Source organism: Spea bombifrons, chromosome 8 (assembly GCF_027358695.1).
Source record: "Spea bombifrons isolate aSpeBom1 chromosome 8, aSpeBom1.2.pri, whole genome shotgun sequence".
Taxonomy (NCBI): Eukaryota; Metazoa; Chordata; class Amphibia; order Anura; family Pelobatidae; genus Spea; species Spea bombifrons.
Window position 1 is genome coordinate 5,874,277 of NC_071094.1, and position 72,089 is coordinate 5,946,365.

General features: G+C 40.4%; 2 protein-coding genes across 2 annotated transcripts in view; one reads left to right on the forward strand and one right to left on the reverse strand.

The window, feature by feature from the left end:
* Positions 1-2,042: 2,042 nt before the first annotated feature.
* On the reverse strand, positions 2,043-54,812 carry LOC128503273 (protein GPR107-like). The gene is made up of 19 exons (XM_053473319.1): positions 54,699-54,812; positions 53,446-53,571; positions 53,225-53,275; positions 52,544-52,629; positions 52,263-52,374; positions 52,122-52,148; positions 51,733-51,780; positions 51,525-51,635; positions 51,067-51,200; positions 50,566-50,641; positions 50,274-50,347; positions 49,903-50,020; positions 48,755-48,885; positions 48,572-48,615; positions 4,702-4,755; positions 4,223-4,290; positions 3,192-3,275; positions 2,786-2,913; positions 2,043-2,148 (listed from the first exon to the last, which is right to left on the reverse strand). The coding sequence occupies exons 1-19, from the start codon at positions 54,810-54,812 to the stop codon at positions 2,043-2,045; spliced, it is 1,692 nt and encodes a 563-aa protein (XP_053329294.1).
* A 15,118-nt stretch (positions 54,813-69,930) lies between these two features.
* Positions 69,931-72,089, forward strand: part of LOC128502882 (vesicle-associated membrane protein-associated protein A-like) — a 4,873-nt gene continuing 2,714 nt past the window's right edge. Inside the window, exon 1 of the mRNA XM_053472835.1 lies at positions 69,931-70,147. Within this exon, the coding sequence (XP_053328810.1) occupies positions 70,106-70,147 (42 nt within the window). The 5' untranslated portion in view covers positions 69,931-70,105. The remainder of the gene's footprint in view (positions 70,148-72,089) is intronic.

Sequence of the window (72,089 nt, forward strand, 5' to 3'; positions counted from 1 at the left end):
AGCCAGTGGTTTTGAGCCGTAGATTTAATAACGCCCCGCGATAAAGGAAACTATTCCTTATGAAGACCTTAATGTCCAGGACATGACTTGTTGAAGTCCAGGAGAACATATTGAAGCATCCTTCACAAAACCCACAGTTGTCTTCTCCTGGGGATGACATCAGAATGCAAATGCATTCCCAGAACGTGGCTACTGATCACCCAATCTGGGCTATTGAGAATGGATACATAACGGTAACTTTAGTGAGCCGGGGCTTTTCATGAACTGAGGTCACATTAGGCCACCAATCTTTGCGAATGGAAGAAAAGTCAAATTTTTGTTTCCCGGATAAGCTGGAGGTATATATTTTCCCGAGCAGCCCTCATTCATGTACTTAATAAAAAAATAAAAAAAAATAAGCATCTGAACTGACGGGGTATAGAGAGGTGAGCCAAAGCCTCTCCGTTACATTCACCAACACAGGAGGGTTATGTATCGAGGTAACGCACGCCCATGGCCGACGTCCAAACCCACCAGCCGGAACGGTTTCTTCAGCACTGGTATAAGGAGACGTTTCGACACATTGAACATGCTTCATCAGCCAGTTCGGTTATTCACGTAGGCGATACCTCGGTCTTCGGAAGGATCCCTCAGCAGGTCAGGATCCGCAGAGGTCTGCGTTACATTTAAAAGAACTCGTCAGGTTCCATGCGACCTTCGGCTGCCGAGTTCCTACGGAATCCAACTAGAAGCCTAGAAGGACTTGAGGACCCGGCTTAGTCTACAGGCTGCCAGGCTTATGAGAAACGTGCGACATGTTGTACGTTGGGGACACCTGCCCTGCCGGATAAAAGCAAAGGAGTAAAAGTGCCCCAGGGGCATTTTCTCCTCTTTAGATTAGCGGGTAGATTGGAGAACACCAGGTGGGCTAACGATCGCACGGCCCGTGTTCTCACATAACTACGTGCTTATGGAAATGCTACAACGGCACAACTACCGAAGCCAAGAGGGCCACCGTCCTGTTTAACATCTAACGTTCACAGCTATGTTGACATGAAGTGCCTGGTGCATACATTATTACATGAACATTTAAAAACAGTAAACACTGTAGGTGCCACGAGTCCCGTCAACGGGGCAAATATTTATCCATAATGTCAATAGGGGTAGCGGAAAATAAGCAGAGGGGTTTTTTTTTTTGGTTGGCCACGGTTTATATTCATCAAAACCAGGAAAAAAAAATTCCATTAACAGATCCTTTTTTCCTTTTACGCTGGAAAACACGTAACGGGATACCTGCGGCATCTAACATAATACATGCCGAGGCGCTTCACGCAGGCTCTAAGGTGAGAATCCTAACCCTGGCCAACAGTATGCGACTATAACTCCCAGCATCCGGAGCCAGGAAACGGACAGGCCAGACTAAGCAATCCCGGAGAACCTAGTACGGGGACATCTGAATCGCCCCAGGGAACCATGATGGTTTTGAGCAATTATTCACAATCTATCTATCTCAAGGGAAAGCGATTCTGTCTTTTCTGTTCAGATTACGGCGCTAATGAATCTATCAGACAGAGAGAGCTCTCCACGAACGCAAGGGAATGATATCTCCGCACGCCCCTCCTGTTTTATACCCAGAGAGACCGGCGTACAGACACACTGCTGCAATGCAGCACCTCCCGGCAGCCACAACGGGCTCCGACACATCTCACAGCGCGGGGGGGGGGGGTAATACGGCTACTAATGGAGCAAAATGGGTCCCATCCGAGACCTAGCAGGGATGGGAAAGCAATAAAACCAGAGCATGCGGAAAAATTAAGGTAGAATGGAGACATCTCAGAATCCCAAATCTGACCCAGGTGGATTGCGTTATCCGTTCTCCTAAAAAAGTAGAACGGGGTAAGCTTTAGAGTCTAAGGTAACAGTCAGGTCACGGTATTTACTATTCGTTTTATTTCTCTATTGTAACCATTGTGAATATGAATTGCAACATTGTGTCAATTATACAAAATTATATTATATATTATATATATACACACACACTATATATATTACAAATATATGACTTACAAATAATGAACATAAAATCCCAATAGGAACCAGCAGAATGTTTCCACAAACAGAACCATCCCATTGGGTGCCATGGTGATAAGACCACTTTCAGAACTGGATCTTAACAGACATAGAACATAGTTGTTAACAGACATAGAACAACTTATATATACCCCCCAAGGCACCAAAGGAGCTAATGAATATTAATATGATCACTGAGGCTTTGAAACATCACATTTTTAGCTCAAAATAAACAGCAAAGCAAAAAAGAAAACCCAACCCCCCCCATAAAACACCTATATCCATATTTTTTAAACTCTGTTAACTTCCGCTTACCTTACTCAGTGACGGCAGACAATCGCTTGCAGGTAAAACATTACCACTGCCCACCAGTCCCATCAAAAATAAAAACCAGGATACTTTACTACTTTACACCCGTTATATATATTTTTTAAACCTTTAATATGTATGCAGTCTCTCTTTTCCCCTAGAAAATGAAAGAATATTTACATATGGGTGAATTTTTTTTTCATAGCGATGAAAAGTGGAGAAAAACCAAAACAAAAAACGCCAATGACCTAGAAATAGAAGAGAATGAAACAAAAAAAAACTGCAGTCGCTGTACACTCGTATATAATAACTTAAGCCGTTCACTTGCTTCTAATTTGAGGTACAAACCCCAATTTCAAGGTATTATGCTACAACCAGGACCCCCGGCAGATATTTTGCATGCATACACGGCGTGCGGGCTACTTACATTGCCTCCATTTCCAGGTCATCGGCGTCGTCTTCCTGGGGAAGCTGAAGGTACGGGTTGTCGGACGCCGGGCGGAATTTATACCCGGTTAACACAAAGAATATGAAGGTGACCACTTCATCCACGAGCTGCGGTATTACAAAAGAAAACGCGCCCGTTAGCGCAATCGCTGGGACAGATCTAGATCAGTAACAAAAAACCCAGAAGATGGAACATTTCGGGGTAGAATGCGGTCCAACGCTCTACTAGTAAATGCATGCAAAGGGTTAAAACATCACATGCATTCACTTCTACCAAAGAAAGAAAAGCCTAAAGTAAGGTCTGTTTTCACCAAGTTTGGTACGCCTATAAATTACCGCGGCGGCGACCGCTGGGGTGGGGGGCGCGCCGGGCGCTGGAAACATACCTGGTACATCCACTTCCATTTGAAGGGGACTGCAACCATAATAAAAATGGCGATGATCCGGGTGAAGTATATGAAGCAGACGATCTGGGGGTACAAGAGAGAGAAGAGAAGAAAGTTATTGCTGGTAAAGGACATTCCCTCTCTGGTTTACCCAAATTCATATTATCTGACCGTGCTGTTTGTGGATTTTTACTACTAAAAGGGAAAAAAAATCCTAAAATGTCTTTCCCGACGCGTTTCTCATCTGCAGGGTTTCTGCTCTTGTGGCAGGAGTCCAATTTAACCTCCATTATTCCTCACTCGAGAGGCGATAAAAACCACCAGTCCCCTCGTACAGCAAGAAACGAGCAATCAACGCCCTCAAAATCCGAAAGTCTTTGGCTACCGGACCCCGCAGACATCCCACGCATCGCTAGCCGGCTGTCCGGGCTCGGAAACGCTCGCCTCCAGTCGCCTTGCCGCCACATGCAAATTATTTGCTGTTCATTTGCATATGGCAACGTAAATCAGCGTAACTTTAGGACCAAAAACAAATTGGAAAGACTTTTTTCCCTGCCAGGTGCTGGATCTGGAAGCCGCTCCATTTGGGAAACCTCACGGTAACCGGCAGGAACGGCGGACTTTTGGCTGTGTTCGGGAGCCGTTTCGTTGCCCCTGCATCCATTTTTTTCCCGATTCCACCAAAGCCGACAGCGACCGGCCACTCCAGCGAAGCACGTCAGCAAACAGATCTGGGATTAATCTCGCCGAGAGGAATTTACGGCACCACTTAATAGATTGCTGTGAGAGCCCCGGGTTATTATGTCTGCGTTTCAAGCACCCAGGGCCATTGCCGTGATAGATCGCTGTAATGCAATTACTGCACAAGCCAACTACCCATCCCTTCTCATTTATCAGGGGGTAATATTCAGCACCGCAGAGCTGGGCAACTAACCAGGCCGGCCCAAGGGGGGGGGGATGAGCTATACTTCCCACCGGCAGCCATTGGTTTTATAGGAACAGTACCGTGCCCGCTTATGCCCCTTACTCACCTTCCCAAGGCATTCAGATATTGCGCTGCTAAAGCCACCCGAGTCTCCAACTCGTATCCGGGCAGTCCCTTAAAGACGGCAGGGTTGCTACAACACACAGGGCTGAGGACCAACCCTCTACGTGCTGTAATATACCGTGTGGCTTTATATACACTGTATAGCTTTACACCCTGCCGTCACTGAAACAGTTAAACGTAAATGACAATCGCCCCAAAAGCAGAGGTGCACACAGGTCTTGCCCTTTGACAAAGCGTCCCGCACAAGACAGTCACGGAACGCTTTGATCGGTAATAGATTATATTACAAATCTAGAACCCCAGCGATATATTAACCCTTCCTTCACAGGCATTACATTTACAGCCAAGCCACGCATCGGCCTCGGGTGTACTGAATGTCAGCGGACGCTCCCTTCCCATCTTCGTCTGCTCTTCCGATAATAGAAAAGGACGCTGCGGCGCCGTTGAGGACTCACGACTGACTTTCCATGATGTAGTAATGTCTGAAGAGCTTCAGCTTCGCCAAGTTGATCGCAGCTGCGGAAAGACAAGGATTGGAGACGGGAGGGTTAAATGTTACATAAAGCAAATATCACTGCATCTGAACGTTGGTCTACGGAGCCGGAAAAAAAAAAGCAACCAGTACTAGAAATAAAAAATAATAACAAAAAAAAAAAAAGTAAAAAGAACTGATTTTGATACAGAAGACCTAAAAACGAAAGCTCTTTTGCGGCATCGAGGACTTTTTTTTATTAATTTAAGGAAACGTTGGCGTTTAGAAGCAGGCCGCGTGCTTCATACGTGTGCCGCTGTAATTAAGCCCATCATTAAGTAATCAGCACCAGAGACAAACTCCGTCCCCAGCGATCGGGCCGCGATCCCAGAGCTAATGCCGCGAATTACCCTCGGCAAGCCAAACAGATTTTCGCCTGCAAAACCGGCATTAAGAGCCCCGACAAAATCGCCGATAGCGGGAGGAAGGCAGGCAACGGGCGCTCTTACGCGCTCTAAATAGTTTTAATCACTAAATTCAGATTAAGTTCTTAACCGGCACCTGCCACGTCTTCCAAGAGCCGGACCTTCAGAACGTAGCTTTTTAAATTTGAACCTGAAACCTTAGCTTGCAGATTTTTATATAGAGCCATAATGTTATCCAAAAATTGTCCATTCAGGCCAAACATTTTTAAAGTTTCTTCCAGGAAGGGCCAACTCACCCGGTCAAAAGCCTAAGAAGACTGCCGGCGTATTGTTGATGTGTATTTCATGTATTAAGTTTAATATCCTGCGGGTATTATCTTCTCCACTCCTGCCTAGTATAAAGCCCGTTTGGTCTGAATGGATCAAGTCCTGCATAACAACAGCTAATCTATTAGCTAAGATTTTTAAGAAAATTTTAATGTCAAGATTTATAAGAGAAATGGGGCGATAATTTGAAACCTTACTCAGGTCTTTCCCAATCTTTGGGATAGGAGTTATTGTGGTTTGTAGCATTTCCAGCGGAAACTCTTTCCCCAAAGGAATTTCTCTAAATACTTTCAATAATAATGGAGATATTACAGGGTCCAATAATTGATAAAAAGGAGCTGAAAATCCATCTGGACCGAGAGCCTTAGATTTAGGTAAGTTCCTTATTATGGTGTTTATCTCGGAGAGTTGAATAGGTAGATTTAAATTTTCCAGCTTTTCTTTAGATAGTTTAGGTAAATTTAGATTTTTGAGAAATGAACTTATCTGTATTTTGTCTTTATTAGCTATAGATAAATTATATAATGTGCTATAATATTCTTTAAAAGCTTCTCCAATTAATTTTGGGGATAAGCAAATTTTACCGTTATATATGATCTTATTAATTCTGCTTTTAGCTAACTTATTTTTGAGTTTTTTAGTTAAGTTCTTACTGGCCCTGTTGCTGCTATAATACCAATCCTGTTTAAGGAATAAAAGGTTTTTATTGATGTTCTCCGTTAATTTCTCTTTAATCTTACATTGAATTTCTTTTATATCTACATATAAGAGGTTTGAAGGTCTTATTTTGTTATTAGCTTCTAATTGTGCCAACTTGATATATAAATCTGTTAGAGTCGCACCTTTCATTTTCTTTATGTGTGCTCCCTGTTTTATAAGATAGCCCCGCATGGTGCATTTAAAGGCGCACCATAGAGTAGCAAGCGAGACTGTGCCATTATCGTTGGTCTCAATAACATTTTTGGCCAGATTCCTAAGTTGTTCCTTAAAGTCACTTAGGAGCAGAAGGGATTCATTTAGCCTCCAATTAGATTTTATTTTAAATTCTTCATTATTTTTAATTTTTATGAAGATAGGTGCGTGATCGGACCAAGTCAAATTTCCTATAGTAGGCGACTCATAATTTTCTAAGGATTTGTTGTCTGAAAGAAACATATCAATTCTGGAGTACGAGTGATGCCTGACAGAATAAAACGTAAACTCCTTCACAGATGGATTATGCGTTCTCCAGATATCAAACAAATTATTACGAGCAAGACACAAAGAAAATGAATTAGCTAAAGATTTCAACTTTAAATTTGGATATGTATCGTGCGAAAAACTCTTATCCAGTTTGACGTCTAATATACAATTCATATCTCCTCCAATTACTAGAAAACCTTTTGAAATAGCATGAATTTTTTCAAAAATTTTACCCAAAAATTTAACTGTAGAGATATTTGGTGCATATATATTAACTAGAGTGTAGGTCACGTCATTCAATTTACAAAGGAGAATTGTATATCTAGCTTCATGATCAGATTCCATATATATCTGTTCGAACTTAATATTCTTGTTTATCAAGATTGCAACTCCTCTTTTTTTTTTCCCTCTTAAACTAGCATGCGTAATAACAGGGTACTTCTTATAAGTCCAATGATGGGGAACTCCTTCTTTCCAATGTGTTTCTTGCACAAAACATATGTCTATTTGTTCTCTGATTAACATATCATATAAGAAACCTCTTTTGTATGGGGAGTTTAAACCCTGGCAATTAATAGAAACAAGTTTAAGTGTCATAAATGTTAAATAATATTGGACCCTCTTCCTCCCTCCTCAACTCTGATTTACTGTCAAAACATACACAAACAACAAAAAACAAAGCATTTATACAGTTTACGCATGAAAATCTTACATGCGTCCTTTGCCCCTTCATTAAATTGGGCGAATACATGCGTAGGTGCCGACATTAAGGAGAACTATACGATAGATAAATAAATTAAAAAAAAAAAAAAGGTATATATGCATATATATTTTAATAATATCGGGGCACCATTAGATCTGCTTCATATGATTTAAATTTGTCATATTAATAAGTTAATATACTGCTGCTTTTTTAACTTTGGTAAGTCCTTTGACAATATTAATTAATAAATAAGGTAATAGAAGATAAATAAATCTTAAGTAAATTTAACCAAATAAGTTCATATGTAATATTTATTAAAAAATGATTTAATGCAATATACTAAGGTAATGTAATTATATCTTTGTATATTAATTAATTGATTAGTGCACTTCTATTTTCATCAAGATATTATAAATCCGGTTTTAGTGTAAATAGTAATAAATAAGTTAATAAGAATAAATATATAAATTAAATAAGTAAATAAATTATTATCAATAATATTAAATACGGATAACCAGAAGCAGGATACTAAGTGATGCTAAAACGTCATTATTAGGTGGCACTCTCGTTATTATTAAGATTAATCAGTCGATAATAGTATTAATGAGTAAATTTTTTCATCCATAAAATATATTATAAGTAATACTTAAATAAAAATAAATATTTATAAAGTGCTAAAGAATTTTAATATACTGCCACTTCATTGCTAATTGATAAATTTATTATATTTTGATTATTATAAATACTAATTAGTGCAAATAGACACAAGTAAGGTGCTAGAAGCATTTAGTGTACCACCTATAATAGTTAAGTGCAAATAAACAAGAATAGAAATAAACAAGTGTAAAGTGCTAAAGAAATATTTGCAACCCTTGCTTTGTTATTCAATAAAGTCGTTATTAATAATATTAATAAGAATAAATAATAAATCATTATTAATGAATAAATTACAAAATTAAGTATAAATTAAATAGATAAATAGCATTATAGTAAATAGTAGTTTAGTGGAAATATACTAACAAGTTTTAGTCTGCTGCCACTTCATTACTAAATGGTAATTTCATTAATATTTCCTCAGGGTTATTTTTTTTTTTTTTTTTTTTAATCATTGAGTAATAATAAAGTGCAAGTGAAAAAATAAAGTGCTTAAAGCATTTCATGTACCGCCACTCCACTATTATATATTACTTTCATTAATAATAAATTTGGACATTAATTATTATAAGTGAAGTTAAATGCAATAAACAAAATAAAGTGTCTAAAGCGTATAGTGTACCATAATTTGATTATTATATAATATTTTCATTATTAATAGTATTAATCAGTGATAAAATAGTCAATAAATAATTTCATCAAATAGATACATTATTATAAATATTAATTAAGTTCAAGTAAACAAGTATAAAGTGCTAATATTATTATAGGTAATAATTAAGTGCAAATAAGCAAATATAGAGTGCTACCGAGGTTTAGTGTGCTGCCACTTCATTATTTTGTAGTAAATTCATTGTTAATATAAACCTAAAGAGCTTCTAATTTTCCCTGTGTGTTTCTAAAACATACATTTATAGTATAAATTGTGTAGAGCTACCGATATCGTACAGATTCTCTTAAATGGTTTAGAGTAGCGAGCATTTGAAGATCTACGTACATTTCAATTCATGATGTGTTAAATAATCAAATTCAATATAAAGTAGAAACCCTGAGGTGTTTCTAATACATACAGTTATAAAGAGAATGTATAGAACCGCAGTTGAAGTGGCAGTTCTCTTAATTTAAAGTGGTCATTGTTAATGAATAAATTACAAAATTAAGTATAGATTAAATAGATAAATAGCATTATGGTAGATAATAGTTTAGTGCAGATATACTAACAAGTTTTAGTCTGCTGCCACTTCATTACTAAATGGTAAATTCATTAATATTTCCTCAGGGTTATTTTTTTTTTTTTTTTTAATTATTGAGTAATAGTAAAGTGCAAGTGAAAAAAATAAAGTGCTTAAGGCATATCATATACCGCCACTCCACTATTATATATTACTTTCATTATTAATAAATTTGGACATTAATTATTATAAGTGAAGTTAAGTGGAATAAACAGGATAAAGTGTCTAAAGTGTATAATGTACCATAATTTGATTATTATATAATATTTTCATTATTAATAATATTAATCAATGATAAAATAGTCAGTAAATGATTTCATCAAATAGATACATTGTTATAAATATTAATTAAATTCAAGTAAACAAATATAAAGTGCTAATATTGTTATAGATAATAATTAAGTGCAAATAAGCAAATATAAAGTGCTAACGAGGTTTAGTGTACTGCCACTTCATTATTTTGTGGTAAATTCATTGTTAATATAAACCTAAAAAACTTCTAGTTTTCCCTATGTGTTTCTAAAACATACATTTATAGTATAAATTGTGCAAAGCTACCGATATCATACAGATTCTCTTAAATAGTTTGGAGTATACAGATACACATAATTTTAAAGTGACTTTAAGTGACTTAAAGTGTCCAAAAAGAGAAGAAAAAAAAAAATATATATATATATATATATATATAATAAAAATAAATATTATAAATAGTTTAAATAAATATAAATAAATATATCTACGTGGAATTCAATTCATAATATATCAGCTAGTCAAAATCAATATCAGATTAGAAAGCTCAGGTTTTTCCAAATGTGTTCCTATTACGTGCAATTATAGGTAAAAATGTGCAAATCGGCAAATAATGTAGCAGTTCTCTTAATTTAAAGTGACTAACGTCCTAAATTCAAAAAAAAAAAAAAAAAAATTAAATAGAAAGATAAATAAATTAAATAAATAATTATCTATAAAAAGTTCAATTCATAATGGAATAGCTGCCGTCATCGTCCCTCCAAGGTATTTTTCTTTTGGGAAAATGTAGATATAAAATCTTCAAGTTCTGGAGGTTTATTAAATACTAGCGTTTCTCCCTCGTTATTTATAATCAGCTTAAGGGGTGATCCCCATTTATATTTGATGTTCAGGTCGCGGAGTTTCTTAGTGCCCTCATAAAATTGGCTTCTAAATTTTCGTGTTGCAATTGAAAAATCAGGGAGAAGTTTCAGGGCTTTATATTGCACACTTTGTGCAGAATTTTTATTAAATTGTGTGATAAAGAGATTCTTGATATATAGATTGTTGAAACGGACTATTACATCCCTTGGGGTGCTGATGACCAGGTCTTTTGGTTTAGGAAGTCTATGAAAGTTTTCCAACAAGAAATGACTTAGACTGTCTTCTTTAATAAAAGTTGATAGAAGATCCTGTAAGTATTTCTCCAAGTTAGTGATTTCTTCAGGTATCCCCCGTATCCGCAAATTTTTCCGTCTAGATCTATCTTCCAAAAGTGTTAGTTTCATTTCTATAGCTTGATAATTGGATCTAAGATCACTATTCTCCATTCTAAGGTTCTCTAATTCGTCCTGCAGTGCCTGGATTAAGTCTGATTGTGAGATAAGTTTTTCTGAAATTGATGCAATATCTTGTTTCAAAGAGATTGTATTAGTTTTCATCTCAATAGTAAGTTTAGAGTATAAATCACTTATATTGTTGATCTTGATTGGATTAATTAATTCAGTTTGTGGGAGTTCAGAATAGGTGTCAAGAGAGGAGTCAACTGATATGTCCGGGGAGTCTTTTGAGGGATGTTTGGATATAGGTGTAGTGAGAGTCGATTTGGAAGAATAATATGTAGTTAGAACTTTAGATTTTTCATGACTCAATCTTCTGTCCTTTTCTCTATCTCTTTCTCTGTCTTTGTCTTTATCTTTTTTTGGTGGCATCTTAGTGCTTTAATTATAGATATTCTGAAGCCGTTTGTAGCCGTTGGTTTCTTATATGGTGTTTCTCCTCTATTTTTTTTTTTTTTTTTTTGTTTTCTCCCTTTTTTTTTCCTTTTATTCACTTTTTATCTCCTTTCTTTCCTTAACTTCTTAGCACCCTCCTCGTATATTCCTTAGTCTCCTAAGATTTATACCTCTTGTCTTTTATTTAATTTGTTTCACTTTAATTCATATTATTTCATATTAATTCCGAGAATATTTCAAAATGATAAAAAATTTGCAACAGTTCAATGAAAACAGAGTGTTCTATGATGAGCAGTGATGAACAGTGAAATTTCCAGGGGCCTCGTAAATTTATGTGCAAATCGGCAAATAATGTAACAGTTCTCTTAATTTAAAGTGACTAACGTCCTAAATTCAAAAAAAAAAAAAAAAAAAAAAATTAAATAGAAAGATAAATAAATTAAATAAATAATTATCTATAAAAAGTTCAATTCATAATGGAATAGCTGCCGTCATCGTCCCTCCAAGGTATTTTTCTTTTGGGAAAATGTAGATATAAAATCTTCAAGTTCTGGAGGTTTATTAAATACTAGCGTTTCTCCCTCGTTATTTATAATCAGCTTAAGGGGTGATCCCCATTTATATTTGATGTTCAGGTCGCGGAGTTTCTTAGTGCCCTCATAAAATTGGCTTCTAAATTTTCGTGTTGCAATTGAAAAATCAGGGAGAAGTTTCAGGGCTTTATATTGCACACTTTGTGCAGAATTTTTATTAAATTGTGTGATAAAGAGATTCTTGATATGTAGATTGTTGAAACGGACTATTACATCCCTTGGGGTGCTGATGACCAGGTCTTTTGGTTTAGGAAGTCTATGAAAGTTTTCCAACAAGAAATGACTTAGACTGTCTTCTTTAATAAAAGTTGATAGAAGATCCTGTAAGTATTTCTCCAAGTTAGTGATTTCTTCAGGTATCCCCCGTATCCGCAAATTATTCCGTCTAGATCTATCTTCCAAAAGTGTTAGTTTCATTTCTATAGCTTGATAATTGGATCTAAGATCACTATTCTCCATTCTAAGGTTCTCTAATTCGTCCTGCAGTGCCTGGATTAAGTCTGATTGTGAGATAAGTTTTTCTGAAATTGATGCAATATCTTGTTTCAAAGAGATTGTATTAGTTTTCATCTCAATAGTAAGTTTAGAGTATAAATCACTTATATTGTTGATCTTGATTGGATTAATTAATTCAGTTTGTGGGAGTTCAGAATAGGTGTCAAGAGAGGAGTCAACTGATATGTCCGGGGAGTCTTTTGAGGGATGTTTGGATATAGGTGTAGTGAGAGTCGATTTGGAAGAATAATATGTAGTTAGAACTTTAGATTTTTCATGACTCAATCTTCTGTCCTTTTCTCTATCTCTTTCTCTGTCTTTGTCTTTATCTTTTTTTGGTGGCATCTTAGTGCTTTAATTATAGATATTCTGAAGCCGTTTGTAGCCGTTGGTTTCTTATATGGTGTTTCTCCTCTATTTTTTTTTGTTGTTGTTTTCTCCCTTTTTTTTTTCCTTTTATTCACTTTTTATCTCCTTTCTTTCCTTAACTTCTTAGCACCCTCCTCGTATATTCCTTAGTCTCCTAAGATTTATACCTCTTGTCTTTTATTTAATTTGTTTCACTTTAATTCATATTATTTCATATTAATTCCGAGAATATTTCAAAATGATAAAAAATTTGCAACAGTTCAATGAAAACAGAGTGTTCTATGATGAGCAGTGATGAACAGTGAAATTTCCAGGGGCCTCGTAAATTTAAGCCTCCGGATAATTGTAGGTATAGATATCTCCAGGTAATGGCGTAGTGCAGTGTGTTAGTAGTGCAATATATTAATACTTCCAAAAGTTTCTTTGGATCTCAGCTAATAATAATATATATAGTATATAATATATATATATATTAGAGACGTCACTTATCTTGCATTGAGAGCCGGACGGTGCAGAGCAGAGTTAAGTCGTGGTTATAATCGTGTTCGAGGAGTATATCCGTATATCTCTGCATCAAAGTCTCCTGTTCAGCATTAAAACGCCATATGAGCATATGAGCTGCTCCTTTCGTCCAGGCAGATAGCGATATGCGCCGAGTTGTAAAGGTTATAAGGGTAAATAAACGCCAAATACCGGGTTGTTCCTCCAGGCTAGGTCCACTGTTTTGAAACCGTCCGCTCTCCTGAGGCAGTTCTGAGACTCAGAAGCGCTAGATTTCCATTTCCATTTTGGCAGCTACACCATTTACCCGGGAAAACCGAGCGTCTTCATGCGTCTCCAGCGGTCGGCACCAGCCGCAGGCGTATTACACAGCACGCATAACGCAACGCGTGCAGCGTGCAGCGTTCTACGTCACAACCATCATACCCGGAAATGGTCAGCAGTCTTTCCATGTGATCACAAATTAGTTTTCAACAACTTTGGGAATGTACTTTTTTTTTTTTTTTTTTTTACAATCTTCTTCATGCAGATGTTAAACAAGTATAAATGTAATTGTCTCCAGCAGGGATTATTCAATATATTATCTGAAATACAAAAAAATAAGAGGAAATATTCCTAACGTATAAAATTCATGAAAAATAAATATTGTTTTATATAAAAGAGTAACTTCCAGCTAACACTTAGTAATCAAAGCACATTCTAAATTATAGTTTATACCTGAATATGTATCACTCCTGTTACTGTCTGCACATAATACGTATTCTTCTACCTAGTCTTTGACTTTTGCAAGTGCCAAAGCGTTAATTGTCAACCATTCATTTGCAACTGAATATGTTGTTGTGGTTCATTATCAGAATCATCTAGCCTTTACCTTTAACAATAGGACAAGCCTTGCTTGCCATATGCTGAATATTCATAGTGGATATTTTAGAAATGAATAGTGAATTCCGAAACATAATTATTTGCTATTTACGGCAGTGTTTTGGGGATTTTCTGTATTCTAATTTCCGTATGTGAAAAAAGAAAAAAACTGCTGGGTGTTATTTGGGAATTGTGTCATCTTAAAACTAGGGCTGCAACTAACGATTATTTTAATAATCGATTAGTTGGCCGATTATTTTTTCGATTAATCGATTAATCGGATAAAAAAAATGAATGTAAATTTTTCATTTATTTAAAATAATTTACTAAACAAATGATGTTAAATACAAACAGCAGAATAAAAAAACTTTGATAATACATTTCTTGTCTTTATTTCCCAACCAGCCCCCCAATATATGCACATTTGAGCCCAGGCTTGCTACGCTGCCTCCCAGACATGCCAGACATGCCCCACATATGCCACGCTGCCTACCACAGCACTCCACGCTGCCTCCCACATATACCACACCACGCTGCCTCCCACATCTGCCACTCCACGCTGCCTCCCACATATGCCACTCCACGCTGCCTCCCACATCTGCCACTCCACGCTGCCTCCCACATCTGCCACTCCACTCCACCCCCCACATGCCACTGTGCCTGATACGCCTTATACCCCCTGAAACACCACTCCATCCTCCCCAGACATGCCACCCTGCCCTCCCCACATATGCCACGCCACGCTGCCTCCCACATCTGCCACGCCACGCTGCCTCCCACATCTGCCACTCCACGCTGCCTCCCACATCTGCCACTCCACGCTGCCTCCCACATCTGCCACTGTGCCTGATACGCCTTATATCCCCTGATACCCCACTCCATCCTCCCCAGACATGCCACCCTGCCTCCCAGACATGCCACTTCTCTACCCCCAGATATGCCACTCTACCCCCAGATATGCCTTATACACCCTGATACACCACTCCGTCCTCCCCAGACATGCCACACTGCCCTCCCCACATATGCCTTATATACTGTATATGCCTTATACCCCCAGATATGTCACTTCACTGCCCCCAGGATTTAGATTCCCCTAAATTAACCCTAAACTCCCCATTAACCATAACTGCCCCTAAATTAACCCTTAACACCCCCTTAACCACAGCATCCCCTAAATTAACCCTAAAGACCCCATCAACCACAGCATCCCCTAAATTAACCCTAAACACACCATTAACCACAACTGCCTCAAATTAACCCCAAACACCCCATTAACCACAGCTGCCCCTAAATTAACCCTAAACACCCAATTAACCATAACTGCCCCTAAATTAACCCTAAACACCCCACTAACCATAACTGCCCCTAAATTAACCCCCACCTCCCCTAACTTTCAGTAGCCCAAATATATATATATTACATACATATATACACATATATATATATATATATATATATATACATATACTTACAGTTAGATGAGTGTCACAGCCGTGTGGTTCTGGCCTGGAGAAGGAAGGGGCGGGGCCAGTTGTCACAGTGATTACAGGGAGGGGGAGTAAGTAGGAGCTGCTGCTGTGAGACGGTGAGTCAGACTAAACGGATTATATAATGAGGGGGATTTTTCAGAGCGTTTGCTCTGAAAAAACCCTCATTTTATAATCGATAATAATCGATTCAACTAATCGATAATGAAATTCGTTGCCAACGAATTTCATTATCGATTATTATCGATTTTATCGATTAGTTGTTGCAGCCCTACTTAAAACCATTATGGGTGAAACCTTCACTTATCTTTAGTGTCTGCAGAAGGCAAAAATTCTGTGTGCTTTCCATGCTCCCCATTAAAGCAACCCTTCAACAAAGAAATTGTGTCATTAAAGAAAATATTCAATGATTTATATTTTATATTACCTCTTCTCACACACAACCTGGACACTATCATAATACATTATACTTAGAAAGTTCTTCAATGTTCAGTTCTTCATTGAGCTGTATGGGGCACCACACTTTAAACAAGAGGTACATACTGACAATTTGGTAAAATTGCATTACTATGGAAAGCCCATCTTCCGTTGTATATTTTGTCCCTAACGGCCCCTCGTAATATAGCTTAGTGGTCCAAGATGAGATGGAGTATTTAGTTGAAATTACCGTATTTGCTCAATTATTAGATGATCCTGATTATAAGACAATCCCTCAAAAATTTAATATTAATTTAGAAAAAAAGAAAAAGCCTGAAAGACTACCCTATAAGAAAAAAGTTTTACTAGTAAAACAATTTTTTCATATTTAATAAAAACTGATTGAGAAAAATGAATTTTTTGTTTTTATTTCCTTTTAGTTGCCAACCTGTTATGCACATCTGCCCCCCGGCTTGCTACTCTGCCCCCCAGATATGCCTTACACCCCCCTATATGCCTTATACCCCCCTATTTACCACTCTGCCCCCCTGATATGCCTTATTCCCCCTATATGCCCCCCTGACTTACCGATGCATCCCTTGACTTGTCCCCCATGCTCCAGACTCCCTGGTGTCAAGTGGGGGCAGCCTTCCCTTGCGGGACACGGCTAGGACTGCACACTGACGTCGGTGGCGGTCCCACTGACGTTGGGGGAGTTCCCGCTGATGTCAGTGGGCGGTCCCACTGACGTCGTGGGGAAACACCCCCATGTAAAGGAAAAAATGGGCGGGGCGTGTCAGGACCCCGCTCCCGGTCTTGACCCGGAGGAGCAGCGCTCACCCGGCAATCTCCCAGGTATGCTCTGTCACAGAAGCCCCAGTGTCGGGTAGCAGCTGAGGTTGTTTGCACGCATTGCGCAGACTTTACCAGCTGCTAGAAGCATTTGCTTTTAAAAAAAATCTCTTATAATGAAGCAAATACGGTAATACCTTTTTTTGAGGCAACATAGAAAATATGACTCTACTTTCTCTGTCTATGAGAATAGGTAGTAAGCCCTAACATATAAGATTCTTAAGAACTAGTTAGAGGCCCCATGAATATCTGTCTGTCTATCCATCTAATGTATATACACACATATATGCCATCAGACACACTGGCCAAACGCCTGGTGGGACGGTGGCCACCAGCACCACACACTCACTCGAGCTTCAGCCTGAGGCTAGCAGCTGTCCAGCCGTCAGTCTATCCAGCCGTCAGCCTAGGACATATTATTATATATTATATAATATATTTTATAACACCTATTCTTTGGGAAGGTGTTAATATTCTTATTGGGCTTCTTAGCCTGTTCGATTGCTGTATTTTCCTAATTGTAAGTCCTTGTATGCTGTATATATATATATATATATATATATATATATATATATATATATATATATATATAAATAATTCTTGATTTTGACATTATATTTGATATAGCTTAAATATTACGCATAAGAGCCTGGAAAACAGCATTTATTTAAATCAGTGATTTCCATCCACAGCAGCGCCTTGAAAGACATGCTGGCTCACACCTGACAGGGTTGTCGTACTGAATTCTGTTCAGGCAATGCTAAGCAGTCACTGCATAGGGCTGCACCGGGAGAGAAAGACGACAGGTCACCAAGACACCAATAATTCATCTTCCATTTTGTGAAATGCTTCCTCATGAAAGAAAGTCCCCCTAAAATGTAGCCCTCTAGAGCCCTAGTGCGGTATTTTTATGTGGGGAGAAGCGATAAGGGGTGATTCGGTATTATTTGCCGGTCCCGTACGGCTACTGTGCCAGTATATAGCCTTGCTATGGAGTATATAGAGAAGCCTGGCTGTTCTTTGCAATGGGTTCTCCATTCACTAAAATGGCTTCTCTCTCTATGCATAGGCAGCAGCGAAAGGGCTATACACACACACTGCACTGCCTCCGCCCGCAAACAGACTCGGTTATCTCCGCTCGCAAACACGGGATCACCTCACAAATGGCACGGTTGAGAAGGGCTGACTCTCCTCTATCCGAATCTGGGGGTTTTACACCCGCGGGGTACACGGGAGAGGCGAGGGAGCGGGTTTAGTCGGGTGCCCCCTTCCCACCTCGCTGAGGCTTAGCGCAATCCCATGTATAACAAAAGAGCCGTGTTCAGCCATTACAGGAATAGAGGCGGCGGAGGAGGACGGGGGGGAGGGGGTTTAAAAAGTACAAAAACGCCAATACCGGGGAGAAAACAAGCCCCAAACCGGCACGACTGGAGAGAGCTGGGGTAGGGCAAGTCGCTGGGGTAGTTTTGGGGCAGCTGGAATAATGCCACGGGGAAAGGGGACAGGTTAAAGAGCGAGGGAGCCGAGTTCTCCGCTGTCTCCAGCAGTCATGTTATTGAAGGGAGTCACAGGGCAAAGCTGCAGAGAGAGGGGGTAAAGCCTATCGTGAGGGGCATCGGTGTGCCAGCAAAGGGCAGAAACGGGGGACATACTAAAACGAATGACAAAATGGAATGCCCATAGACTTTAATGGGGAGGAATGCCCATAGACTATAATGGGGAGGAATGCCCATAGACTTTAATGGAAGGGAAAAGAATCATTGATTTTGAAATAAAAGCTTAAGAAATAGCATTTAGATCTTTGGCACACATACTCCCCTAGCACACACATGTGATCTAAAACTCAGATTACGTTGGATTATAGCTGTTTTCTATGGAATGACAGGTGAATGACAGTATTGATGGAATGCCCATAGGATATAATAGGAGAAAAATCAAACCTGTTTTTCAGACAAAACCCTCTGAACTATCATATAGATCTCTGGCACACATACTCCTCTAGTACAGGTATAGGTTCTAAAACTCATATTATGTGGAATTATAGCTGTTTTCTATGGAATGACAGGTGAATGACAGTATTGATGGAATGCCCGTAGGATATAATGGGAGAAAAATCAAACCTTTTTTTTTCAGACAAAACCCTCTGAAAAGTCATATAGATCTTTGGCACACATACTCTCCTAGTACAGATAAATGATCTAAAACTCATATTAAGTGGGATTATAGCTGTTTTCTATGGAATGACAGGTGAATGACAGTATTGATGGAATGCCCATAGGATATAATAGGAGAAAAATCAAACCTGTTTTTTAGACAAAACCCTCTAAACTATCCTATAGATCTCTGGCACATATACTCTCCTAGTACAGGTATAGGTTCTAAAACTCATATTATGTGGGATTATAGCTGTTTTCTATGGAATGACAGGTGAATGACAGTATTGATGGAATGCCCATAGGATATAATGGGAGAAAAATCAAACCTTTTTTTCAGACAAAACCCTCTGAAAAATCATATAGATCTTTGGCACACATACTCCCCTAGTACAGAGACGGGATCTAAAACTCATATTAAGTGGGTTTATAGCTGTTTTCTATGGAATGACAGGTGAATGACGGGGTTGATGGAATGCCCATAGGATATAATGGGAGAAAAATCAAACCTGTTTTTCAGACAAAACCCTCTGAAATATCATATAGATCTTTGGCACATATACTCTCCTAGTACAGAGACAGGATCTAAAACTCATATTATTTGGGATTATAGCTGTTTTCTATGGAATGACAGGAGAATGACAGTTTTGAGGGAATGCCCATAGGATATAATGGGAGAAAAATTAAACTTGTTTTTTAGCGAAAACCCTCTGACATATCATATAGATCTTTGTCATGTATACTCCCCTAGTACAGTTATAGGTTCCAAACCTCATATTAAGTGGAATTATAGCTGTGTTCTATGGAATGACAGGTGAATGACAGTATTGATAGAATGCCCATAGGATATAACGGGAGAAAATTCAAACCTTTTTTTCAGACAAAACCCTCTGAAAAATCATATAGATCTTTGGCATATATACTCTCCTAGTACAGATACATGATCTAAAACTCATATTAAGTGGGTTTATATCTGTTTTCTATGGAATGACAGGTGAATGACAGTATTGATGGAATGCCCATAGGATATAATGGGAGAAAAATCAAACCTGTTTTTCAGACAAAACCCTCTGAAATATCATATAGATCGTTGGCACATATACTCCTCTAGTACAGAGACAGGATCTAAAACTCATATTATGTGGGAATATAGCTGTTTTCTATGGAATGACAGGCGAATGACAGTTGTGAGTGAATGCCCATAGGATATAATGGGATAAAAATTAAACTTGTTTTTTAGAGAAAACCCTCTGACATATCATATAGATCTTTGTCATGTATACTCCCCTAGTACAGAGACAGGATCTAAAACTCATATTAAGTGGAATTATAGCTGTTTTCTATGGAATGACAGGTGAATGAGAGTATTGATGGAATGCCCATAGGATATAATGGGAGAAAAATCAAACCTTTTTTTCAGACAAAACCCTCTGAAAAATCATATAGATCTTTGGCACACATACTCTCCTAGTACAGGTATAGGTTCTAAAACTCATATTACGTTGGATTATAGCTGTGTTCTATGGAATGACAGGTGAATGGCAGTATTGATGGAATGCCCATAGGATATAATGGGAGAAAAATCAAACTTGTTTTTTAGAGAAAACCCTCTGACATATCATATAGATCTTTGTCATGTATACTCCCCTAGTACAGTTATAGGTTCCAAACCTCATATTAAGTGGAATTATAGCTGTGTTCTATGGAATGACAGGTGAATGACAGTATTGATAGAATGCCCATAGGATATAACGGGAGAAAAATCAAACCTTTTTTTCAGACAAAACCCTCTGAAAAATCATATAGATCTTTGGCATATATACTCTCCTAGTACAGATACATGATCTAAAACTCATATTAAGGGGGTTTATATCTGTTTTCTATGGAATGACAGGTGAATGACAGTATTGATGGACGGCCCATAGGATATAATGGGAGAAAAATCAAACCTGTTTTTCAGACAAAACCCTCTGAAATATCATATAGATCGTTGGCACATATACTCCTCTAGTACAGAGACAGGATCTAAAACTCATATTATGTGGGATTATAGCTGTTTTCTATGGAATGACAGGTGAATGACAGTATTGATGGAATGCCCATAGGATATAATGGGATAAAAATTAAATTTGTTTTTTAGAGAAAACCCTCTGACATATCATATAGATCTTTGTCATGTATACTCCCCTAGTACAGAGACAGGATCTAAAACTCATATTATGTGGGAATATAGCTGTTTTCTATGGAATGACAGTAGAATGACAGTTTTGAGGGAATGCCCATAGGATATAATGGGAGAAAAATTAAACTTGTTTTTTTTAGAGAAAACCCTCTGACATATCATATAGATCTTTGTCATGTATACTCCCCTAGTACAGTTATAGGTTCTAAACCTCATATTAAGTGGAATTATAGCTGTTTTCTATGGAATGACAGGTGAATGACAGTAGTGATGGAATGCCCATAGGATATAATGGGAGAAAAATCAAACCTGTTTTTCAGACAAAACCCTCTGAAATATCATATCGATCTTTGGCACACATACTCCTCTAGTACAGTTATAGGTTCTAAACTTCATATTAAGTGGAATTATAGCTGTTTTCTATGGAATGACAGGTGAATGACAGTTTTGAGTGAATGCCCATAGGATATAATGGGAGAAAAATGAAACTTGTTTTTTAGAGAAAACCCTCTGAAATATCATATAGATCTTTGTCATGTATACTCCCCTAGTACAGTTATAGGTTCTAAACCTCATATTAAGTGGAATTATAGCTGTGTTCTATGGAATGACAGGTGAATGACAGTATTGATGGAATGCCCATAGGATATAATGGGAGAAAAATCAAACCTGTTTTTCAGACAAAACACTCTGAAATATCATATATATATTTGACAAATATACTCCCCTAGTACAGTTATAGGTTCTAAACCTCATATTAAGTGGAATTATAGCTGTGTTCTATGGAATGACAGGTGAATGACAGTATTGATGGAATGCCCATAGGATATAATGGGAGAAAAATCAAACCTGTTTTTCAGACAAAACACTCTGAAATATCATATATATATTTGACAAATATACTCCCCTAGTACAGTTATAGGTTCTAAACCTCATATTAAGTGGAATTATAGCTGTGTTCTATGGAATGACAGGTGAATGACAGTATTGATGGAATGCCCATAGGATATAATGGGAGAAAAATCAAACCTGTTTTTCAGACAAAACACTCTGAAATATCATATATATATATATTTGACACATATACTCCACTAGTACAGAGACAGGATCTAAAACTCATATCATGTGGGATTATAGCTGTTTCCTATGGAATGACAGGTGAATGACAGTATTGAGTGAATGCCCATAGGATATAATGGGAGGAAAATCAAACTTGTTTTTCAGAGAAATCCATCTGACATATCATATAGATTTTTGTCATTTTGAACACTGGTGACACTTGTAATATGTTGGTCACCAAAATGAGGAATCTGCACACAGAGCCGGCCTTAGGTGTTCTGGCGCCCTGTGCGGACTACTCCTCTGGCGCCCCCCCCATCCCAAAAAAAGAAAGGAATAAAAACTTGTAACAAAACCCCAATCACTATATACTACGCCAAACATTGATGTGGTGTAGGCCTACCACTTCATTGTCTGGCTTAGTAGTAGGGATGCACCGAAACGAATTCTGGACTGAAACTGAAAGTGCAGCATTTACCTGGCCAAAACCGAATATGACTCCCCCACCATTAAAAAAATCTGACACTTTTATTTAAAGTAAGTAACACACCAAAATATGACAAAACAATTAAATATATGATTAACAGCAATCACATACCTATCATGCCCAGGCATACCCAGATTCCAGGATGTACTCGCAGACTTGGCATGATAGGAGTATGATTGCCCTATCTACCCCTTCTCACTCCCTTCTGCCCTATCTACCCCGTCTCACTCCCTTCTCCCTATCTACCCCCTTTCCCCTGCCTCACTCCCTTCTCCCTATCTACCCCCTCCTAACTATCTACCCTTTCCCTCTTTGAAGTTCACTTACCTTTCAGGAGTCCTGCGGTGGGGGTGCAAGGCCTCTGCCTCCCAGCTCTGCCACTGTATGGAACAGTATAGAGTGATGGGAGTTATGATGTACTTTTAGAGCATAATTAGATCATGAAAAAGACATTGGAAATGGTACAGCATAACACCAATCACTCTCACACACTTACCAATCCACACATATACCAATCCACACGCATACCAATCCACACATACACCAATCCACACGTATACCAATCCACACGTATACCAATCCACACGTATACCAATCCACACGTATACCAATCCACATGTATACCAATCCACACATATACCAATCCACACATATACCAATCCACACGTATACCAATCCACACACATGCCAATCCACACATATACAATAATCCACACATATATACCAATCCACACACATACCAATCCACGTATACCAATCCACACGTATACCAATCCACACGTATACCAATCCACACGTATACACCAATCCACACGTATACACCAATCCACACGTATATACCAATCCACACATATATACCAATCCACACACATACCAATCCACACATATATACCAATCCACACATATATACCAATCCACACATATACCAATCCACACACACATACCAATCCACACACACATACCAATCCACACATATATACCAATCCACACATATATATACCAATCCACACACATATATACCAATCCACACACATATATACCAATCCACACACACACATACCAATCCACACACACACACTAATCCACACATACCAATCCACTCTCACTCTCACTGAATGCTTTCCTACCTTTCCTCTTTTCTCCTTACAGCTTCTTTTCCTCCTCTTCGCTGCTCTTCTTCAGTTCTTCTGTCCTCTCTGTCTTCTTCCGGGTCAGAGGGCACGGACAGCGGTGGGCGCGGCTTCAGTGCTGTGCGCCGGGATCTGTGCGCACAGCAGCTGTGACCGCGCGGATCACAAGGGAGCGATATCGGAGGTCTTTAACAGACCTCCGGCTCCCCTGAGCGATTTTAAGCCGGGTTCAAGGGAGATCCTTGAACCGGCTTAAAATCACTCAAGGGAGCCGGAGGTCTGTTAAAGACCTCCGATACCGCTCCGTTGCGAGCCTGCTCCTCCAGCGGCGGACATTACTGTCCGTCTCTGGAGGGGTGCCGGGTGCCCCCCTGATGAGCGGCACCCGGTGCGGACCGCCCCCCTCGCTAGGTACGCTACTGGCGGCAGCGGACCCCGCGGCGGCGTCCCCTGGAGTGTGGCGCCCTGTGCGGTCGCACAGGTCGCACACCCCAAAGGCCGGCCCTGTCTGCACACACACCAAAGGAACTCTGGTGCTTAACTGTACCAGGAAGGGCCAGCTCCCCAGTAGATCAAAATAAATAAACGCCCCAGGCACTCAAGGGTTCCAGCTCAGGCAGATTTATAAAAGGAAGACAGCAACAACGTTTCAACCTTACAATGAGGTCTTTATCAAGTTGATAAAACTGTTATTTTGTTGAATTGAGTCCTCACACAAGTATGCCTGGGGCCTTTATTTATTTTGATCTACTGGGGAGCTGGCCCTTCCTGGCACAGTTAAGCACCAGAGTTCCTTTGGTGTGTGTGCAGATTCCTCATTCTGTTGACCAACATATTACAAGTGTCACCAGTGTTCAAAATGACAAAAATCTAAATGATATGTCAGATGGATTTCTCTGAAAAACAAGTTTGATTTTCCTCCCATTATATCCTATGGGCATTCCATCAATACCGTCATTCACCTGTCATTCCATAGGAAACAGCTATAATCCCACATGATATGAGTTTTAGATCCTGTCTCTGTACTAGTGGAGTATATGTGTCAAATATATATATATGATATTTCAGAGTGTTTTGTCTGAAAAACAGGTTTGATTTTTCTCCCATTATATCCTATGGGCATTCCATCAATACTGTCATTCACCTGTCATTCCATAGAACACAGCTATAATTCCACTTAATATGAGGTTTAGAACCTATAACCGTACTAGGGGATTATATTTGTCAAATATATATATGATATTTCAGAGTGTTTTGTCTGAAAAACAGGTTTGATTTTTCTCCCATTATATCCTATGGGCATTCCATCAATACTGTCATTCACCTGTCATTCCATAGAACACAGCTATAATTCCACTTAATATGAGGTTTAGAACCTATAACTGTACTAGGGGAGTATATTTGTCAAATATATATATGATATTTCAGAGTGTTTTGTCTGAAAAACAGGTTTAATTTTTCTCCCATTATATCCTATGGGCATTCACTCAAAACTGTCATTCACCTGTCATTCCATAGAAAACAGCTATAATTCCACTTAATATGAGGTTTGGAACCTATAACTGTACTAGGGGAGTATACATGAAAAAGATCTATATGATATGTCTGAGGGTTTTGTCTGAAAAACAGGTTTGATTTTTCTCCCAATATATCCTATGGGCATTCCATCAATACTGTCATTCACCTGTCATTCCATAGAAAACAGCTATAAACCCACTTAATATGAGTTTTAGATCATGTATCTGTACTAGGAGAGTATATATGCCAAAGATCTATATGATTTTTCAGAGGGTTTTGTCTGAAAAACAGGTTTGATTTTTCTCCCATTATATCCTATGGGCATTCCATCAATACTGCCATTCACCTGTCATTCCATAGAATACAGCTATAATTCCACTTAATATGAGGTTTGGAACATATAACTGTACCAGGGGAGTATACATGACAAAGATCTATATGATATGTCAGAGGGTTTTCTCTAAAAAACAAGTTACATTTTTCTCCCATTATATCCTATGGGCATTCCCTCAATACCGGCATTCACCTGTCATTCCATAGAAAACAGCTATAATTCCACTTAATATGAGGTTTGGAACCTATAACTGTACTAGGGGAGTATATGTGCCAAAGATCTATATAATATTTCAGAGGGTTTGCTCTAAAAAACAAGTTTGATTTTTCTCCCATTATATCCTATGGGCATTCACTCAAAACTGTCATTCACCTGTCATTCCATAGAAAACAGCTATAATCCCACATAATATGAGTTTTAGATCCTGTCTCTGTACTAGGGGAGTATACATGACAAAGATCTATATGATATGTCAGAGGGTTTTCTCTAAAAAACAAGTTACATTTTTCTCCCATTATATCCTATGGGCATTCCATCAATACTGTCATTCACCTGTCATTCCATAGAAAACAGCTATAATTCCACTTAATATGAAGTTTAGAACCTATAACTGTACTAGAGGAGTATGTGTGCCAAAGATCGATATGATATTTCAGAGGGTTTTGTCTGAAAAACAGGTTTGATTTTTCTCCCATTATATCCTATGGGCATTCCATCACTACTGTCATTCACCTGTCATTCCATAGAAAACAGCTATAATTCCACATAATATGAGTTTTAGATCCTGTCTCTGTACTAGAGGAGTATGTGTGCCAAAGATCGATATGATATTTCAGAGGGTTTTGTCTGAAAAACAGGTTTGATTTTTCTCCCATTATATCCTATGGGCATTCCATCACTACTGTCATTCACCTGTCATTCCATAGAAAACAGCTATAATTCCACTTAATATGAGGTTTGGAACCTATAACTGTACTAGAGGAGTATACATGACAAAGATCTAAATGATATGTCAGAGGGTTTTCTCTAAAAAACAAGTATGATTTTTCTCCCATTATATCCTATGGGCATTCCATCAATACCGTCATTCACCTGTCATTCCATAGAAAACAGCTATAATTCCACTTAATATGAGGTTTAGAACCTATAACTGTACTAGAGGAGTATACATGACAAAGATCTATATGATATGTCAGAGGGTTTTCTCTAAAAAACAAGTTTAATTTTTCTCCCATTATATCCTATGGGCATTCCCTCAAAACTGTCATTCTCCTGTCATTCCATAGAAAACAGCTATATTCCCACATAATATGAGTTTTAGATCCTGTCTCTGTACTAGGGGAGTATACATGACAAAGATCTATATGATATGTCAGAGGGTTTTCTCTAAAAAACAAATTTAATTTTTATCCCATTATATCCTATGGGCATTCACTCACAACTGTCATTCACCTGTCATTCCATAGAAAACAGCTATAATCCCACATAATATGAGTTTTAGATCCTGTCTCTGTACTAGAGGAGTATAAGCCCATAGGATATAATGGGAGAAAAATCAAACCTTTTACATACATGACAAAGATCTATATGATATGTCAGAGGGTTTTCTCTAAAAAACAAGTTTAATTTGTCTCCCATTATATCCTATGGGCATTCCATCAATACTGTCATTCACCTGTCATTCCATAGAACACAGCTATAATCCCACATAATATGAGTTTTAGAACCTATACCTGTACTAGGAGAGTATGTGTGCCAAAGATCTATATGATTTTTCAGAGGGTTTTGTCTGAAAAACAGGTTTGATTTTTCTCCTATTATATCCTATGGGCATTCCATCAATACTGTCATTCACCTGTCATTCCATAGAACACAGCTATAATCCCACTTAATATGAGTTTTAGATCCTGTCTCTGTACTAGAGGAGTATATGTGCCAACGATCTATATGATATTTCAGAGGGTTTTGTCTGAAAAACAGGTTTGATTTTTCTCCCATTATATCCTATGGGCATTCCATCAATACTGTCATTCACCTGTCATTCCATAGAAAACAGCTATAAACCCACTTAATATGAGTTTTAGATCATGTATCTGTACTAGGAGAGTATATATGCCAAAGATCTATATGATTTTTCAGAGGGTTTTGTCTGAAAAAAAGGTTTGATTTTTCTCCCGTTATATCCTATGGGCATTCCATCAATACTGTCATTCACCTGTCATTCCATAGAACACAGCTATAATTCCACTTAATATGAGGTTTGGAACCTATAACTGTACTAGGGGAGTATACATGACAAAGATCTATATGATATGTCAGAGGGTTTTCTCTAAAAAACAAGTTTGATTTTTCTCCCATTATATCCTATGGGCATTCCATCAATACTGCCATTCACCTGTCATTCCATAGAACACAGCTATAATCCAACGTAATATGAGTTTTAGAACCTATACCTGTACTAGGAGAGTATGTGTGCCAAAGATCTATATGATTTTTCAGAGGGTTTTGTCTGAAAAAAAGGTTTGATTTTTCTCCCATTATATCCTATGGGCATTCCATCAATACTGTCATTCACCTGTCATTCCATAGAACACAGCTATAATCCCACATAATATGAGTTTTAGAACCTATACCTGTACTAGGAGAGTATGTGTGCCAAAGATCTATATGATTTTTCAGAGGGTTTTGTCTGAAAAACAGGTTTGATTTTTCTCCTATTATATCCTATGGGCATTCCATCAATACTGTCATTCACCTGTCATTCCATAGAAAACAGATATAAACCCACTTAATATGAGTTTTAGATCATGTATCTGTACTAGGAGAGTATACATGACAAAGATCTATATGATTTTTCAGAGGGTTTTGTCTGAAAAAAAGGTTTGAATTTTCTTCCGTTATATCCTATGGGCATTCTATCAATACTGTCATTCACCTGTCATTCCATAGAACACAGCTATAATTCCACTTAATATGAGGTTTGGAACCTATTACTGTACTAGGGGAGTATACATGACAAAGATCTATATGATATGTCAGAGGGTTTTCTCTAAAAAACAAGTTTGATTTTTCTCCCATTATATCCTATGGGCATTCCATCAATACTGTCATTCAACTGTCATTCCATAGAACACAGCTATAATTCCACTTAATATGAGGTTTGGAACCTATAACTGTACTAGGGGAGTATACATGACAATGATCTATATGATATGTCAGAGGGTTTTCTCTAAAAAACAAGTTTAATTTTTCTCCCATTATATCCTATGGGCATTCCCTCAAAACTGTCATTCTCCTGTCATTCCATAGAAAACAGCTATAATCCCAAATAATATGAGTTTTAGATCCTGTCTCTGTACTAAGGGAGTATATGTGCCAAAGATCTATATGATATTTCAGAGGGTTTTGTCTGAAAAACAGGTTTGATTTTTCTCCCATTATATCCTATGGGCATTCCATCAACACCGTCATTCACCTGTCATTCCATAGAAAACAGCTATAAACCCACTTAATATGAGTTTTAGATCCCGTCTCTGTACTAGGGGAGTATGTGTGCCAAAGATCTATATGATTTTTCAGAGGGTTTTGTCTGAAAAAAAGGTTTGATTTTTCTCCTATTATATCCTATGGGCATTCCATCAATACTGTCATTCACCTGTCATTCCATAGAAAACAGCTATAATCCAACGTAATCTGAGTTTTAGATCACATGTGTGTGCTAGGGGAGTATGTGTGCCAAAGATCTAAATGCTATTTCTTAAGCTTTTATTTCAAAATCAATGATTCTTTTCCCTTCCATTATAGTCTATGGGCATTCCTCCCCATTATATTCTATTCCATTTTGTCATTCGTTTTAGTATGTCCCCAGAAACGGGGCAATTAGAGGGGCTTTGGTGGGGATAGAAGGGTGACCTCTCCCCCCTCCTCCCTCCCACCGTCGTCTTCCTCTCAAGACAGGGAAACAACAAGGCAGAGGATGACAGGGACAGCCATGTTAATGCAGAGACATTGCAATGCAGCCACCCAGCCAGGGGTGCCAGCTAGCACCCAACAATGGGTGCCAATGGGACGCCGCTCAATTTAACCCCAAACGGCCAAAATACAATTAGAAACACAGAAAAACATTTCGAACAAAAGCATCGCAAATACAATAGCCAAGAAATAAAAAGATTAAAGGACACAAAAAAGAAGAGATCCCTGGCATGGGGGTTGGTAGGTCTTTGTTTTGCCACCGCATTGCCAGCACCCTTGGCAGGGCAAAGGTTAATTTTTAACACATTTCCCCATCCATATATACAATATTTAAACGGGAAATAAAAATATATAATCATAACAAAAAATACACACACAATATAACAAGTGACGATACGGTAAAAATAATCATAGATAATTAAGGCAAGACAGAAAACGGCAAGAAGAGGGTTAAAAGTTAGGAAAAGGAGGAAGGTGACCCAGAAGGTGCGGCGGCGGAGGTGATGGAGGGGGAAGGTGTGATGTTAGGCAGGTGAGAAGGCACGGAAAGTTTGGGGCGCAGGAGAGCCACAGAGAGGATGCTGGACCTACCTGTATTGTTCGCTAGTGTGGAGCCCTGCGCACGCCGCTCACAACTAAGCCTGGCTCGCAACCTCGCGCTAGCTTACTACGAGAGCGACTCTGATTGGCTGGAACACACTCCCGTTTAAAACAACCTCCCAGCCCGGTCATTGGGTATGGGTCTCATGAATATTAATCGCGCTTTTTGCTTGTGATTGGTACAGTAAGCAGAAACGTCATTCATTCAAAAAGAACACCCGCCTGGGGGAAATGAAAGAAGTTGTAGAGTCAAAACAACGCTTCAACATACAATGGGTATATAGAAATGCATGCATATAGCTCTTCGGTAGGAGCTATATAAGGTACATACATATATATATACAAAGCCTTCGTGAATTACTCAGTTGTGTATACATAGCACTATTTTATTTATTTATTTATCATTCTACAGCGTGCCTGTTTGTTTTTAGTGTTTTGTCAGGATGGAATGCATTTAGATTTTTGGAGTTTCAAATAAAACATTATTTTGGCAAATCATTAAAAATCAAAGGGTGAGAAAACGTCATATTGGACAATAGTGGATCTGGGCTATTGTTATTAATATTATATTTTATTTATATAGCGCCAACAGTTTACACAGCGCTTCTCGCAGTACATACATTCAAAACTATAACTGACAGACAGACCAACTGATACATGAGGTAAAGAATGTCAATGGTGTTCATGTGGGTAACAACTCATCTACAATCAGGTCCAATTTGTCCCATCTTTGCGTTTAAAACCAAAACTGTCCCTTAGTGCCCGTGACCAATAACCTTTGATCAAGTCCTCTTGACCCAAAAAATGAATGTGCACTGAATATGGCTTGTTTCTGCTGCATTGTGAGCTACTCGTGGAACCGTGAACATGATGGGTGCTCACTATGAAAACAAATTAGACTAAGAATACCTCAAGACTTTAAAAGCAAAAATGTTCTTTGATAAACCTCTCATCCGAGTCTCCCACTTAGTGTCAAGCCATATGGCAAATTCATGTCTGTACATAGGTAGATAGATTTCATATTACTGTATGCTCCTGATCAAAAGCAAAACGGATATTTTTTATAGGACTCTGGTCTTTATGAGAGTTCACCGACGTCAGTCACATTACCGTATTCCACAGATGGACCATTAACAAAGTATGTAGCACCCCATAGGAGACTGCATCATTTGTAGCACTAGAGGATGATAAAGTATTCTCCAGCCAGTAATAATGTTTATTAAACCTGGGAATATGATTTTTAAACATTTGCTGAGGTGCCAAAGGTGATAGAAGTCAAGTCTAAGTCGGGCTTGTTAAGTCGGGTGGAAAATTTGTATGTGTGCAACTGCAAATTTTCAAGCAACCTATGTTTTCAACTTAGTGATTTCATTATACATTATGAAGGGTCAACCCAATGGAATCTGTACTGCAAAAAGTGATTGTGTTGCTGTTAAGAGTTTTGGCATGGGAGTGTTTATGAGCGATAGACATCTATTCAATTGAGTCAATACAGCACCTCACTCAGTTCTTATTGGGGAAGTCTCATGAATACAAGCTTCAATGGGTTTATTTACTAAAAGGAGAGTTGGCAGGAGGGTTGTGGTTTCAACACCCTCAATATTGATTATGAAGGGCCAGCAAGGGCAAGTATAAATATACATTATAAAAGGCCAGCCTGTTCCTGCAACAAAAGCTCACTGGGGTTGGACCTTCATAATGTATAGTCAAAACACGGACTTGAAACCGCTTCTCCTGTGAACCATCCATTTAGTGAATAGCCCTCTTTTGTGAACAGTGTTGTATACAGTAATTTAAGCAAGTACTGAAAATAACTAGGTTTTGTTGCACATTCTTCTGCTTTCTTTGTCTGCCGCTCTGGAGGCCGCCATTGGAAGCAGCCATGATATTTCAGTCACACCAACCTACGTTGAATCTTTATGGCAATGCTAATGAAGCACCTTTCCCCACTCACTGTAATTAGTAAGAGGGTCCCTTTTAAATGAACATTTTCCCCTTGCAAGCATATGGCAAGGTCCATAGTTTTGCTTGCAAGAGATGGGTTTGGCCTAGAATTGCCCCCACACAAAAGGGCAGACTTCTTATTTGTTTGACACTGGAGTGTCCCTTTAAGGTTGATATATTCTACTATTTACTACAAAACAGATAACAGATGCTAACACTTACATAAACATGTGTATTTTGTGAAAACACAATAAAACAGAAAATTACACTATCTTTTTAACCCCTTCGTGACAAAGGCTGATTTTACTTTTTGTACCCTTCGTGACAATGGCCTTTTTAACATTTCTGCGCTGCTTGTGTTTAGCTGTAATTTTCTTCTTTCCCGTTTACTGAACCCACACACATTAGATATTGTTTTTTTCAGGACAAGAAGGGCTTTCTTTAGATGACATTGTTTTGATTGTATCTTATTATTTACTATTAAAAAAAGTATAAAATATGGTGAAAAACTTAGAAAAAAATGACTGTTTCTAACTTTTAGTTGAAAAATCTTTTACTCATCTATAAAAGGTAATGAAAAAACCTGCTAAATAGATTCTACTATTTGTCCTGAGTTTAGAAATACCCAATGTTTTTATGTTTTTTTGCTTTTTTCTACCCATTATGGGGCAATAAGTACAGGTAGCGTTTTGCTATTTCAAAGCCATTTTTTCCAAATCTGATCATTCTTCCCCCATGTGCCATTTCGGGTATCTTTGAACCCGGCCAATGCAATTTACCCCATCAAGTCATATATTTTTGAAAACTAGACACCCCAGGGTATTTCAAATGCTAGTATTTTAACTCTTTCCATGCACCATATCTACCACCAGTCTTTGTCAAACTTTGTGGTAGTCATTTTTTTGCATTTGTTTTGCCACACACATTTTACTTCAGGTATGAATTAAAATGTTCTCGTTTATGTCACTATCACAAAACAACCCAATATGTGTTCAGCAACATCTCCTGAGCGCAGTGATACCCCACATGAATGATTTTGCCTGGCTGTTTGGGGACAAAAGGGCCACATTTGGGGCATGCGCATTTTTCAATGTTGAACTTTGGCATTTGGGGATCCACTGCCCATGCCCTATTTGGTACATCTTTGAGCTGGGTCATTTCAGTGTGCCCAACAAAACCATATATTTTTGAAAACTAGACACCCCAGGGTATTTTAAATGCTGGTATTTTAACTCTTTGCATGCACACATTTTACCACCAGCATTTTTTCAAAGTTTGCAGTAGTATTTTTGTGTGTGTATTTTTCCCACACACACCTACTTTATGCATGAATTTACAGCTCCTGGTATATGCCGCTGTCACACGACACCCCAATATGTGTTCAGCAACATCTCCTGAGTACAGTGATACCCCACATGCATGGGTTTGTCATTTTTGGGGGGAACTAAAAGGCCACATTTGGTACGTGTGCATTTTTCTAATTGGAAATTAGATGTGTGGCCATCCTTCCCCCGGTGTTAATTGGGACCTTGTTGAACCCGGCCAATTCAATTTACCCCATCAAATCATACCTTTTTTAAAAGTAGACACCCCACGGGCATTTAATATGCCAGTATTTTAACTCTTTCCATGCGAGAATTGTTTTAAGCTAATATGCTTATTTTAGGACTTGCTCACAAAAATATATTTTTTATATATATATTTTATATTTTTTTGCCTTTTTTAAAAAATTTTTTAAACATTTTTTTCAACTTGGAGGTTCCCCTGATAGTGACATCAGTGGGAAATGATTTTTACATTTTACTGTTTTTTTACTATTTTTTTCTAATTATTAATTTTATTTTTTTTTTTTTATTTTTTTACTAATCACAATGTGATTAGAAGGCTGGGCTCCATTGACTTGCATGGTGAATGCAGTACCTGTATTCAACCTGCAAGTGGAGCCAGAGTTCTCTAGATGGTCTGGAGACCGTCTAGCGAGCTTTGAAACTTGTTTGTTTCTGTTGCAGGGCGGCGGCCATCTTCCTTGATGGCAAAGATCACCGGCAGCTGCGGCTGTGACCGCTCTCCGGAGCGGTCACAGCCCACCGAAAGGTAAGTGTTTGGTGTTGCTGGATGCCTCCTGATCGAGGCATTCCAGCGACACCATTTAAGTTTAGGAGGCGATCGTTGATCGCCTCCTAAACGCTTTTAAAACGGGCGTCCGCCGCCATACAAAGTATGGCGGATGTTGACGCCCCGTGGAGGGGCCAGAGAGGGGCCGCCGATCGCGGCGTTGCTGAATGCCTCGAGGTCGAGGCATTCAGCAATGCTTTTTGGGTGCAGAAAGCGAAAGTAGATCGCTTTCTGCACCCGTTTAAAGACGTGCCGGTCCTGGCACGTCAATTGTCGTAAAGCACATGCTTTTCCGTGTCGTGCCAGGACCGGCAATTGTCGTTAAGGGGTTAAAACCTTTTTTTTAAAAAATTGATACCATTATTAAATTCCCCTTGGAAAAAAATGACACTTTAGAAAACCTGTGTTGTTATACTCAATGTTGTGAAAAGACCTGGGGGGGGGCAGGAAATCCCATTTGTTCTGTCTTTGTAAATGCAAACACCGGGAGGACCCTGCTTATGGTAGCACTGTTTATTGGATCCATTATACCGGCTTCCTTCATCAAGCTTGGGGTCTCTCTTCATCATGCTGTGGTAGAAAACAAAATGAAGCATACAGATCTTCATTACAGCACAACCTCCATTGTGCCTCTACTTCCAGACTAGGCTACAGCTCTTGGGGGGTCTTGGGGGACAGCGGCAGCATTAACAGAGAAAGACGCCTATTTGCTGAAAGGGCCTGTTGGGGAGATAACTCTTTTATCAGATTAATCAGATTCTGAGGTTTGTCTCTAGATGGTAAACCATGTGGTGGATTCCAGGTGGCAGCAAGAATCTCTGCAGACAAAATGGAAGAGGAGCCAGGATGTTACATTTAACATAAAGACTTGTAAAAAAGTAAAGAACAGTTCCATCATTTCAGAGACTTGATTTCTGTGTCATGTAGGGTCCTCAGGTACGGGACTGGGTTGCTTTTGATGAAAGTCTTGCAGGACTGAGATACATATCATTGCAGTTTTGCTTTCTAGAAGCCTAAGGTATCTTGTTCTTCCACTTATCATGGAAAGGTTGTGATGATGATCCAAAGTATTAGGGCCGCGGTGGAAACCTCCTCCTTCATTCTCCGGCCTACAGGAGAACCGGATCTTTTAGGGGTTTTTATGGCTAAAAAGCAATGAAAAAATATGCTAGTGAGTGAATGAAGAAAAATATTAGTGCTGTACTAGGCACAACAAAATATTTTCTAATTATGCATTTATTTAAAGTAAAAAAAAATCCAGAAGACTTGTTAAAAGTACAGGAGACTTCAAAAGACAAATCTCTGTCTCAAGAGGACACTTGTATATATGATTATTGATCTATATATACTGTAAAATTATATTTACTTTTCATTACTCAGGTCTCGCTATTAGAATTATTGGTCGTATTCCAAGTTGTCTTTTCTCAACTGAAAAAAATGTCTCCTGGTTTGTTCACTAGTGTTTTTTTTCTAATTCCTGTAGCCAAGATTTATCTGATGTAATAATTCTCATATACAGAAAGACAGCTTGCTCAGCTCTTTGTTAGAACTTCTAAATTTATTTTAGTTTCCATCCAAGCAAAAAAGAATGGATGTGATTTAGATCTACCGGTACTTGTTGTATACCACTAGGTTGAGAGGTGACATTTTACTCTCTTGAAATAAGATAATCAGCCTCCTTAAATCTAAGGAGTCAGAGAACGCTTCTGGTGACAGAATCTATCTGCTCACCTTCTCAGAAGCCAGTTTGATTTGGGACATACAACAGCTGCTTAGCATTGCCTGAACAGAATTCAGTACGACAACCCTGTCAGGTGTGAGCCAGCATGTCTTTCAAGGCGCTGCTGTGGATGGAAACCACTGATTTAAATAAATGCTGTTTTCCAGGCTCTTATGCGTAATATTTAAGCTATATCAAATATAATGTCAAAATCAAGAATTATATATATATATATATATATATATATACAGCATACAAGGACTTACAATTAGGAAAATACAGCAATCGAACAGGCTAAGAAGCCCAATAAGAATATTAACACCTTCCCAAAGAATAGGTGTTATAAAATATATTATATAATATATAATAATATGTCCTAGGCTGACGGCTGGATAGACTGACGGCTGGACAGCTGCTAGCCTCAGACTGAAGCTCGAGTGAGTGTGTGGTGCTGGTGGCCACCGTCCCACCAGGCGTTTGGCCAGTGTGTCTGATGGCATATATGTGTGTATATACATTAGATGGATAGACAGACAGATATTCATGGGGCCTCTAACTAGTTCTTAAGAATCTTATATGTTAGGGCTTACTACCTATTCTCATAGACAGAGAAAGTAGAGTCATATTTTCTATGTTGCCTCAAAAAAAGGTATTACCGTATTTGCTTCATTATAAGAGATTTTTTTTAAAAGCAAATGCTTCTAGCAGCTGGTAAAGTCTGCGCAATGCGTGCAAACAACCTCAGCTGCTACCCGACACTGGGGCTTCTGTGACAGAGCATACCTGGGAGATTGCCGGGTGAGCGCTGCTCCTCCGGGTCAAGACCGGGAGCGGGGTCCTGACACGCCCCGCCCATTTTTTCCTTTACATGGGGGTGTTTCCCCACGACGTCAGTGGGACCGCCCACTGACATCAGCGGGAACTCCCCCAACGTCAGTGGGACCGCCCCCAACGTCAGTGGGACCGCCACCGACGTCAGTGTGCAGTCCTAGCCGTGTCCCGCAAGGGAAGGCTGCCCCCACTTGACACCAGGGAGTCTGGAGCATGGGGGACAAGTCAAGGGATGCATCGGTAAGTCGGGGGGGCATATAGGGGGAATAAGGCATATCTGGGGGGCAGAGTAGCAAGCCGGGGGGCAGATGTGCATAACAGGGGTACAGGTTGGCAACTAAAAGGAAATAAAAACAAAAAATTCATTTTTCTCAATCAGTTTTTATTAAATATGAAAAAATTGTTTTACTAGTAAAACTTTTTTCTTATAGGGTAGTCTTTCAGGCTTTTTCTTTTTTTCTAAATTAATATTAAATTTTTGAGGGATTGTCTTATAATCAGGATCATCTAATAATTGAGCAAATACGGTAATTTCAACTAAATACTCCATCTCATCTTGGACCACTAAGCTATATTACGAGGGGCCGTTAGGGACATAATATACAACGGAAGATGGGCTTTCCATAGTAATGCAATTTTACCAAATTGTCAGTATGTACCTCTTGTTTAAAGTGTGGTGCCCCATACAGCTCAATGAAGAACTGAACATTGAAGAACTTTCTAAGTATAATGTATTATGATAGTGTCCAGGTTGTGTGTGAGAAGAGGTAATATAAAATATAAATCATTGAATATTTTCTTTAATGACACAATTTCTTTGTTGAAGGGTTGCTTTAATGGGGAGCATGGAAAGCACACAGAATTTTTGCCTTCTGCAGACACTAAAGATAAGTGAAGGTTTCACCCATAATGGTTTTAAGATGACACAATTCCCAAATAACACCCAGCAGTTTTTTTCTTTTTTCACATACGGAAATTAGAATACAGAAAATCCCCAAAACACTGCCGTAAATAGCAAATAATTATGTTTCGGAATTCACTATTCATTTCTAAAATATCCACTATGAATATTCAGCATATGGCAAGCAAGGCTTGTCCTATTGTTAAAGGTAAAGGCTAGATGATTCTGATAATGAACCACAACAACATATTCAGTTGCAAATGAATGGTTGACAATTAACGCTTTGGCACTTGCAAAAGTCAAAGACTAGGTAGAAGAATACGTATTATGTGCAGACAGTAACAGGAGTGATACATATTCAGGTATAAACTATAATTTAGAATGTGCTTTGATTACTAAGTGTTAGCTGGAAGTTACTCTTTTATATAAAACAATATTTATTTTTCATGAATTTTATACGTTAGGAATATTTCCTCTTATTTTTTTGTATTTCAGATAATATATTGAATAATCCCTGCTGGAGACAATTACATTTATACTTGTTTAACATCTGCATGAAGAAGATTGTAAAAAAAAAAAAAAAGTACATTCCCAAAGTTGTTGAAAACTAATTTGTGATCACATGGAAAGACTGCTGACCATTTCCGGGTATGATGGTTGTGACGTAGAACGCTGCACGCGTTGCGTTGCGTTATGCGTGCTGTGTAATACGCCTGCGGCTGGTGCCGACCGCTGGAGACGCATGAAGACGCTCGGTTTTCCCGGGTAAATGGTGTAGCTGCCAAAATGGAAATGGAAATCTAGCGCTTCTGAGTCTCAGAACTGCCTCAGGAGAGCGGACGGTTTCAAAACAGTGGACCTAGCCTGGAGGAACAACCCGGTATTTGGCGTTTATTTACCCTTATAACCTTTACAACTCGGCGCATATCGCTATCTGCCTGGACGAAAGGAGCAGCTCATATGCTCATATGGCGTTTTAATGCTGAACAGGAGACTTTGATGCAGAGATATACGGATATACTCCTCGAACACGATTATAACCACGACTTAACTCTGCTCTGCACCGTCCGGCTCTCAATGCAAGATAAGTGACGTCTCTAATATATATATATATTATATACTATATATATTATTATTAGCTGAGATCCAAAGAAACTTTTGGAAGTATTAATATATTGCACTACTAACACACTGCACTACGCCATTACCTGGAGATATATATACCTACAATTATCCGGAGGCTTAAATTTACGAGGCCCCTGGAAATTTCACTGTTCATCACTGCTCATCATAGAACACTCTGTTTTCATTGAACTGTTGCAAATTTTTTATCATTTTGAAATATTCTCGGAATTAATATGAAATAATATGAATTAAAGTGAAACAAATTAAATAAAAGACAAGAGGTATAAATCTTAGGAGACTAAGGAATATACGAGGAGGGTGCTAAGAAGTTAAGGAAAGAAAGGAGATAAAAAGTGAATAAAAGGAAAAAAAAAAGGGAGAAAACAACAAAAAAAAAATAGAGGAGAAACACCATATAAGAAACCAACGGCTACAAACGGCTTCAGAATATCTATAATTAAAGCACTAAGATGCCACCAAAAAAAGATAAAGACAAAGACAGAGAAAGAGATAGAGAAAAGGACAGAAGATTGAGTCATGAAAAATCTAAAGTTCTAACTACATATTATTCTCCCAAATCGACTCTCACTACACCTATATCCAAACATCCCTCAAAAGACTCCCCGGACATATCAGTTGACTCCTCTCTTGACACCTATTCTGAACTCCCACAAACTGAATTAATTAATCCAATCAAGATCAACAATATAAGTGATTTATACTCTAAACTTACTATTGAGATGAAAACTAATACAATCTCTTTGAAACAAGATATTGCATCAATTTCAGAAAAACTTATCTCACAATCAAACTTAATCCAGGCACTGCAGGACGAATTAGAGAACCTTAGAATGGAGAATAGTGATCTTAGATCCAATTATCAAGCTATAGAAATGAAACTAACACTTTTGGAAGATAGATCTAGACGGAAAAATTTGCGGATACGGGGGATACCTGAAGAAATCACTAACTTGGAGAAATACTTACAGGATCTTCTATCAACTTTTATTAAAGAAGACAGTCTAAGTCATTTCTTGTTGGAAAACTTTCATAGACTTCCTAAACCAAAAGACCTGGTCATCAGCACCCCAAGGGATGTAATAGTCCGTTTCAACAATCTATATATCAAGAATCTCTTTATCACACAATTTAATAAAAATTCTGCACAAAGTGTGCAATATAAAGCCCTGAAACTTCTCCCTGATTTTTCAATTGCAACACGAAAATTTAGAAGCCAATTTTATGAGGGCACTAAGAAACTCCGCGACCTGAACATCAAATATAAATGGGGATCACCCCTTAAGCTGATTATAAATAACGAGGGAGAAACGCTAGTATTTAATAAACCTCCAGAACTTGAAGATTTTATATCTACATTTTCCCAAAAGAAAAATACCTTGGAGGGACGATGACGGCAGCTATTCCATTATGAATTGAACTTTTTATAGATAATTATTTATTTAATTTATTTATCTTTCTATTTAATTTTTTTTTTTTTTTTTTTTTTTTTTTGAATTTAGGACGTTAGTCACTTTAAATTAAGAGAACTGCTACATTATTTGCCGATTTGCACATTTTTACCTATAATTGCACGTAATAGGAACACATTTGGAAAAACCTGAGCTTTCTAATCTGATATTGATTTTGACTAGCTGATATATTATGAATTGAATTCCACGTAGATATATTTATTTATATTTATTTAAACTATTTATAATATTTATTTTTATTATATATATATATATATATATATTTTTTTTTTTTTCTTTTTTCTTTCTTTTTTTCTTCTCTTTTTGGACACTTTAAGTCACTTAAAGTCACTTTAAAATGATGTGTATCTGTATACTCCAAACTATTTAAGAGAATCTGTATGATATCGGTAGCTTTGCACAATTTATACTATAAATGTATGTTTTAGAAACACATAGGGAAAACTAGAAGTTTTTTAGGTTTATATTAACAATGAATTTACCACAAAATAATGAAGTGGCAGTACACTAAACCTCGTTAGCACTTTATATTTGCTTATTTGCACTTAATTATTATCTATAACAATATTAGCACTTTATATTTGTTTACTTGAATTTAATTAATATTTATAACAATGTATCTATTTGATGAAATCATTTACTGACTGTTTTATCATTGATTAATATTATTAATAATGAAAATATTATATAATAATCAAATTATGGTACACTATACACTTTAGACACTTTATCCTGTTTATTCCACTTAACTTCACTTATAATAATTAATGTCCAAATTTATTAATAATGAAAGTAATATATAATAGTGGAGTGGCGGTATATGATATGCCTTAAGCACTTTATTTTTTTCACTTGCACTTTACTATTACTCAATAATTAAAAAAAAAATAAATAAATAACCCTGAGGAAATATTAATGAATTTACCATTTAGTAATGAAGTGGCAGCAGACTAAAACTTGTTAGTATATCTGCACTAAACTATTATCTACCATAATGCTATTTATCTATTTAATCTATACTTAATTTTGTAACTTATTCATTAACAATGACCACTTTAAATTAAGAGAACTGCCACTTCAACTGCGGTTCTATACATTCTCTTTATAACTGTATGTATTAGAAACACCTCAGGGTTTCTACTTTATATTGAATTTGATTATTTAACACATCATGAATTGAAATGTACGTAGATCTTCAAATGCTCGCTACTCTAAACCATTTAAGAGAATCTGTACGATATCGGTAGCTCTACACAATTTATACTATAAATGTATGTTTTAGAAACACACAGGGAAAATTAGAAGTTCTTTAGGTTTATATTAACAATGAATTTACTACAAAATAATGAAGTGGCAGCACACTAAACCTCGGTAGCACTCTATATTTGCTTATTTGCACTTAATTATTACCTATAATAATATTAGCACTTTATACTTGTTTACTTGAACTTAATTAATATTTATAATAATGTATCTATTTGATGAAATTATTTATTGACTATTTTATCACTGATTAATACTATTAATAATGAAAATATTATATAATAATCAAATTATGGTACACTATACGCTTTAGACACTTTATTTTGTTTATTGCATTTAACTTCACTTATAATAATTAATGTCCAAATTTATTATTAATGAAAGTAATATATAATAGTGGAGTGGCGGTACATGAAATGCTTTAAGCACTTTATTTTTTCACTTGCACTTTATTATTACTCAATGATTAAAAAAAAAAAAAAAAAAATAACCCTGAGGAAATATTAATGAAATTACCATTTAGTAATGAAGTGGCAGCAGACTAAAACTTGTTAGTATATTTCCACTAAACTACTATTTACTATAATGCTATTTATCTATTTAATTTATACTTAATTTTGTAATTTATTCATTAATAATGATTTATTTATTATTTATTCTTATTAATATTATTAATAACGACTTTATTGAATAACAAAGCAAGGGTTGCATATATTTCTTTAGCACTTTACACTTGTTTATTTCTATTCTTGTTTATTTGCACTTAACTATTATAGGTGGTACACTAAATGCTTCTAGCACCTTACTTGTGTCTATTTGCACTAATTAGTATTTATAATAATCAAAATATAATAAATTTATCAATTAGCAATGAAGTGGCAGTATATTAAAATTCTTTAGCACTTTATAAATATTTATTTTTATTTAAGTATTACTTATAATATATTTTATGGATGAAAAAATTTACTCATTAATACTATTATCGACTGATTAATCTTAATAATAACGAGAGTGCCACCTAATAATGACGTTTTAGCATCACTTAGTATCCTGCTTCTGGTTATCCGTATTTAATATTATTGATAATAATTTATTTACTTATTTAATTTATATATTTATTCTTATTAACTTATTTATTACTATTTACACTAAAACCTGATTTATAATATCTTGATGAAAATAGAAGTGCACTAATCAATTAATTAATATACAAAGATATAATTACATTACCTTAGTATATTGCATTAAATCATTTTTTTAATAAATATTACATATGAACTTATTTGGTTAAATTTACTTAAGATTTATTTATCTTCTATTACCTTATTTATTAATTAATATTGTCAAAGGACTTACCAAAGTTAAGTGAAAGAAAAAGTGATGAAAACCAGTGTGGAATGGGTATACAGAGAAAAAATAAAGAATACTTCCCTTTATGATGTATGATTCCCGGATACTCGGCTGCAACCCGTACGAAAACACTCTCCAGGTGTTTCAAAATAAGGACAAAAGAACGCTATGGGGCGCTCGTGTATACCGGTTTTAAAATGAAAGAAAAAACAAGAAAAAATATAATTGTGTAATATTCAACACAAGTGCTGTCGCTGTAAGTCTATATAATGCACTTACAGTGTTCACTTGTATTCAGGTTTCAATAGACCATCCTGTCTTCCGGATGTATATGCAGTGAATATATGTAAAAGAGCAAAGAGACAAAAATAGGGACCCCAATGGTGTATTATCATGCACTGTTTGTAACACGCAAATACCAAAATGCACTTACACTTTTGAGGGAGTTTTTTAACCCTTACACGTCAGATGTCTTTTCCTCTGTTCCTCTTGTGGTGCCTTCCAATGTTCTGTGTACATGGGACCAAGTCCCAAAAGCTGAATCAGGCTAGAACCACTCTCTGGTATAGTGTAAAAGCTATTTATTCAAGGCTAACATGCCAAAACAATAAAAAGTATTCACATACATCCACCAAGGGATGCTTTAAAAGTAAATAAAAAGTCTGGGTAAAAGAATAAGTAGAGCTCTGTAAAATCCTCGACGCGTTTCGCCAGTTCCGTGGCTTCATCAGGAGTAATCTTCGTTGTGGATGCGAGGTCCTTTTAAACTATGCGCGGCGCCATCTTTTTTTGCCGGCGTCTGACGTCAGTGCGTTCCTCGTCATCATCTCGTCCGTCGCGTTATCTTCCCATCTGTCTTCTACTCTTCTGATGCTCCGTGGGATCCAGAAATAATCGGTAGGTAAGTAAAAACATATGTTAATAATTCCGTTTGTGAACGATCGGATAAACCGATCGAAGTACTCATTCAGTGGACATCTGATATGCATAGTGGGTGCCTATAGATGCCGCCCATACTGTGCATTTGGTGATCAAGAACGGGCATAATGTGGAGAGAAAGGAGCAGAGAGGGAAGGTGACTAATAAGGTATAGCCTTCAGTTTCGTACATTATATTTAAAAACGTAATATATAAAAAATATAATATATAAAAAAAAATATATGAAAAAAAACGCCCTATATAATAGCGATATAGACAGGTAAAAAAGAGAAGAAAACCTATATGGACCAACTGCATGTGGTATGTATTACTGTTATGGTCTATTCTTTTTCAGGGGCAATGGACATGAAAATGTGGAGAATCGGGGACAGTATGCTGAATACAATTTGTTCATAAATAACGGATCAATAGATCTCTATGCTGTTGGTAATGTGTGGTCAATATTGCCCTAAAGTAGCAAATGATATTGATGTAAACAGATAGTATGTATATATATTTTCTTAAATAATAAACCATATATATGCAAACAAATGTGTCCTGTATATTTCTTAAGACAAAAGATCAATCAATGAGAGTATTTATACTGACATATGTGGACTGGTGCCTTGCTATTTTCTCTGTGAATGTAGGGATATATATAAAAAAAGTGCAATGTAGTAGAAACAGATGATGTATGGAACATGGGATGTTCCCACTTAGATATTTCCATAGGAACCATATGTAATCCCTTATATGTTCTCACATATACGTGAATATGTCTAGTTCCATATTAAGGCCACCTTTTTTAAAGGTTTTCAATTTAAAAATCCACTCGGTCTCCCGTTTGGACAAATTCTCTACAGTGTTGCCTCCTCTCCAATTTGGGGGTACCCAGTCTATCCCCATAATTTTTAGGGACTCTATTGAGTATTTAGGACATCTATTACAGTGTCGTGGGACACTATGTTTTATATCATTTTTTCTTCTATTCCCGAGGTGTTCTAGCACCCTCTCCTTCATAGGTCTTATTGTCCTCCCCACATATTGAAGACCGCAACCACATTCCAATAGGTAGACTATATTTTTTGTTTGACAGTTGATAAAATGCTTTATGATGTACGTTTGACCCGTTGCTGTACCTGTGAATTCATTGGTTTTTTTAGGTAAAAAAGCACACATTTTACAGTGGCCACATTTATAGAACCCATTCGGTTTGCTGCCTATGAGTGTTCCAGGTTTCTTCATTGCTACATGTTTTGGTAGCACACTCGGGGCTAATATTGTTTTTAATGACCCTGTTTTTTTAAAAATGACCTGCGGTCTATCCGGTAGTTGTGTGCCTAGGACCTCATCATTTTTTAAGATGTGCCAATGTTTGTTTATGATTTTTTTAATTTTATTCGCTTGGGTGTTATACTGGGTACAAAATGAAAAACTGAAATCCCTTTCCTGAAGATGTTTTTTTGGCTTATTCTTATTGTCCAGAAGTAGTTGTCTGTCTACTGCTTCTACTTCTAGAAGACTCTTATTTAATATTTCCTCCGGATAGTTTTTCTCCTTAAATTTCTGTTTCATTTCATTTGCTTTGCTTATAAAATCCTCTTTTCTCGTACAATTCCTTGAGATACAGAAATGGAAGATTATGTTTTGTTATACGTTTGTAATGGTCAAATTTTATATGTAATAAAAAAAAAAAAAAAAAGAACGTAGCTTTTTTTTGCTGAACACAAAAAGGCTGAATTTGTTCTGGGATTTGTCGGGTATACAGACAGACAGCAAACATTCTGAGCTCCAAGAAAAGAGGGACTGGCCAGAGGAAACAGGGACACTTGGGCACTATGTAAACTAATATATTGCTCCAATACTGTTATTTTCTTACAGTCTGTACATTCGAAGGCTCGGACAGACTAAGAGGACCAGCTGCATCAGGGTAAAGAGGGCTCGGCTCGCAAGCTTACAATCTAGAGGATACTTTTATTGAAGCCCAGGAGGAATCCAGAGTTCTATCCTAAAAATAATTCTCCCGCTAACGCTCCGTTAACCCCGCGGCATCAGACGGGCTCGGAATATATAATATAAAAGCAGGGTTTGATTACACACAGCGCCGACAGCTTCTGGCGACGGTTTTGGGCCAATGTAAGCCGGCGCGTGTTGGGTTGACGTGCGTAAACACCGTGTTCCCGGGGGCCAGATCAACAAGCAGGCCAGATGGGCCGAGTATTTCCCCGACCCTTATATAGACAGAGGGCCGCGGAGGTATGCGAGGGAGCCGCGCAGCTACCTAAACGGAGATTATTAATTACAAACGCAGGCAAACAGACCACGCTGTGATGTGATGGGGGGGGGGGTGAGGCTTGTACAGAAGATCGAAGTGAAGGAGTCTGGGGAACGTCACCCACTGTCCTCCGCCACCCAAAACTCACAGCCGCTCAACTCATAAGAGGCCACTTGTCTGCTGCAAAGGTGCCAATTGTCTCACTTTAGTTTGAATAGTCCTGACAGTGTGATTAATAGTCGTACCTCCCCATGTGTAAAAAATGAAGAAAAGAAAATGGGGGGGGGTGTTTATCCATCAAAGAGAGCATTCGCAGGAGAGCTGCAGTTTCATCAATCACCTGATTGAACTACGCATGATCCGGGGCCAGCAGAAATGGCCCTTTATAATGCATAGTGGATTTAGGGTGTTGAAACCACAACTCACCTGGAGACGCCGCCAACTCCTAAGCGAATAAACCCCTTTTGATGATCCCATGATGAAATGTAACCACTGCATGAATCCGACGACACGCTGCTGCCGACGTCACTCACTTTACAGCTATAGCAGTAATTAAAGCGACAGCGATACTGAAGCATCTAAAGCCGACGGGGCCGACATTTTCTGGTCGCCGACCAAGTCCTAGCTGTCGTCCGATTGTCTCGACACCAGGAAACCGATGACGTTACATTGTATCTCCAGGGAGAAATAAACCGCTCGGTAACGTTAACCCGTTAAACGATACCGATCACCGCTGCGCGGAAGGCCCTTACACGCAGCCCTCTAATTGTAAGCAGTGCATTTTATAATTAGTGGAAATTCTGGATTCTATCCACTAAATGTCTTGGTGTATTTGCATAAATTACTGCAATTTTACTAATCACGTTGATTGTACCGAGTCAAAGCATTAACCTTGAACGCTCGCTACTGTGAAGTATTCCAAACGCGGGCTCCTAGCTGGCCCCCGAGGCTAGAAACCTACGTTAATCGATTGGACGAGGCACTTGTCCCGTGCGTTACCTTTTAAGAAACCCTACATATTGTTTTAATATACCGGATATAAACGTAGAAGGGGTTTTAGGATTTTCTCGTGCTCCGGAGAATGTAGAACTATCGCCAATAATCTCATTTACCGATCTGGCGTCTGTGGAGGATCGTGCCACCAGCTGGCGGTATCTCTGCTGCTTGGGCTGCGATTCCATCTCCAAGATAATTACTTCTGAATTGAAGGTCCTCGCGGTGCTGCGGCAGCGCAGGCACAGATATAAGCTAGCGTCCGTGATCAGAATGCATGGCAGGAGCGAGAAAACGCTGGATACCTGAGTGCTTTAACTCCATTGCAAGAAAACGCAGCGGTGAAAGGGAATTAAGGAATACCGAGGGGTGTCTATTGTCACGGACTGTTAGAGACCCCCAACATATGGCTGGTCAAGAAGAGATTTAAAAGAAAGAACTGGCGGTACGCTGGACTAAACAAACAGCACCAGCTGGACTAATGGGAGCCTTCTGTACGTTTAAAACCCTGGCAGTAACGTATTATCGGAGGCTAATCTATTAAAAAGTCGCCGTGCCCAATTTACATTTCAATAAGGAGCCGCAAAGCACCTTCTATCTGCGAGGTCACGCGTGTCATGAAACAAAGGGGCTCGTATTCAATACGAGATGGGGGGAAGGGTACAAGAAACTTCTGGGAAGTCACGGATAAGGGTGAGCGCGTGTGTGACGGGCGAGTTCGAGGCACAGATGGAGGCAACGTGGAGACAGAGGGGTCCGAGGTGATGTCTAATAATAAGCGACGGATAATTGGGTTGCTACGTGGTAAAACGGATCAGTACGTCTTATTGCTTATCATGTATCTTCACTAATAAAGAGGAGACTCTCTAGGGGGCTAACGATTCTTACGAGTTGCCTTAATGCAGACAATTAAAATGGGTTAAGTGGAAAGTTCCTGCAGAGGCCTTGATAACGCGTGCAGACAGCATGGGGTCTCCTTATATAAAGAAACCGGCCACTGCGGGAGGCAACATGCCAACATGCGCGCAAGGTGATTTACGAAAACCCTCTTAAACGATACTTTTCCACCAAAAACTAAACACTGCAAAGGCGGCAGGTGCCAGTGTGTTTGGCATTCCCAGACAGGGATGTCGAGGTGCTGACGTGCTCAGCGGCATCTGGGGGGATCGCGGTAAACAAATCCACATGCATTCAGCAGAGTTTAGTTTAGCATCCTAGGAAATATAAGCAGGTTGATTTATTTCAAAGGGAGCCCTACATGCGCAGTAAGCGCCATCATCCTACAATTTGACTGTCTATACATTTTTTTTGTTTTGAACACTGCCATCTGGAGGGAGAGAAAGAGAAAGAGTGTCACGTGGGAATTTATTTTGTAATATAAGATATTTTCTTGGAGAGGGGCGAAAAAGTATAAAATATATATATAGTATTGCCTCACCTTTCCCGTCTGTAGCCGATGCCTCCTGTAGATGCCTGATGGACCTGTTAACAATAAGTGAGAAGGGAATATTCAGGGGGAAACACAACTAAAGCGTTTGTGAGCCTGCATACGAGGAAAAACCAAGTCCGCCTTTTGCAAGTTGTGATCAGGGATTTAAAACGCCAAAGAACGTTTTCTTACCATATAACCGGGAAGAGGATCGCTCCGCAGAACAGGAAGTCCACGAGGAACAGAATCTCCTTCCACAGCCCGTACTCCGTCGTGCCTTCTTCTGTGAACTCTATGACGATGTCAAGCACATTGGCCAGAACCTGCCAAATTCAGAAGAGGTATTGGCACCGGTTTATTATATGAAGAAGAAAAAAACAACAACAACAACAACAACAACAACTTCACTGTGAACCCATTCAGAAAAATCTCGATAACTGATAAGTGAATCTGAAAACACGCAATATCAAAAGGTACTCGGGCTTCTTAAAGCAATACTTATCACTAGCATTTGGGGTAATGATGGAACGTGCTCATCTCTTAAGGAATACAAAGGGTTATTTGAATGCGTTTGCAGGTCTGTGCAGTAAACAAAATAAAAAACACCCAACTTTTTTTTGTACAGCTAAATCACCCTTTGGTGCTGAACCAGCCTCCCATAGCAGGGAAGGCTGCAGGCGTGAAATTCGCTCTTCCCAGTCCCTGCGTCAGCGAATGAGTCACCATTGACTGTTTTTTTATTGTATTAGAAACCCAGAGACACAGAATAAAATGGATTTTAATGACTTCACCGTATCCCCAGCTGTGCTCACTGAGAAAAGGCTCAGCATCGATATAAAACGTCCGATTCATAGCATTCTCAGGCATGGCGATGGCGTGTCACGGCGGTAGTAACCCGTAACGTGTGCTATTCACCGCTTGCTGCATCATAGAGTTGTACGGTTCACCGATCATGGAGCTACTTCCCAAAAGCACCACACATTCACAATGGGGTTATTCACTAAAGGGAGAGTCGTCACCACTTCTCTACATGATAAGAAAGGCCAACATCAGTGAGCTTCTGCTGCCGGCAGAGCTTGGCTAACCCTGTATAATGCATAATGAAATCAGTGAGAATTCTTCACCCGTTGAACTTTACATTACACAGGGCCAGCTCAGCCATTCTAGCTGCAGAAACCTGCCACTGTCAGCCCTACATAACGAATAGTAAAACTCTACCAAGTCCCCATTCAGTGAATAAATGCCGTGGGGGCATAATATATTGCATTGAGATCGCCAGGTCTACACAAAGCAGAACACGGAAGCGCAGAAGGGGGTATTGGGACCCGGCACGTCCTCACCTGTAGTGGAATAACGATCAGGAAAGTCTTCTTATCTTTGTCAGATAGGATGTGTTTCACAAGGGCCCAGCTAGTTCCAATCAGTGCAATTGTGATGAAAAGCAGCGATCCTTTCAGTCTGGAAGTCACAAGCAATTGCACAGCTAAGAAATCTTTAGTGTATCAAGTCAGGCAATAAAGACAAATGTTGATTTTTCCGTTTTTTTTTCCCTGTGATAATTTTGAAAGGCTTTCACCTTTGGGGGAACGCATAGACACACATACTAGTTTCTCTTAAAGGAACACACCAGCCGACATATCATAATGCATGTTTGTAGAGCGCAGGTGTCAGGGGCTATAAACCTATAAAGTAAGGAGTATTTGACACTTACAAGTGTGTGATATAATATACCACAGCCCACCCTTCGATCGGGTACCCCTGAGAAGAAATGTAGTGGTAGTCGATCTGAAAAAAGAAGGAAACCAAGATATTTACATCATAGCAGTTCATAGAAACAGGGAAATTGAGATGCCGTGCTCGGTGATATACACAAATGCTGCGTATAGGACACAGACGATAGGTGAGCAGCAATAAATACGTTTTCTAAGCTTACGGAACCGTGTGGTGTAATTAATGAAGAAGAAGAGAAAATGATAACGTGGCGGTGGGAGGCGTATACGTACTGCATGAAACACCAGCGACAATGACTTTGTGAAAGGCAGCGCTGCCATCAGCCAATGGATCTTGAAGACATCGCTCCTAAAGAGAACAACAGGTTTGTTGATTAATATAAGGTTCTGTCCAGAGAAATGGATCAGCGGCAGAGCACTAGCGTCATCCCCGACGAGACATAAACATAAGTGCACCCCGTTGAGTTACGTCGCATCCTTTCCTGCTCTTCATAGTTAAGTGGAAAATTGGGAATCTCTAAAGGAGTTGCCCATTTCTTGGGAATCCTACATTCAGAGGAATTGCTGTTAACGCGTTAAACCGCATGCTCCCCGCATGATTTTCTTTTATTCCCATTTGTGTGGTTCCATTTAGACAAACTCTTAAGAAGTAAATACATTTAAATGAGGCCATTTCTCCATGATTAAGGATTTATTTCTGGGAAGGGCTTGGGCATCCAGCAGTACTTACACTGCCCCCCCCCTCCCCCTGTATACCAGTAGCCAATTCTATACATGCGCTTCCGGAGGATCTGAACCCAGAGGACTCCTGCCAAAAAAAAGAAGAGCGCCATACAGATGTAAAGCTTAGGTAACGGAATCTCATCTGCTGAAAGGTAACTTTCTGGATTCTTGTTGATAATTTCAATCTGTAGGGGAAGACCAATCGCAAACGGTTAGAACTGCCAACAATTATATAGATGCAAGGATAAAAAACGTACAGCGGCAAGTGTTACGCACCCAAGTCCTATTTCCATGCAGCAAATAAAAGAGATCTTTAATTTGGGAGCTATAAGTTAGGAGAGTTTTAAAGAGCTGGAGAACATCTAGAGAACACCTTTAGTTTTCAGATAACAAAAACCCTAATGCTTTCCGCAGAACTACATCCATGATGTCCCGGCAAGCAGCGGAGGCTGGCATAACCTGGAAGAGTTTCTCAGGGAAAAGGAAGATGAACTAAGTCAATCACTCACATCCAAACTGAAGAGGTGCTGGTCTCGGACTGAATTTCCAGCTCCCGCACAGCTGTGGAAGTAAAGGCTGTAGAGTCCCTCCAGCTCATTGGAGCTCACGTTAAAATCAAACTAAAAAAACGTAAAAGAGGCAAAGAGGGGAGATTACTCTCTGGGGCCGGCTAAGCAACGGCAGGAACCGGCACAACTGAACAAAGCCAATACCGACCTGGAATGATGCTACACCCTCCTCCACCTTCATAGAGCGATACTCGTCCTGAAAAGAAGAGTCAAAAAGCTGAACACACATCCATGGCAGCTTTTCGTATGAAAACACAACCCACAAGCACCTAAACGCAAAATATATTGGCTTTGGCCATTATAACACTAAGTTAGGCAAGCCCCATATTCAGATTAACTATCCTCCGTTGTAGATGTACATTTGCATACAAAGTCCTAGAACAATAACCCAAAAATAGGGTCCTATTGAACGAGAAACGCTGCTAGAAAGAAAAAAGTTTTGCCCCAAACACACATATATACTTACTTGTGTTTTTACTTTAATTTCTTTGTTAACTTTTTCTTTCTTCTCTTTGTCTTTCTCTTTCTTGTCTTCACTCCTGGCCTCTGGAGCTGCAGCTTTACCTGAAAACCAAGAAATTTATAGATGTGAGGTTTATGAAAATAAAAATGATTTTCTTTACCTGTATCCCTGCGGCTCTTCTGGTTACCAGGCTGACCAGGTGAAGGGATTTTTACCGTGGCGCTTTTAACGGTGGGACTTTTGGTTGCCGTCACGGTATCTTTAACCTCTGGAAGCGAGACAATAATGTTTGGCAAGCTGATGCCGCCAACGTTCTTGATATGGACACTAAATGTAGAGAAAAAGAAAAAAAAACAAAATATAAATAAATATGATAAATATGTTTTATAGGCATAATCATTGAAAGTGTGGTTAATCCCCCTTTGATTCATTGGAACTATAAACGATAAGTATTAGGGGAAAAATAAATCTGCTCAAAATAAGCAAAGCTGCTCACCGTTTGTTGGTAAAGTCCAGTTTCAGCAGCGTTACGGAAACGCTCTCTGGCGTATGCTTCAGGATGCAGTCCCGCACTTCCTCATCCTACGAACAAATAAACGCGTAAATCAGCCCAAAATATACCGCGTTGGGAATCAAGACATGCGCCTCTCCGCTTCAAAACGGGTACAATGAGGAATATCGAATGTATATTTGCAGAGAACCAGGAACCAAAACTAATCTACTTTCCCTTGGTTTCTATCCAATCCTGCTTGTGCGTCACATGACAATTCGGCATTCCCTGAAAAATTTGGAATGAAGCAAAATTTTATATGATTGAAGAGCGATTTGTGGGGTGGGTTTGAGAATTCAATGCGGATACCTGTAGCGCTACAATTCCTCACCCCGCATGCATATTATATATATATACATACATACATATACACACACACTTTAAAAAAAATTCAATAAGAGTAGGATCAACACAGTAGGGACACAATATGTATATAGGTTGAACTTGATGGACTTTGGTCTTTTTTCAACCTTATGAACTATGTTACTATGTTACTAAGAGGAATTGATTTATGCGCTGGGCACGGAGGTACCTGGGCTTAATGAAAACACAGAACCCGGTCAATGTCTCAATCCTGGACCAAGTTTAAAATCCTGTATATGAAGTTTCAAGTTCACCCGCACTTACCAGGTAGGTGGAAAAGCCATCGTTCTTTGTCCTGTCCAGGCTGAATCCAAACTAAAAAAAACAGGAATGATGTTAGTGACAATATATACACTACTACTCAAAGGTTTGGGGTCACTTAGAAATCCTGGTTTTTGAAAGAACATTCTGTCCATTAAAATTACATGAAATAGTGCGGTGGGTTCTCTGGTCGAAAGAGGGGGTGTAGATCTCGGGTCACTCACCGTGCTGTTGTCTAGTTTTGAGAGATCCGTGTTGCTTTTTATTGAGAGGCTGTTAACCTTCACGCTCATAGAGCCGTTTTCATAGAAACCAAAACTGTTGAGGTGGACCTTCTGCCGTATGTCGTCCTGAGTAAGGAAACACATATGAGTGAGAGACCCCGCGCCGCTAAAATAAAGTACGCTGCTGCTTAATCTTTATACAGCAAGATATTTAAAATAAAAAACAGAGCGATCGGCCATAGAAATCGGGACTGTAAGTGAAAACCCCATGAGCATTGGCAAGTATGAAAGCCTCACTGCTGGATAACCGTTACCCATCGCGCTTCACATTTACTTTATCAAGGTTAAAACCTGACCTTAACAGAGGGAAGAGTAAAACTTCCTTACAGGTGTCGCTGAGGAAACTTTTCAGTTATCAAGCAATCTCAATGTTGAGAGAGAAAAATAAATAAAAGCGCGGTCACCATCTGTGAAGCGCTGTCACCCGCGGCCTACTCTTATTACATTCTTTCCACCTTCTCGGATATTTGCCCCGTCGCTGTCATCACTCTCTTCGCACTAAACCTTCTTTTACTCCCTACTGAGAATCCAGCGATGTCACCACCTGATCTCTCACACCTTCCACCAAGTCACCATCTACCAAGTCACCGTCTACCCATCGCTGCGCTGTCACTATCAGTCAGTGCGGTTACCTGCTGTCACTTTGCTGTCACCCTCATCTCACTGTCACTCTCCAGCCTCTGTCCATCTAGCTGTCAGTCTCAACTCCTGCCTGACAGTCTCATCTTGCTGCCCTCTTCTTGCCCCCCACTCCCAACTTGCTGCCCTCCTCTTGCCCCCCACTCTCACCTTGCTGCCCTCCTCTTGCCCCCCACTCATCTTGCTGTCACCCTCTTCTTGCCTCCCCACTCTCATCTTGCTGTCACCCTCTTCTTGCCCCCCACTCATCTTGCTGTCACCCTCTTCTTGCCCCCCACTCTCATCTTGCTGTCACCCTCTTCTTGCCCCCCACTCTCATCTTGCTGTCACCCTCTTCTTGCCCCCACTCTCATCTTGCTCTCCTGTCACTCCACCTCTAGTTATCGCCCCCTGGCTGTGACCCCCTCACAGTCTTCTGTCAGTGACGCATTTAGTTTTCCGCGACCGTTTATGTCACTCAGACCCAGCAACTGCCCACTATCCAGGATGTCCGCCTTGCGATATCTCTTCCGCCCCTCAGCCTAATAACCCCCAGCCGGCGCCTCCGCACTGACCTTCAGCGTGAGGTGATGAATCCGAGCCCAGGACACATCGCACAGCAGCAGCACCAAACCCCACAGCACCACCAGGGCCGAGGCCCCGGAACAACCGTCACCCCGCAGCGCCATGCTTATTCCAGCATCAGCATCCTTCTCACCTCTGGGAACTGGAACAGCGGTTGGCCACACTTTCCCTCCCCGGTCACATGACCAACCGCTCTCCTAGTAACCGCAGAGCCTCTTCTTTGAGCTTGGTAACCGAAGCGAGTCTGCGTCTGATGACGTCATGACCATAGACGTCAAAATTGAAACTTTCTAACTTTCCCCCAGTATGGGCGCTAAAATCCATTAAAGCTGCTGTTCCAGCTGCTCTTCTGAATGTAACATTTTAGTAGTTAATGTTATTGTTACAATACGCCCTCTTTTCTCCGGCCTCTTTGTCTTTTTTGTGCTAAAAACAATTCTGGCAAGTGTTTTTAAAATGTGCCAAAATGTCCGGTGTTGCTGTAAGGTGCTCGGCCAGTAGAGGTGAGACGCCGGTACTGGAAGACTACTGCGCAAGCGCTGGTCCTTCAGGATCACAAACTTACGGCTCTGCTGGGTGCCATGTCTCTAATCCGGGGCCGTCTGGAGGCATGTGGCAGCGGCACTGAGCAGCCGAGCCGTCAACACGCTGGAGGGAGGAGGTGGTTTCCATTGGAAACATCATTACTAGTACCATTCCCACCAAAATTGTGAATTGGGGCGTCCGGCAACACCTCCCCCGCGACCTGGAGTTTCTCTGTGGAGACCCGGAGAAGCAGCGATTCATCCGGAGACTCTGGGGGAAGCCTGGAGAGTTCCCGGGAATGCCGGTGGGCCCCATGCTGACCTCATCTGTCACTCCAGCAGCGTATCGGGCGCTGCGGTCAGTGGCCTGTTAACTAAGTTACCGTTTCATCGTCTTATTTGTTTTTTTAGAAGATTTTGCGATGCTGTGTGTTGGTTGACAGGAGTGATGGCACAAGTATTAGGAGCCCCTTTAGGGTGGCCGGTGACCCCATCCCCATTACCTGGAGAGGCGGCACTTCACCCAGAGAGTTCCCAGGTATGATAATAACCCAATCAAATCTCTAGAAAGTAATGCATACCTCTTAACATTTCAAATGGTTGGGGGTGGTTAGACGTGCGATTAGGGGCGGACCTTTACCACAAGACTTTGTGACATTTTTACATTACTTTGTTATGTCCGGATATTTATGTAAGTGAGCGAGGCATCTAGAGGAAGAATAGTGTGTCTGTGACACTGAAGTATGCATACTGGACATGTGCCGAATTCTGTGTAAGCACAATAGTGCTCCGCCTCCCAAGCTCCACCCCAACCGTCCCAATTCAGTTGTGAGGTATGTAAAGAGGAACACTTGGGAGGTATGGCAATGGCGCGTCAATACACCAAGCATAAAAAAATCACATTTCATAAAGATAGAAATACATAATTTCAAACATTTCATATGGGCACTTTTGGTTTAAGGGGTGTGGTTAGAGGTGTGGTATGTGCGGAGCTTTCACGACTTTATATATGATGTTGTGACATATTAAAAGCTATTTATGTCATTTAGTGAACTTGAATATGTGTTTTTATTTATATAATCCGACTTATAAAGAATGCTCTGCTATTTATATACATATATTTCCTTTTAGTATATCCCCCAACATTTCAACTGGCCAAAGTGGGACACTTTTGCTTTTGTGGGTGTGGTTAGAGGTGTGGCCAAAGGTACACGGCTTTACCAAGTCTGCTATGTGGCTTTTTGACGTATAAATGGCAATTAAAATAACGGCGTAAGAGATGAGCAGGGCTCTCTCCAGTACACCTAATGTATCGGTTTGCCTTGGTCTGTCAATTCTAGTCTTGTCAGAACCTTGAATATGTATATATAAGAAGCGCTGCGTAACTTGTTGGCGTTATATAAATAAAAGATAATAATTTTAACAGAAAGAATGAATTTTCTATCATAATTTGGGAGGAACACTATAATTTAATCATTCCGTGGTTGAGACTATTTAGAATTTGGAGGCCCATCTCCACTTAGGCGAGTGTGATTGTAGGTGCACACGAGAGATAACAACATTATTTGCAATTTAATGCAATTAAATTATTATGTATCTATCTGATACATTTATTAAGAAATAAGTGTATTTTTTTTTTTTTACTCTATTTTTTTAAGCTGATCCAAACGAGGTACCACCAGGGGGAGCTATTGTCTAGTTTTTGACACTGACTCAGCCCACTAAGAAGTCACGCCCACTTGTGCAATTTGGATGCGTCTCAAGCCTCGTCTCAAAATCACAAGCCCCGCCCGCTCAAACTGGATTGGTTTCTTTTAGATATCTACCATTAACCGTTATTCTGGGAGTACGCGTTCACGAGCTGTCAAACATGGCCCCTCCCCTTTGATATGAGGAAGCGCCCCCTAGTTTTGGATCCCTCCCCGTTTCTAAATTAAACGTGCGTGAAACTCGTTGTTGTTACGGGAATGTATGTAATAGAATCTGATAGAATGAGTCCGGGTCCGGGTTAGGGTTGGTGTCGGGGCTGGTAGATGGGGTAGTGAGTGGGGCATCAAATTTCCCCAGAATATAGAGCTGCAAGCTGCCCCGGGTTCTAGTGAGGTAATTCCCTAACTTGCCCGGGGCATTTTTCTCATCTGAATCACCACAGTGGGGGGTGCATCTACTGGAGAGGCTTCGCGAGATGAGCAGCTGAGTGTTCGGGATGCAGAACGGATGATTCATCACAAGAGAAATATAATTTAAACGGTTCTTCAGTGCTGACACCGTACCTAATGTGTCCCTCCCTGTATAGGGGGGACAGTCCCTCTTTGTGACCCAAATCCCCGTGTCCCTCTTTCCTCCCTTGATGCCCCTCTTTTCTGGGAGCTCAGAATGTTTGCTGTGTGTGAGGGTATCACAGGGTTATACAGCCATACAAGCGGCAGACATCACACAGAGAAAATAGCTCCTAGAAAAGGGTGACATCAGAAGAGGAAAGAGGAGCATCGGGGATTTGGCTCCCAAAGAGGGACCTTCCCTCTTCCAGTGGGTGGTGTGCATTATAATAATATTATCTGGCTGTATATTCGTCTCCGCCCGTGGGTTTCTGTGTGACCCCCCTTCTTTTCTTCTTCGAGCCCCCAAATGTCTCCACCCCCTCTTCTCGCTCCTTCCGAGTGACCCCGCCCCCTTCCTCGCGCTCCCGTGCGCGCGCCCCTGCGGTGCCTCCCGGACTCGCTGCGCGCGCTTCCTTCCTCCAGTCAGGGAATGAGATTGCGGGGATATCGTGACGGAGACAGAGCGAGTGACAGGCGGCTGCGGGCCGGAGACAGATAGGGATATCTTCCGCGACATTCTGTCACAGGGGGCAGGAGACAGCGCTGTCACCCGCTGAGACTGCCCGCTATCTTGCTGCACTGAGGGGAGGGGGAGCCTCCTTGCGGCCCCCTGGACACCATGAGCTGGGGCACAGAGCTCTGGGTGAGTGAACGAGATCTGCACCAGCTTCTGTATACAGCACCCTGCTCCCCGTTACCTCTGTATACAGCGCCCTGCTCCCCCACTACCTCTGTATACAGCACCCTGCTCCCCGTTACCTCTGTATACAGCGCCCTGCTCCCCCACTACATCTGTATACAGCGTTCTGCTCGCCGCTACCTCTCTATACAGCCATTACTCCTCTATACAGAGCCCTCAGATCATAGTCAGCATATTCAGCCCCTGCCCTTTCTGGCATCTCTGTTTGCAGCCCCTGCTGCCCCATCTTATCCTTTGTATGCAGCCCTTTCCCATTCCCTTCACATCTCCCCTGCATGCACCCCTTTGCCCCCTCTGCAAATAGCAGATTAGCCCTTGACCCCACTGCATATAGAACATTCCTAGCCCTGTTCTAATATAAGGTAGTTTAGTTCACTTTATGAAAAGAACCATTCCCATGTATACGGCACTGTGCCTCTGTCCCCCCCCTGTATACAGCACTGTGCCTCTGCCCCCCCCTTGTATATAGCATGGTGCCTCTGCCCCCTATATATATATATATATATATATATATATATATATATATATAATCACCTTGCCTCTATCCTCCCCTGTATTCAACACCATGCGTCTGTCTCCCCTGTACTGTTTATAGCGCAGTACCTCTCTCTCCTCTGGACTGTATATAGCACCGTGCCTCTGCCCCCCCCTGTACTGTATATAGCACCGTGCCTCTGCCCCCGCCTGTACTGTATATAGCACCGTGCCTCTGCCCTCCCTGTATACAGCACCCTGCCTCTGTCACCCCAGTAACCCCATCTGCAGCACCCTGACCCCCCCATATACTGCACCCTGTCCCTTGCGAGCTCCGTGTACAGTTCTTTATCTTTATACAGCTCTTTGTCCCTTTTTGTCCTCTTGGCTCTCGTTTCCCGACATGGCTCGGTCTATCCTTAGACGTTCCGGCTGCCCTTCAGCACAGAGCGCAGCCCCTTACCTCATTTGGATAAAGCTATCTGTGCGTCTGCTTTCTGTCTCTCTCCCCTCTCTATATGTCGCACGTCTCCCTCTGAGATGTATTTAACACCGCGGTACCTTCTCTTTATTCAGTGCAGGTATATTGTATTAGTTAATAAACGATCTGCAGGTTGCCGGTGGTTCAGACGGTATCCGTCAGCCTGCTGGCTTTGTAACATTTGTTATAGTTCCGCATGTTGTACGTGGAATAGGTGTCTGCGTTTACATAGAAGCAGCTCCCCCTCTCTTTATTATGGTTGAGTCCTTTATCCTGTGATTTTCTGAGACCCGCCACCATTACTAGGACAAAATAACTAATATCACGGGTGCAGCCTATGGCCGGCGCTCTCATTCTGTCTCCATCTTTCCCAGCCCCGAGCCTTGTATTTATAACTCACAGGCATATTTCCATTCCTGCCCCCGCTCTGACAGATGTGCGCTCTCTGGTTTGCCTGTAGGGATCTTTACCCTTTCCACAGCGTGGACCCCATTCAGGTCGCCTTGTGATCGCCGTCCAGGGGTTGTGTAGTTGTCTTGTTGGTTTTAATTATTGAAAAGCCACCATAGTGTCTCAATACCTCTGTAAGCCCTACAGATATGTTACGTGCTCATCCGGGTTTGGTTATCTATGCCTTTCTTTAAGCAGTTATCACGTGAATTTAGGTTTTGGTAACTCGTGTGGTTTGTGCGATTATTGTGATATACAATATTGTGATATTCCGCCTACCAGCGCATAATTCACATATTACACCCAACTCTTAGGGCAAAATGATTGTTCTGTTATCTAGTTGGCTGTAAGAGATTGATCTCTCCATCATAGTCTTAATCGGATCTATTACATATTTAAAAGATGGCAGCTGAACAAATCAAATGATCTGTAGCAGGGAGGAGAGAGGGCAGAATATTTAAAGGTACGGCATAAACTATAGGCAGGTTTGATAAAACAAATAACATGCTTCATCACGCCGCCTCAGAACGAAGCAGGTTTGTAATGTCTTGGTTTACAATTAATTATAAAAATAATAGAACGCAGTAACTGATTTTTAGGACGCTTGTAAACTTCTTCACTTTTTTAAAGGGACACTCCAGCCATCGTCAGCACTTTAATGCATCTGATAGCTGCGCAGTCCCTTTAACTTTCCATGTTGCAACTGCATGGAGCGTTATAAAGAATCCCCCAAATGCATTTGCCTCTTCCCAGGAGATGCGCCGGGGCGAATACTACTCCCTAGACAGCTCCAACGCTGGCTCAGGGAAAGCTGGGACGGGGGTCTGTACAGACCCCACGTGTGAAAAACGCTGTCATTGATATCAATAGGAGCCACTGCTATAAGCAGCCTCTCAATGAGAAGAATAGTTGTACTATAGAGGGGAAGGGTAGCTGCTGCGTTTTGGAAGAATGCATATTAAAATACTGTCAGAGGGTTGGGGTCACTCGCAGAGCACTTTAATAGGCATTCCTCTTCACAGGAGGCGTCGGGGACATTAAACTGTCCCTTTAAGTGCACTGTATCTGGCTGGTTTCCCGTCAGCCAGCAGCAACACCCAGGTCGCCAAATGGTTTGGGTATTAGTCTGGAACAGACATATTCAGCCATCAAGGATGAATAATATTTCAATTACATTAAATACAGTTATAATAAATAAACCACAACAAATTCTTGCTATGTGGAATCAGGATCGCCATTCGTTTTATATGTCGATGTCACTAAGCTGCTGGCCTTAAAGAAAACATAAAATAATGACTCGCTATCAGATAAAATGCAGATTAAAGAATAATCCTCGGAGACAGCAGTTGTCTGGCTCCTTAAACCCTATTTTTCCTGCCATCTGCCTTGAATTGGACAAATTACACAGAGTGGAAGAATATATTATTTTGGTTAGTTTGGGCAGCCTGCAAGGGCTTCCCCTTTGGCAAGTCCTTTCCCAGTATTTCCTCCCCGGACAAGTATCCAACCTCAACAGAATTAGCAGAAATAATAATGTTGCGAGCCTGTAGATTTTCTAAATGACTTTTCTGTAAAGACTTAAACCCTAATCAGTCGTTGGTCTCGTCTTTGATTCAGGAGCCGTATTGCCTATCCCATGCATGTGTCAGGAGCTTTTATCAATGCGACCCTATTGGCTGGAATCCTTGCCCACCCAGCAGTCATTGGTTATTACATCCATCCGTTATTTTTGTGAATTTCTGATGTACAATAGGCCGTGGCGTAGGCTGACATCGCTGGTTTCCCCCCTAATGTCAAGCAGTTGCCCGTCTGCAGATGTCTCCCAAACCGCACAAATATTTGTTTGCCCCTGTGTAATACTTTAATACACATATCTGATCACAGTGAACTGTATGCGATGTAAGATACCGGAAGCAGGGCTAGATCGATATATTGCTGAGCGGTATTGGCACGGCCGTGGCCCCCGTGGACTGGAGTTAAAAGTGCACTCCCAATCATGCAAAATTTAGTTATTGAAAGCAAACTCTCCCTGCTAGAGTAAACCGTCGTCCGTAGGGCTAACATTGTACCACATGATTATTAATAATAATTTATTATCATGCATACTGTAAAAAAAAAAACACAATAAGACAAACCGTAAGAGCAAACAAAAAAAACAAAAGTCCTTTCAGTTTAAACCGAGCCGGATTGCTGCCCTGGCAATAGCCGCATAATTAATGTTGTTTTATTCATGAATTAGAGAAAATAAGCGCTGTGTTTTGTTTGCGGCCGCTCAGCATTTCTGCAAATGTCTCGTTGGGATCCCCACCTACATGGAGACGGAAGGCATTCTTTTCGGTTTAGTCCTAACGCTCTGCAGACAAAGAGAGGTCTCTCTCTCTCTCTCGTACGTCTCGTAGGACGTTTGAATGAGAGTTAAGCCCGTGGCGCGTCCTTTTGAAAAAATGTTATTGCATCGGAAGTTTAAAACTCTCTGTTCTAAGACCGTTTGTAAAGCCAACGGGGTTCCAAAGCTGCCGTTTCAGTGTTACCGTTAATAAGTATTAACCATATATTTCTTTTAATTGCGCGTTAATTATGCTGAATCCCGTTATACCTAGGGCTCTCCTTTCCTGATTAAACATAGAATCAAATGTATTCTTCTTCTTAGTGTTTATTATTATTGTTATCATTATTATTATTATTATTATTGTTAAGTAAAGAGGGGCCCGACTCTGAAGCTTTACCCCTTTTCACACGGACAACAATAAGGAATTTCTTAACCCTCGTTGTGCCAGATCTTTGGCAGTCAAAAGGTTAACAGGACCCAAAACAGTTTGTAGAGAACAGGAACTGGTTTATACTGGGCAAGCACAATTTGAAGCAAGTGTATAGATCAAGAGCGCTCTGCAACCGCTGCCAGCCCAACCCCCACCTCTTCACGTAGCCTGACGTGCGTTATACGGAGCGCTTCAGTAGAAAATGATGAACTTTCACGTCCAGCTGCGTTGTCAGGAAAAGTCAGCATTTGCAAATTAGCAGTTTTTTGTGATGCACATGCACTTAGAGTACAGTATATACCGTGTGTGTGTATATATACACGGTATAATAAAATAAGCTATATAAATAAGATAATACATGTCTGGATTTACTTTAGTTGTTCTGTTCACATTGCTGCAAAATTCTAAGCTTCCGACTGACAAGGTAGATATTCTAATAAAGTTCAGTTTTATAAACCACTTCCCCTTACGTGATTTTGTACAGACTGCTGTCAGGCTGAACAGATGAATAAAACCATAACCTTTGCCTTTATGTTCTCTTTGTTTAGTTTTGCCATCAAACAATAAGCCTTTTAATGGAACGCTCTATTATTTATGAATTCAGAAGAAAGACGTTGGGCTGGCCACACAGCAGCTGTATCGGAACAGAGAAGTCTGCCCAGATAGGTTTTATTTCACCTGCAGTTTCCCCCCCCCCCCCACACGTCTATTCACTTTAATAATTATTGATATTGAACAATGAAAATATTGTGTGTGTCAAACTTACACATATATGAGTAGATAAGAATGTCTGCGGCGAGCGCAGTTACACATTTTCACCCTTAGGTGGCGGAGATGAAACAGACTGAGAAGGATACAGTTCTGCGTCTGCAGGAAAAAGGGGGCATGTTTTCACAGTGTACCCCCGATATAAGGAGAGAGATCAGCGCTAAATAAATCAATAAATAATGTAATTGGTGCAAGCTATTTGGTTAAAAGACAGTAATTTTATTTCATCTATAAAGTGATTTTTATTTTGTTTGCTTTTTAAACGGCTGTCTGATATTTGCCAGCATTAAACAGACCGGAGCTTCACAGTTTATTTATGTGTTTATTTGGTTAATGTACACATGATTGACTTTTGTTTAAGTAAAAAAAAAAAAGATATTATGAGATAATTAAGCATTTTACATCCGCCGCGTATCACTTGGAATGCTTGCAAACGTCAGCTCTGAACAGGAACATTTCTTCGCTTGTAGGTGTGATGGCAGAGGGGGTTTATTCTAAAGGCAAATGCTGCCCGTCCCGGCTGCCCTTATCTATCCGGCGTCTGTCAGATTGCCGGCTGGCGGTCCAGCTCCTTTCCGATGCAGGCATTAAAGGGGCGCTCCTGCCGTTCTATGCGCTTTAATGCATGTGAGAGCAGAGAGGTCTCTTACTGTATGTCGTGTCTCCCCTGCAGATTCAATTTTTGGGTTTTTTTTGTTTTTTTTTCCCATCGGTCTAACGATTTCAACATTAATATTTGATGTTTTCTTAAGAAAACAATTAACCTTTGGTTCATTGAAATTAATTATTTCTCATGCCCCTCGGAGAATTAATTTACATTCATGGGTGCTAATGCTTTTATCGTATAGCGTCTGGGTTTGATTGGCAGCTGTTCCCCTGATTAGATTGACTGTATATAATAACCAGAGTACTTAATACTCGTCTCGCACCCCTTTTTTTCTGCTGAATGGCCTTTTTTGGACAGGCAAACATTACATGAGTATGAAAGTCAAGGCGTGTGCTCCATGTATGTATACACAATATTGCTGCGAATTCCTTGGCATGCTGTGTCAGTACTAATGTATGTAAACATATAAGGTCGTTGGCCGGGGACACACAAACGCTTTGAAAATGTTCTACCCCCGGGCCGTAGGAACGCTTCGCTTCTGCTTAACCTTCCTGACGTGCCCTGCGCATGAACCGCAGCATTTGGTGCTGTCTGTCAGGGTTCCCGGCTCTCCCGCTACAGGGACTGAGGAAAAAGGTTCCCGGTGATTCATTTATTTTAAAGTGACGAGACGTTCGGCTTTTTTTAGGGATCTGTTTCCTGACACCGCGTCCTTGGAAATGCCCCCGTATTCCTCCTTCCCCACCCAAAATATCTATGTGAATAATTAGCGAATTATATCGTCGCAGTCAGCTATTCCATTACAAAAATCACCAATTTCATTGTATTAATTACTGTCCTTTAAAGATCTCAAGGGCTACCGTGTGTTGGATATATACGCGGGATTTACCATGGTCTGGGCCATTACGAAACCATCTCAATGCTTTTATATATATGAGGTCTTGGGGCTGTGCAAGCCACGCAAACGTTTATATTTGTGAAGTTTGAGTTTTCTACCAATATTTAAATGAAATATAGTGTTGGAAGGCTGCACTTTCATGAAAACATGTCCTGCCCCGTTTGCAGATGTCTTAATTGGCCGGCTATCGACTACACGCATCCAGTTGGACGGAGTCTGATAACTCCCTTGGCCCCGATCGAACAAATTCTCTTTTTAACGTTAATCCCAACATCTGCTTGTATTCTGACGAGAGCTCTTCTTTATCATCACTGCTGTTCTTATCCCCCATCTCTTAATGTCCTACCTTGTTGGGGGTTTAATATCTTAAGTATAGTTTGATCGGTGGAGTTCTGATCAGAAGTGTCAATTTAGACTTTCCAACGCGATGTGCCGTCGGCGCAATATCTCTTAATGGTGGCTACAAATCTAAATCCCATCAATGGGTAACTCCCGTGTAACTCTCTTGGCTCCGAGTCAACGAGCTTTGCGTCTTTTTTTCAATTCATTCTTTAAAATAGACTCATTAAGTAAGGTCTGAGTCATTGTGAGCTAATGGGATGAGAAAAGAGGTGGGTGGTGGGAAATATTTCAGCGTCACACTATCAGTTCCAGTAAAACACTCATTATTGAGGCTTGTTTTTAGCATCCGAGCCAAAAATCTGTTACCTCCAGCAGTCTTCAGACTTAACAGATTGGCTTTTACCTAAATGTCACTCGGCATATATAAAACCGCTACTTTTACTCCGCTACGCACGGCTCTGCGTGCTAATTTGACTTGGAAATGATTTGTCCTGTTGTTGGGGTCCTGTCCCCTTCCATATAAATAAAAAGGGGGTCGCTCTCTGTGTCCCCGGGGGGCTCTTCACGTGTTTGATGGGTAGCGTGTGCATCCGCAGCTCCCAACGCAGTGTCATAGCATTGATAATCTGGACGGAGAATGAGCACAAATGCAAAGGAGAATGTATATATTTTTTTTGTGTGTTTGGGTGGCACGGTCACAAAGTGTTAATAAACGAGCATCTAGTTTACTAAACCAAAGAGCAGTCAGAATGCTAATTCAGATCAATAACGAAGGAACTGTTACCTGTCCCTGACACCCCCTTTAAATAAGAACGCATATCAAAGTGCTCCGTGATTCGGACATGTCTTGCCAGTGATTGGCTCCTTCAAGCAGCCAATCAGTGGCAGGAAAACACTCCCTTTGAAATCAGCGGGAGGGCTCGCAGCACATACGCACAGGGGTCTAAACTAGGGCTGCAACAACTAATCGATAAAATCGATAATAATCGATAATGAAATTCGTTGGCAACGAATTTCATTATCGATTAGTTGAATCGATTATTATTGATTATAAAATGAGGGTTTTTTCAGAGCAAACGCTCTGAAAAATCCCCCTCATTATATAATCCGTTTAGTCTGACTCACCGTCTCACAGCAGCAGCTCCTACTTACTCCCCCTCCCTGTAATCACTGTGACAACTGGCCCCGCCCCTTCCTTCTCCAGGCCAGAACCACATGGCTGTGACACTCATCTAACTGTAAGTATATGTGTATATATATATACCGTATTTGCTCGATTATAAGACGAGGTTTTTTTCAGAGCAAATGCTCTGAAAAATACCCCTCGTCTTATAATCGGGGTCGTCTTCTAATCAGACCTCAAATAGAGGTCTGATTAGGAGACTAAGATCCAGATCCCCCGCACCGCTGCAGGGGACCTGGATCCTCCTGTCGTCGCCCCCCCCACACACTTACCGGTGCTTCCGGAGGTGAAGTTGGCAGCGGGGGTTTGTATGCGTCCGTCGCAAATACCTTCCCCGACTGTCAGAGATCAGAGTTCCAGAGTTCCTGATCTCTGACAGCCGGGGAAGGTATTTGCGACGGACGCATACAAACCCCCGCTGCCAATTCCACCTCCTTCCGGCTGCCGCGGAATGAGACGTCAACACGCTGCCCCGGCAATACAGCAGGAAACTGGAAGCACCGGTAAGTAAGTAAGTGTGTGTGTGTGTGTGTGTGTGTGTGTGTGTGTGTGTGTGTGTGTGTGTGTAGGGCATTTCTGGAATGCCTTACACCCCTATATGCCACTCTGGCACTTAGGGGGTTAAAAGGCATATTATGGGGCAGAGTGGCATATAGGGAGGTATAAGGCATTTCAGGAGGCAGAGTGGCGTTAAGGGGGCATTTAATAGAGCACTCTGCCTCCTGAAATGCCTTATACCTCCCTATATGCCACTCTGCCCCATAATATGCCTTTTAACCCCCTAAATGCCAGAGTGGCATATAGGGGTATAAGGCATTTCTGGAGGCAGAGTGCTCTATATAATGCCTTTTAACTCCCTTAATGCCACTCTGCCTCCTGGAATGCCTTATACCTCCCTATATGCCACTCTGCCCCATAATATGCATTTTAACCCCCTAAATGCCAGAATGGGATATAGGGGTATAAGGCATTTCTGGAGGCAGAGTGGCACATAGGGGGTCAAAAGGCATACCATGGGGCACAGTGGCATATAGAGGGTTAAAAGGCATATCATGGGCCACAGTGCCATATTGGTGTGGCAAGCCTGGGGCAGATGTGCGTAACTGGGGGACAGGTTGGAAAATACAAGAAATAAAAACAAAAAAAAAATATTTTTCTCAATCATAGCTTTTATTAAAAAAAATAGTTTACATGAATTAACATTTACTGGTAAAACTTTTTTCCTTTAGGGTCGTCTTATATTCAGGCTTTTTCTTTTTTTCCTACGTTAATATTCAGATTATGGGGGGTCGTCTTATAATCAGGGTCGTCTTATAATCGAGCAAATACGGTATATATATATGTATATATATGTATGTAATATATATATATATATATATTTGGGCTACTGAAAGTTAGGGGAGGTGGGGGTTAATTTAGGGGCAGTTATGGTTAGTGGGGTGTTTAGGGTTAATTTAGGGGCAGTTATGGTTAATTGGGTGTTTAGGGTTAATTTAGGGGCAGTTATGTTAATAGGGTGTTTAGGGTTAATTTAGGAGCAGCTGTGGTTAATGGGGTGTTTGGGGTTAATTTGAGGCAGTTGTGGTTAATGGTGTGTTTAGGGTTAATTTAGGGGATGCTGTGGTTGCTGGGGTCTTTAGGGTTAATTTAGGGGATGCTGTGGTTAAGGGGGTGTTAAGGGTTAATTTAGGGGCAGTTATGGTTAATGGGGAGTTTAGGGTTAATTTAGGGGAATCTAAATCCTGGGAGCAGTGAAGTGACATATCTGGGGGTATAAGGCATATACAGTATATAAGGCATATGTGGGGAGGGCAGTGTGGCATGTCTGGGGAGGACGGAGTGGTGTATCAGGGTGTATAAGGCATATCTGGGGGTAGAGTGGCATATCTGGGGGTAGAGAAGTGGCATGTCTGGGAGGCAGGGTGGCATGTCTGGGGAGGATGGAGTGGGGTATCAGGGGATATAAGGCGTATCAGGCACAGTGGCAGATGTGGGAGGCAGCGTGGAGTGGCAGATGTGGGAGGCAGCGTGGCATATGTGGGAGGCATTGTGGAGTGGCAGATGTGGGAGGCAGCATGGCGTGGCATATGTGGGGAGGGCAGGGTGGCATGTCTGGGGAGGATGGAGTGGTGTTTCAGGGGGTATAAGGCGTATCAGGCACAGTGGCATGTGGGGGGTAGAGTGGAGTGGCAGATGTGGGAGGCAGCGTGGAGTGGCAGATGTGGGAGGCAGCGTGGAGTGGCAGATGTGGGAGGCAGCGTGGAGTGGCAGATGTGGGAGGCAGCGTTGAGTGCTGTGGTAGGCAGCGTGGCATATGTGGGGGGGCAGCATGGCATGTCTTGGAGGCAGCGTAGCAAGCCTAGGCTCAAATGTGCATATATTGGGGGGCTGGTTGGGAAATAAAGACAAGAAATGTATTATCAAAGTTTTTTTATTCTGCTGTTTGTATTTAACATCATTTGTTTAGTAAATTATTTTAAATAAATGAAAAATTTACATTTTTTTTATCCGATTAATCGATTAATCGAAAAAATAATCGGCCAACTAATCGATTATTAAAATAATCGTTAGTTGCAGCCCTAATTAAAACCTAGTTTGAGAAGCACTGTGTTTGGGTTCTTGTAGCTTTTATTATTATGTCAGTAAAATAAGAAGGTGAATAGAGAGAGAGAGGCCATTGCAATAAAGAGATGAAAGTGTAAATTGTACGTTTTTTATTGCAATTTTTCTTCAATTTAAAATAATGTATTTTTTTATCCGATTAATCGATTAATCGAAAAAATAATCGGCCAACTAATCGATTATTAAAATAATCGTTAGTTGCAGCCCTATCTGCAGCCTTCAAAGATTTCTTTTTTCCTGATTGATCACCATTAAAAAAAAAACAAAACATGAACTTTTTCCTATATTTGTGCCAAAAAAACTCCGTAGATTATAATATTTCTGGATTCGTCACTTGGATCCGGTTTACTGAATGATTTGTGCCGGTCTGATTTATGGAAAATCTGGACTATAGCGCCTTCCGCTAGTTCAGTGCAAAAAATATCTAATTTGGCTAACTTTTGGGGTCTGGCCGGTTTGTGAAGCGGTCTGCCGAGCTTTATGTATCTATTACCAGAAAACCAAGCTGTCGCTCAGCGAATCTCATGAACGGACCTTAACCGACCCACTTACACTGCTGAGTTTTAACAGCATACTTCCCCCCCCCTCTTTCAACTATTTTAGTGACTTCCTGTAGAAGCCGTTTCCTGCGCTGAGTAATATCTGCACTCTCTCCCTGGGGTGTCAGAGACCAGCACCGCCGTCTGTCCGTTTCTGTGTAACATCACCCAAACCACACCGTTATCTTTTTAAATCGGAAGATGTCACGTGTCTATCTTAATCCCCCAAATACCGTCTTTTTACCCCAGTTACCAATCTAGGCGGCCCTGTTGTGTTATCGTTCCCCCTACGTTCTGTATCATTCTAACTACTCTGCGCGACCCACACAGGACACTGCAGGCTTTGCGTTATAGATCCTACGGGGGTCTCTTTGGTAGCTTTCCCCCTTTTGCCAATAATCGTGGGGCTTGTGGGTCCCCAACAACCATTATTAGTATGGAGACAAAGTCATGAATGGGATAGCTGTCCATGGCAGACGCACCGCCACAGCTCAGATTCAGTGGAGAAGAACCCAAGACCAACACATGTTTGGCAAATTTGGGTTTCTTTTGCGTGTGGACCTGGGAATATCGGACCACCGGCGCTGTCCGGAATTTCCATTTATTGGGTCTTTTTGCTAGAAGGTCATTAATAACGACAAAGCAATCACTTATTCTCGTTCACAGAGCAAAAGAAGGTTTGAGAGGGATTGCAAGGAGGCAGACCGGGCGCAGCAGTACTTCGAGAAAATGGACGCGGATATTAACGTGACAAAAGCAGATGTCGAAAAAGTGAGTATGATGTGAATTTCCCTCCTTATTAAGGAGGCCATTTCTGTATTGGAACCCCTGATAATAGGGCTGCAACTAACGATTATTTTAATAATCGATTAGTTGGCCGATTATTTTTTCGATTAATCGATTAATCGGATAAAAAAAACAATATGCAAATTTTTCGTTTATTTAAAAGAATTTAATGAACTGGATGTTAAAAAACAACTTAAAATTTACATTAACATTCTTATTTTGTTATGATGTAATAAAAAACAATATTTTCAAAGTACAAGAACCCAAACACAATATTTATGAAACAAAATAACCCCAAACATTCTGAAAAGAGGTGGACTATTACTGTTCAAGAAACTTTGCCCCAGCACTTTGCACTTTGCACCCAGCACTTTGCACCCAGCCCTGGCACTTTGCACCCAGCACTTTGCCCCCAGCACTTTGCCCCCAGCACTTTGCCCCAGCCCTGGCACTTTGCATCCAGCACTTTGCACCCAGCATTCAGCACTTTGCACCAGCACTTTGCACTTTGCACCCAGCCCTGGCACTTTGCACCCAGCACTTTGTACCCAGCACTCAGCACCCAGCACTTTGCCCCAGCCCTGGCACTTTGCATCCAGCACTTTGCACCCAGCACTTTGCACCAGCACTTTGCACTTTGCACCCAGCACTTTGTACCCAGCACTCAGCACTTTGCGCCCAGCACTTTGCCCCAGCCCTGGCACTTTGCACCCAGCACTTTGCACCCAGCCCTGGCACTTTGCACCCAGCACTGGCACTTTGCACCCAGCACTTTGTACTGTGCCCCTGCACCCAGTCTCCAACTCTGCCCTGCACCCAGCCCTGCCCCCACATTCTGCCCTGCCCCCACACTCACACTCTGCCCTGCACCCACACTCACACCCTGCCCTGCATCCCCACCCCAACTCTGCCCTGCACCCAGTCTCCCACTCTGCTCTGCACCCACACTCACACCCTGCATCCCCACCCCCACTCTGCCCTGCACCCAGTCTCCTGCCCTGCACCCCCCACCCCCACTCTGCCCTGCACCCCCACCCCCACTCTGCCCTGCACCCACACTCACACCCTGCCCTGCATCCCCTGAAACCCCACTCCCACCCCGCCGTGGACCCCCACCCCCGCGAATCGCTCTGTGCGAATGGAGCCACTCGCACAGAGCGAACCGCTCTGTGCGAATGGAGCCACTCGCACAGAGCGAACCGCTCTGTGCGAATGGAGCCACTCGCACAGAGCGAACCGCTCTGTGCGAATGGAGCCACTCGCACAGAGCGAACCGCTCTGTGCGAGTGGAGCCACTCGCACAGAGCGAACCGCTCTGTGCGAGTGGCTCCATTCGCACAGAGCGATTCGCTCTGTGCGAGTGGCTCTGTGCGATCCGTGCACATAGACATGAAGAATACTTACCTCCGGAACACGTCACATCCGTCACGTAGCTAAAAGAAGGCGGAGACTGCAGAGCGTGTAGCAGAAGCGGGGAACGCTCGCGGAGGTAAGTAAAAGGAGCCGAGTGCTCCAACAACGAATCGATCACTCGATTAATCGATAACGGAAATCGTCGGCAACGATTTCCGTTATCGATTATTATCGATTTTATCGATTCGCTGTTTCAGCTCTACCTGATAATCACACTTTGTGCTTTGGAATTCCCCAAAATATCTTTGGTGAGGAACGGCACGACTTGCTGGGAATATATTCGCGTCCGGCACGTTTTTTAATCAAGCGCTCGCAGAACACGAGCAGCCGGAGAGGCTGACAATGTGTTCCAGAGCTGGAGGCTTTCAGAAGTGTTTGTCTTCTGCTGTCAGACTCCGTAGGTTAAGAACGTCTGGCTGGCCGCTAGGGCGAAAGATTGTGTTCTACAACCGGCTTTCTGTTATCAGCAAAAAAAAGAGTTTAGCGGGAGGTTATCAAAACGATTAAGATGGAT

Coding starts and splice junctions, on each gene's coding strand:
- LOC128503273 (XM_053473319.1), bottom strand. CDS start 54,812: ATGGCGCTGCGGGGTGACGGTTGTTCCGGGGCCTCGGCCCTGGTGGTG. Junction 52,149..52,262: donor CCACCGTTAAAAGCGCCACG/GTAAAAATCCCT, acceptor CTTGGTTTTCAG/GTAAAGCTGCAGCTCCAGAG. Junction 48,616..48,754: donor ATCCTCTTCCCGGTTATATG/GTAAGAAAACGT, acceptor TATTGTTAACAG/GTCCATCAGGCATCTACAGG.